This window comes from Geotrypetes seraphini, chromosome 10 (genome assembly GCF_902459505.1).
Source record: "Geotrypetes seraphini chromosome 10, aGeoSer1.1, whole genome shotgun sequence".
In the NCBI taxonomy this organism is placed as follows: Eukaryota; Metazoa; Chordata; class Amphibia; order Gymnophiona; family Dermophiidae; genus Geotrypetes; species Geotrypetes seraphini.
In genome coordinates, this window is record NC_047093.1 from 81,383,424 (window position 1) to 81,455,512 (window position 72,089).

At 41.8% G+C, this 72,089-nt stretch overlaps 1 protein-coding gene across 1 annotated transcript; it reads right to left on the reverse strand.

The window, feature by feature from the left end:
- Positions 1–1,616: 1,616 nt before the first annotated feature.
- Positions 1,617–53,999, reverse strand: LOC117367453. Its single transcript, XM_033959998.1, has 7 exons — positions 53,897–53,999; positions 41,244–41,544; positions 27,418–27,575; positions 17,455–17,524; positions 10,616–10,811; positions 4,587–5,067; positions 1,617–1,752 (listed from the first exon to the last, which is right to left on the reverse strand). Exons 2-7 carry the CDS (start codon positions 41,486–41,488, stop codon positions 1,733–1,735), a joined length of 1,170 nt encoding a protein of 389 aa, XP_033815889.1. The 5' UTR covers positions 41,489–41,544; positions 53,897–53,999; the 3' UTR covers positions 1,617–1,732.
- Positions 54,000–72,089: the final 18,090 nt, after the last annotated feature.

A 72,089-nucleotide genomic window follows, 5' to 3' on the forward strand; every position in this document is an offset into this window, starting at 1 on the left:
TTTGTCCTGTTCTGGAAAAAATGTTACCAGCAAAGTTTGCCTCAAAGATATTTTATATACCACCTATATCCTAAGTGGTTTAAATTGATCAGGCACTCAGTGAGTTTTCACTATCTGCCCCAATGGGCTCACAATCTAACTAATACTTGCTTAGTGCTAATTTTTTTTTTCTTCACATTTTAGCACCTTTTCTTGAATCTACCTCCATATATACATGTGATACACATCAAAATACCCATTTATGTGTGTCCAAATTGCAAACAGAGCTTCTAAGATAACCACTTTAATGTGCATGAAAACATTAAAAACCTGTTTTGTTGTTGTTGTCTTGGACTGAAGATGACATAAAATGAAACAACAAATGTTCATGTTCTCAGTGCCATTCCAAACAACTGAAGTAATGACTTCAAATGGAAGAAAGACTACAGAGGCCAAATGCACTAGGAGGTAAGAATAAATGAGACCGGCTACAAGACTCCTTCCAGAAGTGCAGAAATCAGAAAGCAAACTTTTAAGAAGGGATCCATCAAAGACCTTGTACAACAGAGGAGGAACTAGAGTGGTAGTATATGTATTTTAACTTGAGTCATGAACATTGGAATGGGGGTGGCCACAAGGGAAATGACCCTCCCAAAATTGGCGGTCAGTCAGAAAAGATGGCTCTTCCGCCTCCCCCACTCACCTCTTCCCTGACCACTCTCATTTTAAATCTTCGGACAACAGCAACGAGTGAGTCTGCTGCCATTGGCCTGCCCTGGAAATCTTCCTTCATTCTGCAGAATCTAGTTGTTGCAGAATGAAGACTTCTGGGGCAGGCCAATGACATTAGGTTCACTCATTGCCACTGCCCGAATATTTAAAATGAGAGTGGCTGGAGAGGAGGTAGATGGGGGAGGCAGGAATCAGAGAGAGATCGAGATCTAAGGCAGAGCTTTTGGCCCCTCCCCAAACAAAAAGTGTTACGTTGTCTATGATTTGAGTGGTTAATAAAAACTCTTTCAGTAACATTCTGATATTAAGAGTGTAATACCAATAAAGTCTATATGAGCAATGATATGCTAATTAGTGATTGTCTTCCTGCAAGGTGCCAACTGAAAAGAGGATGAAGTGCACTAAGTATTTCTCTGTCCTCAGAAGGCTCACATTCTGCTTGTACCTGAGGCAATGGAGGGTTAGATATTTTTGCCAAGATTGCGAATCATAACACACTGGAATTGTTGCCATTTAAAAAAAATCTTCTATCCTATTAAGTCACCATTTAGACTCCTGATGCAAGCCCTATAGCTGAAACATGGGCAGTGTCAAGCGAAGACTCATATTAAAGATTTTCAAGTGTCTAGTGTTTTGTTTTGTTTTTTTTACCATCTCTACTGCTTTGTGCTTTTGGAATTATTTTGGAGTTCCTTTCTTCTGTGCTTTCTTTGAAAAAGAGGTACAGACATAATATCAAAGAAAGGAAAGATATTTAAAGGATTGATTATACTTTAATTGATGAAATATCAGCTATCCGTTAATTACATTTCCAGAAGATAAGGGTTGCTGTTATTGTCTCAACTTAGCATTTGTGCCAAACTCAATGCTTCCGTCATCTGACCAATAACATTCCATTTTCAATATGCTGCTGGTGGAAAACATGTCACTGCCCATCCTGTTACACAGGAACCTTCTTAATTTTATTGGGCCTCTTCATGATTCACTGCTTATCTGCCTCGAAACACACATTTTCCAACATTCATAACAAGTTTCTTGGTTCTGCAGAAAAACAAGATGATATTGTTAACACATGGGCACTTGAAAGACCAATCATAGACCTCGCTAACCTCAATTTTTTCTAGGATACATTTTGGCCATTTGTTTACAGTTATAAATTTCAGTTACACAACACAACTAGATCCACTTCCACTGAGATGCATAAACCTCTCAGAACATAATTTATGAAGGTTGACTAGATACGATAGAACATTCCACTCTGCAGTGTTTCCATAGCCCAAATATTTTTAGCCCTAGGAAAAAGATGTGTTCTTCTAGGTATGTTTAAGCTGGTGAAGGAAAACATCATGCATGCATCTAATTTTCAGTTGTATGTTTGGTATTCCTTCACCCCTCTCCCTGCATAAAAAACACATGTTCACATACTTCGCACATGTTCATTTTATAGGATAAAAATGTGGATACTTTCTCATTGAAAATTTGTATACATGTGTGGATTAGAATTGCTCACATTGTTTGTTCCTTTGTAGTCTGTTGGAAAAATTGACCTCCTCAAAATAAGCATACAAGGTCTGCTGGGACTGATCACTATGGAGTCTCTTCATTAAAGAGTGATAAGTTTGATCATATCCCATATCAATTTGATCAGATTCACCATGCACTACATCTGCCATGTCTTCAAGGTAATACTGATAATAATATATTTATAAAAATTATGTATGCAAAAATAAGGTATAGAAATCAAGGCCCCTTGCTAAATCTAAATAAATTTGGGGATGATAATTTTCAAAAACTGTTTTAAAAAAGTCTTCCCTCCCAATACTGGTCAAAGGAGGTAGGATTAGGTTGGAGAGATAAAGTCTATATAGTCTTCATCTACTTCTCTACTTCCCCAGGCAATATAAAAATTACTCTCATTGTGCATATTTTTGTTTTATTTAACATTAAGGTAAAATTGTTGAATATTGAACACCAACTATAACATACATATGGCGTATATATGGCAGGGTAAGGAGGAAGACCTGCACCACCTTGTCCCCATTACCCCACTGGAACAGCAACCCTCCGTGCCAGCTAGCTGAGCCTTCCCACTGAGAAAGAAGCCCCGCCCCCTCAACACCCAACATCGATCAGAAGCTCTTAAAGGGCCAAAGAACACAGCCACCAGCCTCTTTTTTCCAGCAGGGTAAGGAGGAAGACCACCACCACCTTGTCCCTCCTTTACCTACCAGAGCAGCAATCCTCCTTGCAGGCCAGCTGAGCCTTCCTGATGAGGAAGAAGCCCCACCATCTCAACACTCAACATTTATTGGTAGCCCTTAAAGGGCCAACAAGCAGGTAGACCTACAACAACGGGGGGATGGGGTCTCACTGAATAGCCATGCCAAAGAGCACTTTGTGTGGCCCTTTGTGCAGTCCAAACAAGACAAGCCTACAAAAATTGTGAATATCCAGTTTATTCCAGAATAAATGCTGGTGGACAATAAGTCACAAACAGGATGCCCATCTAATATCAGACTCCAATAAAACCAATTGATTTACCTGCGATCTCCCAGCACCAATACCACAACTTTCCTTCTCCAACACACCGTCCCCTCTGATACTGTGCCTCTCCCTTCTGTTTCCGGCATGGCAGGTTGTATCCGATGGAGCGGCACAGTATCAGAGGGGATGGTGCATTAGAGAAGGAAAGTTGTGGGATTAGTGCTGGGCGATCTTAGGTGAATGCATTGATTTTATTGGAGTCTGATATTAGTTGGGCATCCTGTCTGTGACTTATTGTTCACCAGCATATGCTCCCCATTAATTCTGGAATGAATTGGATACTGTCTGTATCATATGCTAGATGTTCTGGCAAGCTCTTTTTTCTGCATTTGAGTAAGTGGACCTGACATACTAATAGCAAGAAGCACTTTGTGCGAGAGCAGATGCTTGACAAATCTGTTTTTCCTCAAGTTTTTTATGTTTTTATTTTTAAAACAGCCAAGGACCCTATAAGACCCCTGAGGAAGACATTTTTATTTTGTTGAAACACAGCCCGTGTTGGTTCATTTGTATTTTAAAGTCAACAATGAGAAGAAAACCCATGTGCTCCAAATAATGGAAAAAGCAAAAGAAACTGTGGAGAAGATGTTCTTGATGCAGGCATTTATTTAGTCAATTCAACCGGAAGTTGCGTCAGAGGAGAAGCTTCCGCCCACACATGCATGCTACAGCTTGCAAGCTCCGACGGCTTTGTGAAGAAGTTACTCAAAACGCACCGCGAAGGTAAGGGGGAGGGAGGGAGATAGATAGATTTGGGTAGGTAGAAAGGAGGAGGGGGCCATGCGCGATTGGTGACCACACGTGTTCCTTCCCTTAACTGCGGGAACAAGGCCATTCACCGCTCCACAGGGCAGTGGATGGCCTTGTCCTCATACCTGCAGTGAGTACTTTTCCCCCCTCACCATTTCGGCGGGTTACCTGCGGCAACCCGTGACTAGCTGTGGGTAACAGCCACCGTGTCATTCTCTAGTATACAAGTCCCCATTCCCTTTCCCTTCCCTCTATTAAGGTAGCTCTGACAATTTTATTTATTTATTTAAAAAAATTTATATAATGTATATTAACTATAAGGTTTACAAAAATTACAGTCATAACATGTGAGGGAGTATCCAGCAGGGGAGTGGTAACACTTTGTAGACTCCCTCACAACACTATTAAACAAGTAGAAACCACATTTTAACCAGAGTTTATTCTCTCAAAATCTATCTACAGGAGAGTTTGGAAATAAGACAAATTGCATTGGTCCAGTTTCACGGAATTAATAGAACTTGCTTCCATTAAAAAGACATCATATCAACTTAAACAATTCTAACACTTTCATTATATCATACCACACTGCACTGAAGGATCTTGCTGGTTGTGCTCTGGTGTTCTAATTTGCAAATTGGATTCAACGTGGTGAAACGAGGCAACAGTGTTGATAGTTGGCATTGCGACAGTGGATGTTTCAGGAATACATGAATACAGATGTATATCGACAGCCACAGTTGTTATTCCTTGGTTATTCTTAATTCCATAAGATAAATTTTCTGGCACCACCACAGGAGAAGAAATCGTCTGGCAGTGACTAAGGTCAATGCGCCTTTCTCGTGATGGAGTATTATGAATAGTCTTTTCGGGCCCATGAAAACAAGAAGTGCTACATACTGGATCTTGAGCCAAAGTATTCTGGGATTTTTTAATGGCCCCATCCTGGTATTGGATGGACTGAGCATTATGCTCAGTTGAGCTAGTTGAGGCTGAAGCTCCAGGTACAATAGGAAGGTTGTTATTCTGCATAATTCTATCATTTCCTTCGAGCTTTGATTCCTCCTAGCAGACCAAAAATAAATACAGGAAGAACATTAAGAAATGATGTGATCTTTCTAGCTGATTCATGGAAGCCATTACCTGAATGGGAGATAGGGGTGTCCTTAAAGTGAACGCTATTCTTTTATGTTCAGTGAAAGAATTTGTATAATATCACTAGAGGAAAAGAGGGACGGAAGGGCTATAATACAAATATTCAAACACTTAAGAGGTATTAATATAGTAACAAATCTTTTTCAGAGACAGTGAAGCAGAAGAACTGGAGTAATGGTTCTCAAATCTATCCTGGGTGACCACCAACCTGCTGGGTTTTCAGGAGATTTCTAGTGAATATGCATGAGAGAGATTTGCATATACTATAATGGAGGTGATAGGCATGCACATCTGTTTCATGTATATTCATTAGGGATATCTTGAAATCCTGGCTGGCTGATGGCCCCTTAGGACAGGTTTGGGAACCAATGAATTAGAGGACGTGAATTGAGGTTGCAGATGATTTCTTAGCACAGACACTCCATGCTAGTCTTCATTCGAGTCTTTATTGCATATGATGTAACCCAGCAAGGATCCAAGCACAAGTTGCCTTCATTAGGGGTAAACAATTATAAAATCTAACTCTGCTGGCGACCTGAAGAACTGTAGCAAGGAGGAAGCAGATGGGAGGGGGGGGGAGGAGACTAGAGAGACATACCCTGACTCTGGGAGAGAAGGGAAAGCGGGCAAGAAAGAGAGAAAAGCCAAGTTTAACTTATGTGCCAGTGATGTTGGCAGCCTTTAGTGCTGGTGCCCTGGGACAGATCTTCACCTGGTTCATAGGTTAAGCCGGCCATGGTGTGAGTAAACCTGTGGATAAAAGTGAGTCAGTTGATGTTGTATTTCTAAATTTTCAGAATGCTTTTGACAAAGTTCCTCATGAGAGAACCCTGAGAAAATTAAGAAGTCATTGGATAGGAGGCAATGTTCTGTTGTGGATTAGGAATTGGTTATTGGGAGACTTCAATTTCCCAGGGATAGACTGGAAACTAGCAACCTCCGACTGCGGCAAGGAAGCCAAGTTCCTGGAGGTGCTAGGGGATTGCTTCCTGGAACAAATGGTAAAAGAGCCGACAAGAGGCAACGCCACCTTGGACTTGGTCCTAAATGGCCTCACGGGACCGATAACAGAAGTGGAAGTCATGGTTCCACTGGGAACGAGTGATCACAATGTAATCAACTTTAAACTTGACATCGGGAAAGGGAAACATGCCAAAACCTTAACCACCACCTTGAACTTTAAAAAGGGTAAATACGATAGCATGAGAGCCATGGTAGAAAAACGACTCGAGAAGATGGTGGACAAACTTGAAACGGTTGATCAGGCATGGACCCTACTGAAAAATACTATCACAGAAGCACAAGATCTCTACATTCCGAGGATTTCCAAAGATCAGAGAACAAAGAACAAAAGAGAACCGGCATGGCTTACCATACAGGTGAAGGAAGCCATAAAAGAAAAGAAGGACTCTTTCAAAAAATGGAAATGCATAAAGACAACCGAAGCCTGGAACAAACATAAAGATGATCAGAAGAAATGTCACAAGGCGGTGAGGGATGCAAAACAGGAATATGAGGAAAAAATAGCCCAGGAGGCCAAAAACTTCAAGCCCTTCTTTAGATACGTGAAAGGGAAAAAACCTGCAAAAGAGGCAGTGGGACCCCTGGACGACCAGGGAAGAAAAGGGTACATCAAGGAAGATAAACAAATCGCAGACAAACTAAATTCCTTCTTTGCGTCCGTCTTTACGAAGGAGGACACCTCAACAATACCTGAAGCGGAGAAAGTGTTTGCAGGAGAAATAGAAGACAGCCTCACCACAGTTGAAGTGGACTTAGACCAGATATACTATCAGATCGACAAACTTAAAAGTGACAAATCCCCTGGACCGGATGGGATTCATCCGAGAGTCTTAAAGGAATTGAAGGTTGAAATCGGAGAGTTATTGCAAAAACTTGCAAACCTGACAATCAGAACTGGACAGATACCGGACGACTGGAGGATAGCGAACGTCACCCCAATTTTCAAAAAAGGATCGAGAGGGGAACCGGGCAACTATAGACCTGTGAGTCTTACGTCTGTCCCTGGCAAGATGGTTGAAGCACTGATCAAGGATAGCATAGTCCGGCACTTGGACGCACATGACTTGATGAAACCCAGTCAACATGGATTCAGGAAAGGGAAATCATGTTTGACGAATTTACTCCAATTTTTTGAGACCGTGAACGAGCAAATTGATAGTGGGAAGCCGGTGGACATAATATACTTGGACTTCCAGAAAGCGTTCGACAAAGTTCCACACGAAAGACTTCTCAGGAAACTACAAAGCCATGGCATAGAGGGGGATATACAAAGGTGGATAGGCAAATGGCTGGAAAACCGAAAGCAGAGAGTGGGCATAAATGGGAAGTTCTCCGACTGGGAGAAAGTGACTAGTGGTGTACCCCAGGGCTCGGTACTTGGGCCGATCCTTTTTAATATTTATATCAATGACCTGGAGGAAGGAACATCAAGTGAGATCATCAAGTTTGCAGACGATACAAAACTATGCCGGGCGATCAGATCGCAGGATGATAGAGAGAAACTCCAGAGCGACTTGTGTCGGTTAGAAACATGGGTGGAGAAATGGCAGATGAAGTTCAATGTGGAGAAATGCAAGGTAATGCATTTAGGCAATAAAAATAAGGAATACGAGTATACAATGTCAGGTGCAACTCTGGGGAAGAGTGAACAAGAAAAGGACCTGGGTGTACTGATAGATAGGACCCTGAAGCCGTCGGCACAATGCGCAGCAGCGGCAAAGAAGGCAAATAGAATGTTGGGCATGATAAAGAAAGGAATCTCGAGTAGATCGGAGAAAGTTATAATGCCGCTTTATAGGGCAATGGTCAGACCACACTTGGAATACTGCGTCCAACATTGGTCTCCCTACCTAAAGAAGGATATAAAACTGCTGGAGAGGGTGCAGAGACGAGCAACAAAACTGGTGAAGGGTATGGAGAAACTGGAATACGAGGACAGACTTATAACACTAGGATTGTTCTCCCTTGAGAAAAGGAGACTGCGTGGGGATATGATCGAGACCTTCAAAATACTGAAAGGAATCGACAAAATAGAGCAGAGAAGATTATTTACATTGTCCAATTTGACACGGACTAGAGGACATGTAATGAAGCTAAGGAGGGACAGGTTCAGGACTAATGTCAGGAAATTCTGCTTCACTCAGAGAGTGGTTGACACCTGGAATGCCCTCCCAGAGGAGATTATGACGGAATCGACCGTCCTAGGCTTCAAGAGCAAACTAGATGCATATCTCCTTAAGAGAGGCATATAAGGATATGGTGGACTATAAATTAAGCCAGGTGTACACCTGGCAGGGCCTCCGCGTGTGCGGATCGCCGGACTTGATGGACCGAAGGTCTGATCCGGAGAAGGCAGTTCTTATGTTCTTATGTTCTTATGTTCTTATGTAGAAAAGAGAGGTTAGGGTTAAATGGCCATTTTTCTCAGTGGAGGAGGGTGAATAGCAGAATGCTTCAGGGATCTGTACAGGGATTGGTGCTATTTTACATATTTATAAATGATCTTGAAATCAGACTGACAAGCAAGGTAATTAAATTTGCAGATGACTCTAAACTATTCACAGTTGTTAAAGAACATGCAGATTGTGAAAAATTGCAGGAAAACCTTAGGAAGTTTGAAAATTGGGCATCCAAATGGCAGATTAAATTTAATGTGGACAAATGTAAAGTAATGCACATTGAGAAGAATAATCTAAATTATAGTTTTCAGATGCTAGGGTCCACCTTAAAGGGTCAGCATGCAAGAAAAATATCTAGGTGTCATCATAGACAATACGCTGAAATCTGAAGCTCAAAGTACAGCGGCAGCCAAAAAAGCAAACAGGATGCTAGGATTTATTAGGAAAAGGATGATAAATAAAATCAAAAATATTATAATGTCTCTGTATCGCTCCACGGTGCAACCTTACTTTAAGTATTGCATTCAGTTCTGGTCACCATATCTCAAAAAAGATATAGCATAATTAGATAAGGTTCAAAGAACAACCAAAATAATAACGGAGATGGAATTCCTCTCATAGAATAAAGGCTAAAGAGGTTAGGGCTCTTCAGCTTGGAAAAGAGATGGCTGAGGGGAGATATTATTGAGGTCTACAAAGTCCTAAGTGGTGTAGAATAGGTAAAAGTGAATCGATTTTATACTCTTTCAAAAATTACAAAGGCTAGGGTACACTTAATGAAGTTACATGGAAATACCTTTAAATCAAAAAGGAGGAAATATTTTTTACCTCAGCAAATAGTTAAGCTCTGGAATCATTGCCAAAGGATGCAGTAATAGTGGTTAGTATAGCTGGGTTTAAAAAAAGGTTTGAACAATTTTCTGGAGAAAAGTCCATAGTTTGCTTGCCCTGGGTAGTATGGAATATTGCTACTATTTGGGATTTTACCAGGTACTTATAAGCTGGATTTGCCACTGTGGAAAGAGGATACTGGGTTAGATGGGCCATTGGTCTGACCCAGTATGTCTATTCTTATGTTCTTATGTATTGCAAAAACATTATTTTTGTATAAGGAAGACACCAGAGTTAACTTGTGGAAGATAACATTAGCTGAGCTGGTCACTGGCAAAAAATTGGATGGTGGGAGGGGTAGGGGTGAGTTGGGGAATGCTAGTAAAATTTTGTAGGGAGACTGATTTGAAAGGAAAGGATAAAGAATGAAAGCAAGATGTTAGAAGGATTGGGTTTGGTTGATGGAAGAGATAGAGGTAGAGATAAGGGGAGGTGCTGTGTTAGGATTGGTTAGGGTATTTTGGCGGGGGTGAAGGGAGTTGTGTGTGGAAACAGGAAAGGGTAGAGTAGGGTTTGTTTGAGAAAATTATCCCTCCCTTGTATTCTGTATTTAATTCTTGTGTTTTTGTGTTAGGATTTGTATGATCTGTGTGGGTGTTTTGGGTTTGCTGGGAGTGGTGTTGTTGGCAGTAGGTTAGGGGAAGGTGATCGCAGCTCAAAGGGGGTGACAAAGGTGGTTTTGGCCCATTTGCAGCTGGGAAATCTGCCGTTAATAAATAATTAAACGTAAGCCTTGTAAGCGACACCGCTGCAAGGGGAGGTATGGCCTGGCCTTACTATGAGTCATGTGTGAAGGCGGTTATTGAGGTTAAGAATTTAATGGGAAGCTAGTTTCATTACCGAATAGCTCCTCGGGGGTGGGAAATGTCATTGGGGGTTTGATGTTGATTTGATATGGAATTATACTGAGAGTTTTGAGGATGTTAAGATATTAATAAAACTGCAACCAAAAATGATTGTTCCACAAATATTGTTTGGAGTACTTATTTAGTATGGGTGAATCATGCTGTTTAAGGAGGTGACGGAGCATGAATGCTAATGTTAGGAAATAAAATAATAAATAGACCATATGCAAAATCATTGCTGTGGTTAAAATGGATTAGGGTCTAACATACTTGTTAATCAGAAAACATTGTGCATATTACCCCGCTTTCACTTGATTTACACTTGGCTGGTGATGTCTGTGTGGTGCTGTCCTCAACAGAGATGAGATGTCCCTCATGACCACCAGTCATAACTCCTGCATGAGTTATCAGATTGGAGAGCCGGGAACTACTTAAGGAGTGTGTTTCATATGGGTTCTGCTGAACAGCATCAACAGAACTTTCATCTTCAAATGCTCTAGAAAATACAACAAATTGATATGTAAAACATAATTAGAGGGTTCCCTTTATGGGTCAGGCAATGCATGTACTGTATAGAAGTTTATTTTAAGTTTAAGTTTATTTATTATTTGATTAATCGCCTATTCCAAATTCTAAGCGATGTACAAATTGGTAAAATAAATTGTCTAAAATATACATAAAATAGACCATATAATTAACAAGGGGATAAATCACAAAACAAACTAATTAAGATAAGACAAGAATACAATAGGACAGGTGGGATAGAAATACAATCTTAGATAGGAAAGAATCAACAATTAAAGGTAAAACACAACAGGAATAGAAGGACAAATAAATAGGTAAAAATAAAAGTAGACAAAAGAGCAATTGACGAAAGAGCAATTAACATTTCAATTAAGTATTGAACGCATCTTTAAAAAGAAAGCTCTTAAGTTGGCTCTTAAATTTTTCCAAATTCTTCTCCTCTCTTAAGTATAGTGGGAGTGAATTCCAGGTCTGAGGCGCCGTAACAGTAAAAATAAATTGCCTTCGAGTATTGATAATTTTGAGAGTGGGGATGACCAACAAAAATTGGTCGTTTGATCTTAAAAATTTGGGAGAATTATAAGGTACCAATTAGGGTTGTACTGAATATTTGTTTTCGATTTGATTTGGCCCTGAATATTGCCCGAATATATTATTCACATTCAGCCAAATAGTAATTTGAATACGAATAATTCAGGGCTCTATTGTGCTAAATCCTACTTAAATAAACACTTGTGGAAAGATTCTATGGGCTAGATTCACTAAGCAAACCGATCATGTACCGATCGGTTTACAACCCTGACCCAATTCACTAACCTTCTGGCCGCACCCGATCTGATCCATGCATGCAAATTAGGGAAATGGCATGCAAATCTAGCAAGGCAGTGATTCACCAACATTTTTCAGGCACACCGACTGGGCTGGCCGATCACAAAAGAAACGACTGCTGGGGATCAGTCGTTCAAACCCTTTCCGGCTGCCCTGCCTTTTGCCGCCTTGCTCTCTGCCCTGTCAGCCCCGATCTCTTGCTACCCCGAACACCTCCTGTTATCCAGAACTGCCTCCCATTTCCCTGATCTGCCTTCCGTTGTCCCAATCTGCCTCCCGCTGTCCGGATCTGCCTCCCGTTGCCCCGATCTGTCTCCCATTGTTCCGATCTGCCTCCTGCTGTCCAGATCTGCCTCCCGTTGTCCCGATCTACCTCCCGCTGTCCGGATCTGCCTCCCGTTGTCACGATCTGTCTCCCATTGTTCCGATCTGCCTCCCGCTGTCCAGATCTGCCTCCCATTGTCCCAATCTGCCTCCCGCTGCCTCGATCTGCCTGCCTCTCAGTGCTAGCCCGTGGTTTTAACCCACGGGCTTCTAGCGAGTTAAAACCACAGGCAAAAGGAAAATTAAAAAGCCAGCTCAGAGGTCCAGTAAAAAGTAAAAAAAAAAAAAAGATTGTAGCTCTGACGGGCATGCGCAGACCATCTACAGATGGTCTGCGCATGCGTGCGGATCACAAAACAGCGATCCGTGCAGGCAGATGGGGGTGTTCCTCCGATCGCCCCCATCTGCATATGTTTCTTTCCTGAATTCATCGGACCTGCCCAGATTGGGCCCAGATCGGGCCTGATCGAGCAGGTTAGTGAATCTGGGCCTATATATGGCAACTAAAAAAATTGGTGCTGACCCCCCCCTTCTAAACACTATTATATAAATGATACTTAAAATTAGGCACAATTTATAGAATAGCTGTTATTCCCGGGAATTGTGCCTAATTAAAGTCCATTTACACCAACTAAAACCAGGTGCAAAACCTCACACCTAAACATAGGTGTGGATCCACCTTATTCTATAATTATGTGTGTGACTTACAGGTACGCTTCAAATCCACCCTTGGCTCTCTCATTTCTGTTCCCCCATTTTGGACTCACATAAAATTTAGGTATGTGATTTATGTGCATAACTTTAATTAAATCTAATTAGCAATAATAATTGCCTGTTAGGATGACAATTAGCACTAATTGGTTCCTTATTCAATTAAGCTGTGAATGCAAATTGGGCATGCATCCACATTTATGCATGCAACTCAAAGCACCATGTATAGAATATGGAGCTTGATTTCATATTGCTTCTTTTATATTTGTTGTGTTAAAGCTCCATGCCCATTATTCATATTTGGTATTCGTATTCTGCCTAATAATATTTTTCATTATTTGCATTTAGTCAAATAGTAAAATATTCAATACAGCTCTATAATGCAGGAAATTTTCCAATGACTCACATTCATTGAATAAATATTCCTCAGTCAATATTCAGCCACTGTAGAAAACAGTTTTTTAAAAATCATTATCTCCAGTGTTTAAAAAATATCCAAATATCCAGATATGTTGGCCAGCATCAGAACTTATCTGGATAGTGGCAAAATTCAGACTGCTATCTGAACAACTTATCAGTATACCATATATACTCAAATCTAAGATGAGATGTTTGGACCAAAAAAATGGCCCAAAAATGGGGGTCTCGTCCTATATTCGGGTCATCCCCCAGTGACCATCCGAAACCCTCCCGGACTTCCTGCAGGCCTGCCTTAGGCTGGGACAGGAGGGATCCCTCCCGTCTCCTGCCCCGGCCGACACTAACAATTACCACCCTCCCTCCTTCTCTCCCTCGCGTACCTTTTCCCTGGTGATCCAGCGTGTATCCCGCACTGAAATCCTCCTGCAGATTGTGAAGCTAATAGCCAGCGGCGCACATGGGCTGGCACGCAGGAGTGAGCTTTTCATGCTCCTGGTCAGCCCTGCACCGCTCCTTGATAGACTACCACCAGTTCTTGCAGGATTCACGGTTCTCATGGCTCTCACAGCAGCCTATCAAGGAGCAGTGAAGGCTGGCCAGGAGCACGAAAGCTTGCTCCGACGTGCCGGCCCGGGTGCACCGCTGGCTACTACCTTCACAATCTGCAGGAATATTTCAGCTGAGGATACACGCTGGTTCACCAGGGAAAAGGTACGTGAGGTAGGGAAGGAAGGAGGGTGGTAATTGTTAGTGTCGGCTGGAGCAGGAGACAGAAGGGATCCCTCCTGTCCCGGCCTACCACTAGGTGGTTTCAGTTAAGGGGCAGAGTTAATCTGATGGCTGGGTTGGAGGGCAGAGGGGAGTACAGGACAATCAAGCCATTGTGACATCACTGATAAGGTTGGCTCTTTTTTGTGGGAAGCGGGTACAGGGAAGGAAGGTGGGACAGGGTATAGAGCCTGGTAGGGAGGAGGGACAGTGTTCAGAGCCTGGCAGGGAAGGAGGCTTGATTCACAGCCTGGTAGGGAATGGGACTGAGTGCAGGGCAGGGAGGGAAGGGGCTGGGTGCAGAACTTGGCAGCAGAACTTGGCAGGGAGGGGAGCTGAGTGCAGAACCTGGCAGGGGAGGGCATGAGGGAGGGGACACTGGGTGCAGATCCCGGCAGGGCATGGCACTTGAATATTAAGCCTCCGACTTATATTCGAGTCAACCTTTTTTTTTTTTTTTTTCTTCTTCCTTTTTGGGGGTAAAATGGGTGTCTCAACATATTCAGATCGACTTATATTCGAGTATATACAGTAACTTAGGGGATCTTTCTGTCCTAAGTTACCGGATAAGAAACTGAATATTGTCATGCTCATTCCCTTCATTGTCCAGATTGTGCCTATGAATCTCCCATCCAGCAGTACTTATCGGAATAGCAGGTGCTGTTAACTGGATAAGTTGTTTTGATTATTGACCAATCCCTTTTTATACTCGTACACTGTTATTCACAATTTTTGTTACTCTGAGTAACTGCAGAAAACAGTAATAATACAAATGTAGTTTATTAGCTATTGAAAAATTCCTAGGAGCAGGGGCTCTTTTTTTCTTTGTGTACAGTACGTATTGCTTGCTTGTGGTAGCACTATAGAAATGATAAGCAGTTGTAATACAAGTTTCAACTATGGAAAAAGGTCGAAGTCTGGTGGACTCATGTCTGGACTGTAGGGAGCATGAGGTAACACCTCCTAGCCGTATTCACGTAGTTTTTCAATGATGACTTCCCTATGTGCGGGCGAGCATTGTCGTAAAGAATGAGTGGCCCAGCCAAGAGCAACTGAGGTTGGGTTTTGTGTATTTTTCTGTGCATTTTTTGCAAAAAAATCACAATAATGCACTGTTGTGACACTTCTTCCACGTGGAACTTTGTTTGGGAAGATGATGCCTTCATGATCATAAGCAAAAATCATTTGTTTGACTTTTGATTGAGTTCGTCAAAATTTTTTTTGGTCGTGAGGAAAATGGAGCTCTCCACTCGTTGGACTGTGAATTCAGCTCCGGCTCAAAGTCTCTGAACCACATTTCATCAATAGCAAGAATGCGATTCAAGAATGCCTGACCTTTTTCCAAAGTTGAAACAACCTATGCCTGGACATCGTTTTGCATCTCTGGAAGAGCTTTCATCCACCATTACCCAAGCCATTCAACTGAACAAAAACGGTGTCTTGGATAGAATAATGAAGCTTCATGGACGTTGGGACTCGGTCATTGCAAAGCAGGGAGACTATATTGAAGGATTGTAAAGAAATATTTGAAAAAAAAATAAAACATGTAAATTAAAAAATAGTGTACATTATTTATGAAATGACCCTCATATTACTTTGACTGGGAACTTTTTTTTCCAAGTTATTCATTTCATTTTTGTCTTTTTCAGTCTTGAACACTGAAGTTCAACTTATCTCTTGAGTGCCAGACTTCCTTTATCTTCTCAAAAATAACTGCTGTCATTCATGGTCAATTCCATAATATATGCCACTATTTTAGAACATGATGCGAGAGTATTGGTTGTGAAGGATTAAAACCCCAAAACTGATTCTCAGTTTCCTAATGCTAGTAAAATCTTCTGATCTAATGTGTTTCCTGATTTTCTTCAGAAACATTAAAATCCTTCAAGTATTTGCAACATCTCAAGGATAAAATTTACTGTTTTGCAAATATAATTAAAATAAATATTTAAAACAAGTTGTCAGTGTTTACTGAGTCTAGTGGATTCTATAAGTGGCACCTAGATTGATGGGGCCTAGCTGATTTCTGCGTGGAACTCAATATTTTTTCAATTGGTTTGAATACAGAAAATGGCATTAAAAGCCAATTAAAAATTATTAATTTAAAATCCATGCGGAAATCAGTGAGGCATCTACTAGTGCTTACATGAAAAAAAAAATAGCCATGATTAGGAGTGGAGTATGGATTTAGAAAGCATTAGGCACTAGTGTTTTAGAACTGGAAAATCCCTGGCCTAATATACTAGTGCCAAAGTTGTAGTCACAAAACAGCACAAAAGAAATGGGAGACTACCTATGTTCTTTGTTTACCGTTTTGGTTTAATGGAGGAAGGAGTGGCCAAGTGGGGAGAAAGGAGTGGTCTTTTGGTTAGAGCTTTGGCCTTAGCACCCCGCAGTTGTGGGTTCAAATCCCATGTTGCTCCTTGTGACCCTGGGTAAGTCACTCAGTCCTCCATTGCCCCAGGTAATTACATAGATTGTGAGCCTGCTGGGACAGATAGGGAAAATGCTTGAGTACCTGATTGTAAAACCGCTTAGATAACCTTGATAGGTGGTATATAAAATCCTAATAATAAAATTAAAAAAAAAATTAAAAAAAATAAAAAATTAAAATAAAAAATAAAATAAAAATTCAAGGTGGTCTACAGTATAAAGTTTTTAAATAAATAAAACATTAAAAGTACAAAAAAAGGAAAAGGCAAGGCAGATGTATTAACATAGCCAATAAGAATTTTTAATCAATAAAATCCATATTGGCTATGTTAAGACATCTGCCTTGCCTTTTCTTTTATTTGTACTTAAGTTGTAGTCACCTAATGATACCTAACTTAATTTAGGCAATGGTAGGTGCGATTCCTTAAACAGCACCTAAATTAGATTGATTTGTGGAAGGTACCGTTTCCCTAGGCACTTACTGACTTTGACGCTGTTTATATAATCAGGTTCTAGATGTATAAACCTTGGGAACCTTTTACTAAGGCACGCTAGCCGATTTAGTGTGTGTTAAATGCTAACGCAACAAAACAAAATGGAATTGTCCAAATCAGAATGATGTGCACTACAAAAGTGTCCTCCAACTCATCTGATAATGTGAAGATCTTTATTCCTCCAATGTCACAATGGTACATTCAAATGACTCTATGACTCATGTTTCGGCCAACAGGCCTGCCTCAGGAGTCTTGAGAATCACGAAATGATGATATACAAAGAATGCTACCACTCATAAATTCCACCAAAATTCCAAAAAGGGAATGTTTTGGTTTGTAAATACAACTGTTCCCAACTAGTGTCAAGCACCTCACTGCTATGGACGCGTAAACATTTAGCGAGTGATAATATATAGTGCACGCTAAATTGGCTAGCGTGCCTTAGTAAAATAGGGGGCTTGTTTCCCATTGAAACAGCATATGAGAAACATAAATTCATTTGGGACATCTGTCCATAATAAAGATGTATCAGCTCCAACAAATATGTTGATCTTCATCTCTACATACTTAATTGGTCTTACAGGAGGACCACACTACATCATGATTGACATTGAACAAAATTACGATCCAGCATACTTGTTTTCATAATTTCCTTGTAAAGCCAAGCTTCTTGTCTTCCTTCTTGACTGAGGAGATTTTCCAAATGCTAGGAGACAAGTAAATCAATACCGCTTAAAAATCTGTCATATTACATCCACTGAGTTCTGAATACAAAACATAAAACTTAACCAACCTGCTCTTCTTTTTTTATGGTAAACAATTTTTTTATTGATGATAAAGAAAAACATACAGCATGATAAACAATAAAACATACAACTGCCATTAACTGAAATAGCAACCAGCAAAGTAGAAATATCATCATTAATTCCAAAAACCCTCCCCACCCCAACTATTTGCTCCCTCGCCCCCCCTCTCTCCCCCATGTAGTGACTCTGCATTGCCCTCAAAGAGGATGCAATCCATCATCTAGGGCCTTTGGCTCTTATAGGCCCCAGAAGAAAGAAATGAAATACCCTACCCACAAGTATCCTAGTACCCACCACAAAAAAAAAAAAAAAAATGAGGGGTGGAGAAAAGAAGAAGAAAGAGAAAAGGGAAGAAAAAGAGATAGAGAGTGAAGGGGGGGCCTACTCTTCTTTTTTTAATCTGACTTGGCAAATTTGGTCTTCTTCCTCATGCTTGGTATTATTGAGATATATAGCTCAGTCATCTCCAGGTACCATAACTTGATCCATAACTATCCTGGGATTTCCCCCCTATTTTACATAAGTTCCCAACTTAGTTTAGTCTAGTTATTGTAGCGGCAGTCCATCTATTTAATGTCACATGTACCTTTTGGAGCAAAAAGAAATTTAATGTCACATGTGCCTTACGTGGCTACATTTCACCCGAGGGCACATGTGACATTAAATTTCTTTTTGTTCCATATACTTGTTTGGTCTGCTCTTTGTTGTCTGTCTAAAATCATCGCAGATCATCTGCCTCTTTTACATCCCTCTAGTTCTAAAACTAGCCAGGGGACAATATTCAGTTGTTGGGCGGTGAGCGCTTTACTCACCACCAATGGCATTATTCCAGGATATTCAAAGCCAGAACCTGTGCGGGTTCAGGTTTGAATATCCGGTTCTTTTTAAGCTGGTTAACACTTAAGGCTCCTTTTATGAAGGTGCGCTAGGACCTTAACGCACGGAATAGCGCACGCTAAAATGCCAAGTGCGCTAGCCGCTACCGCCTCCTCTTGAGCAGGCGGTAGTTTTTCGGCTAGCGCATGCTGATCCGGTGCGTATGCTAAAAACGCTAGCGCACCTTCGTTAAAGGAGCTCTTAGTTGTTTAAGTCAATATTCATCACTTAAGCAGCCATGGGATACTGCATAAAAATAGAACATACTTTTCTATTTATGTGGTAAACCTGGCTGCTTAACAGCTGAATATCAGCACTTAAGCAGCCAAATGCTATCTCTGCCCCCAGAATATCCCCAACATAGCCAGCTTTGATTTAGGCACTAACTGCAATATTCAGCGGTACTTAGCTGGTAAAGTACTATTGAATATTAGTGGCTAGCCCAGAAGCTGGCTAAATCATTTTGAATATCATTCCCTATGGGGATAATTCTTTAAGAAGCTCCTTGGTTTTAGGATAAAAGAACATATTGGAATACATGTGCGCATAAGAACATAAGAAATGCCTTCACCGAATCAAACCCCTGGTCCATCCAGTCCGGTGACCCGCACACGCGGAGGCTTAACTAGGTGCTTCCTGATGAAAACCTAGGTGTTCCCAGATGAGACCTTGTTTACCTGTATCCCTCAATGTGATTTGCAAGGAGGTGTGCATCCAACTTGCCCTTGAATCCTATAATGGATGTCTCAGTCACAACCTCCTCCAAGTGTCCACCACTCGCTGTGTGAAACAGAACTTCCTGACATTTGTCTTGGGCCTGTCGCCTCTCAATTTCAGTCCATGACCTCTTGGCCGAGTCACATTTGACAACGTGAATATCGATGCATCTTGCTGGATTTTATCAAATCCTTTTAGTATTTTAAAAGTCTCTATCATAGCCCCACGCATTCTTCTCTTTTCAAGGGTGAACAAGCTCAGTTTTCTGAGGCGTTCTTTGTAGCTCAAATTTCCCATACCTATTACTAGCTTTGTGGCTCACCTCTGCACCCTCTCCAGCAGGGTTATATGCTTCTTTAGGTAGGGAGACCATTGTTGGATACAATATTCCAGGTGTAGCCTGACCATTGCTCTATAAAGCGGCATTATGACGTTAGCTGATCTACTTGTGATTCCCTTCTTAATCATGCCCAACATCCTGTTCGCTTTCTTTGCAGCCGCTGCACATTGTGCCGACGGTTTCAGGATGCGGTCTATCAGTACCCCCAGGTCTCTTTCCTGTTCGCTCTTGCTCAATGTCATACCTAACATTTTATATTCATGTTCCTTGTTTTTCGTGCTTAGGTGCATCACTTTGCATTTTTCTATATTGAACTTCATCTGCCACTTTTCCGCCCATTTCTCTAGCTGGTTCAAATCTCTCTGGAGTTCTTCACTATCCATTTGTGATCCAACTGACCGACATAGTTTCGTGTCATCTGTGAACTTGATTATATTACTCGTTGTTTCCTCTTCCAGGTCATTTATGAATATATTGAATAAGATTGGCCCAAGGACCGAGCTCTGGGGCACACCGCTTGTCACCTTTTCCCAGTCCAAGAACTTCCCATTTATGCTTACCCTCTGCAATCTGCTCTCCAGCCAATTGGCTATCCATCTTAGTATATCCCTTTTAATTCCATGACTTTGTAGTTTCTTCAGAAGCCTAGCGTGTGGAACCTTGTCGAACAACTTCTGGAAGTCCAAGTATATTATATCCACCGGGTCTCCTGTTTACTACAGCCATTTGCTCATGCTTGCTGCAGCTACCACACTGGGGCCCCTCTGAAAAGGGAGATAGATTTTTAAAAAAGATGGGGAACTCTACGTTCTTCACAACAATTATTAGTTGTTCCCTCTTTTTGAAAATTCTTCCTTGACTTTCATAGAAATTCTTCTTTCTTTGTCATGGCTCCCACTCTGAAACTCTCTGCCTCTTTATTTTCACTTAGAAAAATCATTCGTGACTTGTAAAATGCAATTAAAGGCATACTATTTTTCCTTGGCTTTCTGTTCTTAATCTCCTTAATTTGTAAATGTAACAGGCAACATTTATATACATTGGCATTCCTGAAGATTTTTCATTTCACTTACGGGTCCTTTTACTAAGGTGCGGTAGACGATTTAGCACGCGCTAATCGATTTAGCGTGCGCTAAACGCTAACGTGTCCATAGACTATAATGGGTGCGTTAGCATTTGGCGCATGGTGAATCGTTAGCGCACCTTTGTAAAAGAGGGGATTAGTGTGGGAAGAAAGAACTGAAATGTTTGTTTTTTTCCATCTCTTACCACATCGTTCATTCTTTCCCTCTGCCCAACCTTTTCTTTTTTTTTTTTTTAATTGTTACCTACCAATTCCTTTCTTTCCTGAAGTTTCTATGGTTGTCTTACAGTTTCTCCAAATTTCATATTTTGTCTATTTTTTTTTTCTACTGCATTTTATTTTTTTATTCTTATTTTTTAAAATTATTTTTACATTTTTTTGTAAACCGCTTAGATTTACCTTGTTTTTATATTTGTGGTATATTACACTTGAACTTGTTGAGAAGGGAGAGAAATGGACCATGGTGGGGAGAAGGGAAAGGGATGCCTGAACTGTGGGGCTCCCTGGAACTGTTTTAAGTTAGACCAGGGGTGGAGAGTGATGAAGGAGAAAGGGAAATGCTGAACTAGAGGTGGGGGGAGAGGACTAGAAAAATAAATTATGGGAACAGAAACAAAAGGGAGGGGAAGGGGGAGAGAGAGAGAGATTGGTAGGTATATAGATGGATAATGGGATGGAGGGATGGAAGAGAATGCCATAGATGTTGGACCCAGGGAAGCAGACCCGGGGAGTGAAAGATACTGGATGGAAGTGCAGCCTGAAAAAAAAAGAAATATATTGAAGTAGAGGATGAGAGGGAAGGAGAGAAGGAGAAATGTTGGACTTGCATGTGGGTGGGAGGGAGAGATGCTAGATCATGGGGCAAGAGGAGGCAAGAACATGAGGAAAGAGAGTAGAAATAATTGTGGACCATGAGGAGGATGAGAAAGAGGAGGAGGTGAGATGATGGACTATGGGGGAAGGGACAGGAGGGAAGAGAGGTGGGATAGGAAGATGACATTGGATTGATCCCTGACTTTAGATAAACATACGGATGCATTGGTTAGAAAATGCTTCTCGGTATTGTGGAAACTAAGATCTATCAGAAAATATTTTGATGCTGTATCATTCTGTTTATTGGTTCAATCTTCCATTCTATTTTGGAACTTTTAAGAAAACCTTCAATGACTTCGAGTTATTCAAAACTTGTCTTTGTTTTAAATCAATATTTGGGTTGGCCCCTACGTATCTGGTCTCTCATTTTAGACTGAACTGTTCTAACAGGCCTACTCGTGGAATTCACATAGTCACTTATCCTATAATAAAGGCCTGTTGATATAAAAAATTATTGGATAGAACTCTTGCTTTCCAGGCAGGTAAATTGAATGAATGGTTGGGTAATATCATTATACATTCCTCATCCTACTTCAGTTTTAGAAAATTAGTAAAAACAAAATTATTTAATCGATTTGTAAGTTAAGGTTTTACTGTTTTCTACTTTCACATTGTATGTACATACTGATGATTTTATACAGTGTTTTATTCACTGATTGTCTTGTTGTAAACTGCCTTGAACTATTATGGCTTTGGCGGTATATAAGAATAAAATTATTATTATTATTATACAGGAAATTGTGGAATCATGTGGAAGTGCATTTCTGTTTTTATTTCTCCAGTGTTGAAGTACTTGTTGAGTTTAATTTCTTGGGGTTTCAAGTTCAGTTTCTGTTTCTATTTGTGATCCTTGTTTTGTATTTAGTAAAAGTTGGTGATTGGCCCAGGTTGCTTAAGGCCCCTCCTATGGGAGCGGCCTTAGGTGTTTTGGCCAATCAGAGCCTAAGGTGCTTCTGTGGTATATCTGAGTAGCCCATAGGAAGAGTGTTAAGCAACTTGGAACAGTCAGAGCCTTAGGCTCCTCCCCAGTACATCCCAGGATGCACTGGATAGTGAAAAGCCTGCAATTTTCAAGAGGGGGCCTGCTGGCCGGAGGGAGTAGGCATCCCTTTGGCTGGTCTTTGTGAACAAGGTAGCGGGGTGGGTATCATCAGGGGCATGACAGTGCCAGCGGGAGGGAGTGGACATCCCTCCAGCTGCTTGGAGAGTGCATATGTGTGTCAGGATGTGTGTGTTTTTATGGCGGTGGTGGGAGGGAGTATATGTCGGGTGGGTTAGATCTCTATCATAACCCCCACGTCAACCATCTCTTTTCCAATTTAAAGAGCCCTAACCCCTTAACTCTGTCGTCATACGAACCTTCATAGCCGTATCAGTAGTGGGCTAAAAGATTTTGCTTACCCAGCGGTCTCATAAGCTAAAAACAGTTCTCTGAGCACTGAGAAGTGTGTGTTATAATTACCTGTGTGCACATTAGTTCATATCTCCTTTTTTGGGAGCCATATAGTAACCCTAAACTCTACTCCTCAAAAGGGAAGAGTACTGGAAAATCGTAGAAGTATTAGAGAGATTTTTGACAACTTTTCTTCCCATCAATTCAAGTAGAAAACCGAGGAGTTTGTTTATGAGTGCTGAAGAAAAGACACCACTGATAGCAATAGGTATGCCTATCCTTACTGTCCCTCCTTTGTACATTCTTGGAAGACTTGCTGGGACAGAGGATAGCTATGTCATCAATTTATGCAAGTTTCAAGTCCAAGGTTTATGAAATATGTTATCAATATAAAAGTAGCAACATGTATGAGTTAAGATTGATACTTGTACACTGCTATTTTAAAACATCCTGGTTCAGCTAGTCTGTCCATTAATTAAAATACAAAAGTACAGATGATGACTTCCAGGATTACTTATCATATTTCCATCCTAAAGGTAATAATTGTACAGCTTTAGGACCAGTATATATTGCCAGACAATTTCATAAGCTGAAGACAGGTCCATAAAAAGAGCATAAAACTTTTGGATGGATTCAAAGTCTGCTTCATTGTTGATCTGTTAATCATTTAAGCTCATCTGTGTTTTTGAAACCAACCTGCTGTTTAAAGTTCTTCCTTTAGTTTTTAATTAATATTAATTGCTTCTTGAGGTAAAAAGGAACCAAGAGGAAAGAGATGGAACAGTGCCTTTTTGGGTTATGATAGTAATCATTAGTCCTGCTCAATTTTGAAAGGGGCCAGATCCTTTGATAACTGATCCCCAACTTGTCTGCCAATGCCTTTGAAAAACTTTCTTTTTCTATCACTTCATAGATCATATTTCAATTTCTCCTGCTAAGTATCTAGATCTTAGCTGCTCGACATATGAGAAATAACATTGCCTTTTGAAGTAGAGTAGTTAGGGGAAAGGAAAAACACATTTGTTATTTATTATTATTATTATTTATGAAACTATCTTTACCGAACGACTGGAGGTACAAACAAAATGTTTAATCGAAACAATACAAATAGGAAACCAAAGGAACTATTTCCTCCCATTCTCCAGAGATGAGATGAAAAGCCTGGTTCTAATAATCTGGAATCCTATCACTACTTCAGCAAAATAGGAAAGTTCAGTGACCCTCCAATATAAGGAAAATGGAAAAAGGACAGAGGAAGAATCTGACTACATTTTTACAAATGCTTCATAGCAATACTACTGGAAATTATGGTGTGCATTCACTGTTAATGTGGGAGGGAGGGACAAAAACAGAAGAGAAAAAAAAATAATCTGCACAAATTGAACACACAAAACAACAGCAAAGAAAACAAGAACCAATGGAATTGGATGGGAACACTTTATTCAATATTGTTGTATGACTCGATACGAGTCATGTTTCAGCCGAAGGCCTCCATCAGGAGTCTGCAAATAAACAATATAAAACACTAAAAGGACCTAACAAATATAAAATGTGTGATAATAAAATTTATAAAACAATAAAAGCAATAAAAACATTGAGCCGGAAAAGATAATACAAATATCAAAAAAAGGTATGTATATATATATATATATATAGTATATATATATATAGGAGGCAACAACAAACAGAAAATCCAACTCCGACTGCAGTCAAATATCGGGACGAAGAACAAAAAAACAGAAAACCGCAGTGAAGATGTACAGGATGCCAGGACTATATTAGACAATCATAAAAACCATAAAACAGATTCAGAATGCCGTGGCCAAGCTCATCTTCACTAAATGTAAATTTGACCATGTCTCCCCGCTCCTGGCCAAGCTCCACTGGCTTCCAATAATCGCCAGGGTCCACTATAAATGCGCCTGTTTAACTTTCAAAATCCTATATGGTATCCTCCCTCCCTTTATCCCTCTTTCTTGGAATTCCTCAAACCCTAATACCACCAGATCCTCCCACAAATTAAAACTATCCTTCCCCTCGCTAAAAGGCATTTTTCACACAGGAAAGCTAGGGACCTCCTTTCACTTCAAAATCACTGAGCTCTGGAACAACCTTACCTCCCCTCTTCGGAACTTGAGTTCTCTCCAAGTTTTCCGCAAACATCTGAAAACCTGGCTTTTCTCAAAACATGTAAGTCTCCCTCCAACTTAGGAATCAAGGAAACTCTTATATCTTGGCATCCCAAGTCCTCTAAATTTTCTTCACACTTCTACCTCTAACCCTCTGTTGTAGTTCCTTCCTATTTCTCCTACTGTAAACTGCGTTGAGCTCTACGAACGTGGAGATGATGCGTATACAAACCTAAGGATTAGATTAGATTAGATTAGATAAATGGTGCTAGAAATTAGGAACCAATAAAATTCAGCATTCAGTGCTATACTATGAAGAGCAGTCCAGGAAGAGCACTCTTTATAGAACAGCATTGATCGCAAATTCTATGCTTAACTTTGGGTATCAGGACTTAACACCAGCTGAAACCTGTTGTAAATCCTAGCAATGCAAATTGGGTACCTATCTCCGCTATTCTGTAACACTGCATGCATCTATTATAAGCGCCTCTGACCTGCTCATGACCCTCCCGTGGCTATGCCCCCTTTTGAGTTGCATTCAAGTCAATTAAATCATAATTATTTTGGGCACCGATCTGGGATCCATGGCCAATTTTGGGCACCCAAATTTGGGCGCACTTTATAAAATCTGAGTGTTAATGTATAGTGGCAAACTTCTTTCTGTATTACCCTGAAATTTCTGTATATGGTGCTTTACATTGTACTCGCAGTTAGGTGTGCACAGCCTATTCACGTGTACAACTTAATTGTATAACAAGCCCAATCTGAATGAATTGGCAATTAACACCTTATATTTGATGCTAATTGACACTAATTAAAAGTTATGTATACATCTTGGTAGGTGTATTTTATAAAGTGCTGTGTGTCAGTTCTAGTGCTCAAATCAGAAAAGGGGTGTGGCCAGGGAAGGATCATGGACTTTTTTAGAATTTTTACATAGTGGTGTAATGGTGGTGCCCCTCTCCCATCCTCTTCCCCATCCCCCCTACCATGTGCACGCAACCCTTCCCCGTCCCTTATCTTCGGCGTGAGCAGCCATAAAGTCGCTACTCGCCAGCGTTGGTGCTCTCTCTGATGTCACTTTCTAGGCGTGGGTCCCAGAAGTGACAGAGAGAGCGCTGAAACCGATGCTAGCAGCAACATCATGGCTGCTCATGCAAAAGTTAAAAAAGGTATAGGGGGAAGGGAAGGGGTGCACGCGTGGCAGGGGAAGGAAGGGGAGCAGAGAGTAGGAAGGGTGCCAGCACCCTAAGAAAGACCGCGCCTGGGGCAGACTGCCACTCTTTCCCCCTGCACACTTACTACACCGTTGCTTATAGAAGCCAGCCTGCCTACCTGTCTATCCTTCCCCTCATTAAAAGGCATATCCCATGCAGGAAAACTAGGGACATCCCTCTCCTTCAGAATCACAGAGCTCTAGAATAACCTTTCTACCCCACTTCGGAATCTGGGCGTCCTCCAACTTTTCCGAAAACATCTGAAAACTTGGCTATTCTCAAAAATATAATACTTCCTCCTCTTTGTTATACTAATTCCCTCTAAACTTTCTCTACACTGTCCTGTATACCTCATTGGAGTTCCTTCTCTATACCATTTTCTGTAAACCGTGCCTAGCTCTACGATTGTGGGGATGATGCGGTATACAAATTTAAGGTTTAGTTTAGTTTAGTTTAGCTAGAATATGGCCAATGTGTGCATAACTTAGACACAGAAATTTCAGCCTGGTTTTCTCTGGCCTAAATGAGTGTGCTTTTTATAGAATCACGCTAAGCACCATTCTAATAGGTGCCAATTGGGGGGGGAGCACCGTATATAGAATATGGCCCTAATTGCAGAACAGCTCCCCGAAGATAATCTGAGCACTACCAGATTATTTATGCAGAGGTTCTATTGTTATCACCTGCTCATGTTGACTATTAACTGCAAACCTTAGCGCACCTTAGCCTAGGTAATTTAATCTATGGTATAAAGCAGTGGTCTCAAACTCGTGACCCGGGGGGCTACATGCGGCCCGCCAGGTACTATTTTGAGGCCCTTGGTATGGTTAGCATAATCACAAAAGTAAAATAAAACAGTTTCTTGATCATATGTCTCTTTAGCTATAAATTGCAATATTATTATTACTACTTAGCCAAAAGTAAAGATTTATAAACTCTAAAGAGTTTAACCTCATGCAAAATTGTCATTTCTTTAATAAGATATTACCTATTTTATTATTAAGGCCCTCCAAGTATCTACAAATCCAAAATGTGGCCCTGCAGAGGGTTTGAGTTTGAGACCACTGTTATAAAGGGACATAGAAAGGTTGAGAAAGAAGAGTATGGATGAACAGTGGGAGTATTTCCCATGGAGAACATAGAAATTGCCCATCTCTTACTCACAATCACACTTGCTGTCCGAGTTTTCTCTTTTCTTAATAAATGAATATACCCCCATAGAAATAAAAATCAGAAGAAGTGAAATGGAAACACCAGCAACCACTGGGATGTCATGTTTATCCAGGACTGGGAACAGAGGTGCTAGATTCTGAGACTTCTGCCTGTGAGGAGACATGAATAATGTGACCATTTATTTTTTCATCAATAGGGGACATCTATTAATTGTCAGTCCCGCCCTAATCCTGCCCTAGCCCCACCCCCATCCCACCCCCAATTTCTTCTATTCATTTTTCATGTACACATAATATCTTATTAATTCATAATGGTAACCATAAAATTGTTAAAAACTACAAAGCACACTATACGCAGAGAAACTGTTAATTATCATTTATATTTCGGGGGTTTCAAAGATATAAAGGCAAATGACTTTAAAATATGCATGTCACCTCAGTAACTATAGAAAAATAGACAAATATAGTGCAAAATATAGACAGCAGATATAAATTCTCAAAACTGACACATTTTGATGACTAAATTGAAAATAAAATCATTTTTCCTACCTTTGCTGTCTGGTGATTTCATGAGTCTCTGGTTGCGTTTCCTTCTGACTACATATCCTTTCTTTCATTTCTTTCTTTCTGCACTCAGGCCCAACAATTGTCCCTTTCTATTCCCTGCCACCAGTGCCTCCTTCCTATGTCCTTAGTGCCCCCTTCCCATGTCCTTAGTGCCTCCAGTGCCTCCTTCCCATGTCCTTAGTGCCCCCAGTGCATCCTTCCCATGTCCTTAGTGCACCCAGTGCCTCCTTCCTATGCCCTCAATGCTCCTTCCTATATCCTTAGTGTCTCCAGTGCCTCCTTCCCATGTCCTTAGTGCTCCCAGTGCCTCCTTCCCATATCCTTCCCATGTCCTTAGTGCCCCCAGTGCTTCCTTCCCATGTCCTTAGTGCCCCCAGTGCCTCCTTCCTATGTCCTTAGTATCCCCAGTGCCTCCTTCCTATGTCCCCCCTCACTGCTTTCCAGACTTTGTCCCACCCCCAAAGCCAGCCTGCCTGCCTGTCTACCTCCCTCCCCTCCCTGCCACGGAAAAAAAAAGCCTCTTTCCTTCCTTTCCCACGGTTCGCCACCACTGCTGTCTTACCTCCCTGCTGCTGTTGCTGCTGTTAATCGCTGACAAGAAGTCTTCTTTCCGATATCAATTCTGATGTCAGAGAGGACATTCTGGGCCAGCCAATCGCTGCCTGGCTGGCCCAGAACGCCCTCTCCGACGTCAGAATTGACATCAGAAAGAAGACTTCTTGTCAGCGATTAGCAGCAACAGCAGTAGCAGGGAGGTAAGACAGCAGCGGACTGGGGGAAAGGAAGGCTTTTATTTTCTTTTTTGTGGCAGGGAGGGACAGGAAGCGATCGCCTGTCCCGTTGTCCCCGCGCACAGCTTCAGGATGCTGTCCCTGAAAATGGGACATTTCGGTGTCCCGAAGTTCTGTATGGGGACAACGGGACAGGGGGGGTCTGAAAACGGGATGTCCCATTCAAAATGGGACGTATGGTCACCTTAGACATGAAGCATATCAAAATAGAGTATGAGCTTGCCTTTCAATTATCTAGTTTTGAAAAAATATATATATAGATTTTCATCAATTGATTTCTGTCTCTCTAACTTGTCTTAGCCAAGCATGGTCAGAAAACACAGGATATCTTAAATATTTCCATTTTCATTCATTTCTCCATTGGTTTCATGTTGCTTTTTTGATATTTGAAGCTCTCAAGGTGCATGCTTTATTGTAAATGAGCGGAAAGTATAAGCTAAATCAGGGGTGTCCAACCCGCGGGCCGCAGGCCGCGGGCCGCATGCGGCCCCATGAAGAATTTTGTGTGGCCTCACTCGCGCTCGAGGACAATGCAGTGTTTTCCTTGTGCCGCACCTAGCTGTTTAATGTCTTGCCGGCTCCCTCCTCCGTCTTGCAGCATTCACTCAAAGCCGCGGGCAGCGGCTCCTATGTGCCTCCTATGGCTGACCTGGAAGCATTCCCTTTGATGTCGTGACATCAGAAGGAACGCTTCCAGATCAGCCGTAGGAGGCATGTAGGAGCTGCTGCCCGTGGCTTTGAGTGAATGTTGCAAGACGGAGGAGGGAGCAGGAAAAAGGTAAAAATCTGTGGCCCAGAAGGGAGAAAGGGAGACAGGCGTGTTGAGAGAATGCTTCCAGATCAGGCGTGGGAGGTGCGTGGGAGCTGCTGCCCGTGGCTTTGAGTGAATGCTGCAAGACGAAGGAGGGAGCAGGAAAAAGGTAAACACCCGCGGCCCAGAAGGGAGAAAGGGAGAAGGGCGTGAGACTTGAGAGGGAGGGAGTATAAACTTAGGAAAAATGATGGAAGGAAGGAGGGAGGGGCATGAACTTAGAACACAGAATGAAGGGAAAGAAAGAGGGGAGCATGAGCCATAAGATGGAAGAATGGAGGGAGTGAAGGAAAGAGATGCAGAGGTGGGGGAGATAATAGAAAGAGAGAATTGGGTGTCAGAGAGGGAAAAAGATGGTGCAATTGGGGAGATAAAGAAAGAGGAGAACTGTTGGGCAGAGAGAGGAGGGATGGAGACAGAGAGAGAATTATTGGAGAGAACTGAGGTAGAGATGCATGGGCGCAAAGAGAAGGGGAGAACATGTTGGGCCGAGGAAGCCTCTTGGATGTAGGGTTTTTTTTATGGGGGGGAGGGTATTAAAAGAAGTGCCAGATTGGGCCTGGGGGGGAGAGCTTATGGGGCCAGAAACATAGGACAGAGAGAGAGATGGTGGGCAATGGTCTGAAGGGAGAGAAGTTGGACCTGGAGTGGTGTGGAGGAAGAGGGAAAGAGATACTTGAAGGGAGAACTGTTGGCAAGAGAAAGAAAGAAATGGTGGACCTGGGGAAGGGAGGCAGGCAGACAGGGGGAGATATGGGATAGGCGGCAGTTGGGAAGAGAAAGGGAGAGAAGTTGGATCTAGGGATGGGAGGGAGAAATGTTAGGCTTGTGGATGGAAGGCAGAGAGAAGCAGCATCTTTCTTTTTTTTTCTCCATTTTATTGTTCAGCATCAAGGGGGGAAAGAAGAAGAAAAATAGAAAAGATAGGGAGCAAAATGTTGGACCATGAAGATAGAGGAGGAGAGATGGAACCATGGAAGGGCAGGAGGGAAGAGATGATGCTAGGGATGGAAAGAAAGGGACAGGGAATTATAGCCTGACCAGTGGAGAGAGGGACAGGGAGTTATAGCCTGACCAGTGGAGAGAGGGAGGGGGATTCTGAAAGTGGTGAGCCATGTGGAAGAGGTTAAAAGAGAGATGACGAGTGAGAGAGCAGTGAATACAGTGGTAGAAATGTGGTAATGGGGAGTAGATAGAAGGGAATAGGAGGCTGGGAAAGGAGTGAGATGGGAAATGGGAGAGCTAGGGACTGAGAGAAGATAGAGAATTGCGAGGTTGCTGAATATTTGAAATTGGTGAGAAAGAAGGCAAGATTTGAGTGGACAGAGGCAGAAAAGAAAAAGTTAAGAAAGCTGAAAGGGAAAAATCAATATGTTGGAGATAGGCATAAGAAGGAAATGGAATGACAGAAGAGGAGAAAAAAATGGACAGCAGACACTGGAAAGAGAATTAGTTGAAGATAGAGAAAAAGCAGAAAGAGAAACTGGGAAAAAAAACATCCAGACAAGGTAGGAAAAAATTGTTTTATTTTGAATTTATTAACTGGAATATGTTAGCTTTGGGATATGTGCATCACAATTATTTTTGTATTCTGTGGGGTAGTCATATACAGCTGATTTGGGAGAGGAACTGGAGCCCAAAGTTTATACCCCGCCTGAGTGCAATTTATAAATACTTGAGTTAGTGGGGATTCCCAAGCCCTGCCAACTGAAGACATCTTCCTCCAATCCAACTCAAACTCTCCAAGCTTTGCAGCCAATGGAGATATTCTCAAGCTGCCACTGCTTTCATGCATGCATGAAAGCCAAGGGGGGGTGGGGGAGGAGGGAAGGCAGCAGCTCTGCAATATTGCTGCCAGCTGCAGAACTTGGGAAGTTGGAGAGGGAGGAAGTGACCGTCAGTTGGTGAGGCTTGGGGATCCCTACTAGCTACAGCAGGGGAGATATTCATTTTGAGGGAGCCTAAGCTCAAAGTGGGAGGCCCAAAAAAGAAGTAATATTTACCTTGATTAAACGATCCTCCACATGCGCTGCTGACAGCTGATTCAGCATCCCCGCTCTGATGAGGCTCACCTCTGAAGACGCTCACCGTAGCTGTAATAGAAGTGAATGGGAGAACCAGGAACGCATCCCTGCTCATCAGAGTGGGGATGTGGAAGCCTGTGGCTGCTCCCACTGTCAGCGGTGCACATGGAGGGATCACTCAGTCAGGGTAAGTATTACTGCTTTTTTGGGTTCCTCTCCACAGTGTCCCTTTAATGAAGGTTTATTATTAGATATATACATCTTCTATATTAGTGATTGTAGATATGGGACCTGCTCAACCTTTTTTTTTATTCATTGGCTAGTGCTAGTGTTTGTGCGGCACCAGAAAAAAAAATTTTCGCAGGGAAGCCAAAAGGTTGGACACCCCTGAGCTAAATTATCTTTGCATTTAGATAAAGACTAGAGGAAGGAAAAACAGATGCAAGAAGCAAGTAGGCTGATCTTTTGACTTCCATGTCTAGGAATGTTTTATTTTTTTCTACACCACTCTGTGTTCTTGAAAGATTGATCAGTCTATTAAATCAAATATAAAGTAAATAAAACATGAGAAAGAACACTTAAGGGGAAAGGTTTGGAGACAGTGCTGGTGGCATCACCAAATTACACACTATTATAAGTCAAAGGAAGCCAAAACAGATGTTAAGCATCAGTCATAACACTGCAAATTCTGAATACCTTACAGAGTTGCCAAAATCAAGGCATATAATTCAAGTTTGTACACAAAGAACTCAGTAATTTCTATTAAGGAAATGGTATAAATGTTTCATTGCACATTTCTAAAAGAGCACAAGATTTTTCCAAGGCATGAATTTGGCTCTAGGTATAAAAGTATGAATAAAAAAAGCAATCCAGGCTAAGATAATTACAAGGATTTTTACTGAAACTGTGAAGTATCAAAACATAGAGCAGAATCACAAATATGGACCCAACAAGGACTGTGTTTTGGCCTTCCTGTGTTGGGTCCATATTTGTCTCTGAACAATCCCCAAAAATGTTTTATCATCTCTGAACTTTTTTGATGTGGGTTGGAAATGCTGGCAGCTTTTCCTAGCAATCTTGTGAAGGAGAAATCCTTGTCATCTTGGTTTTATTACTCAGCATTTTGTTCTTTGGATGTCATTGGATTGGATGATCTTTCTGATGCAATGACCATGCCAAAATACAAACCATGTCAGGTTTAATTGTTCCATACCTGAAGTCCCTTGGCACTTTTTTTATTAGGGTCTATATTTGTGATTCTGCTCTACATTTTGATTCTTCACAGTTTCGATAAAGACCCTCATGATTATCCTGGACTGGATTGCTATGGTCATTCCCACCCCCATTTTTGGCTTTTGCTGAACTTCATTGTGGAAGTGATTTGGTTCTCTCTACCTATGTTGTTTTGAATAAAAAAAAGGAACCTTCTAAAAGACAGGTAAATGTATCTATGATACTTTCCTCCCTACCTTTCTTCTGACCTTAAATATCCCAGAAAGTGTGTATTAGCTTGTTATGTAAACCTGGGGTCCAGATGTAGAAATGGAGCAGTTGGTTAGGTTTCTAATCATAATTAATATAAATTGAACATCTCAAAATATAAGTATGGCCTTTCATTGATTGTACTGTACTGAGCTGATTTCCAATATATTAGACAGTAGGGATATGTATTCATTAGTATTCATTTCAGCTTGTTAGGGTACCTTTAAAAATTTAATGCATAGTAAATGGATGTAATGTGTGATAACCTACAAATTAATGCACATTAAGTCAATTAGGAAGTCATCTACTAACAGTTTGTGTATGTTATCTGCAGCTGGGCCCATAGGGATGAAATGGGTCCTGTAACAAATAACATGCTAATCGCTAGTTTGAATATATAGAAAATTAAATAAGAAAAGAACTAAGTCCAAGAACTGAGAATAAAACCCAAATAAATTGAAAATGAGCTCAAAAGTGTTGCTATGTGTACATTAGACAAAACAAGGTCTGATTTAATAAGCCACATTAAAATCAATCCACTGACATGTTAGTAGTATCTTTTATTAATCTCAGTGGGGTCTATTTGCTAAGAACAAGCACTAATGTATATTAATATGCTCACGCTCTTTAGTGCATGAATATCTGTTAATAAATAGGCCCTTAAGCTGGGGAGTTGATGGCTCAGCACTTAATCATGCCCTCAGATGCTCCACAGGATGTACAGTAGGTATCTAAGCTGACTTAATGATAGATCATTAGATTTACTTAATTTTAGGTACCAAGAAGATACTTATATGAAGCCTATTGTATAAAGGAAAGTAAGGCTCTGATTCTATAATTGTTAGGCGTCGTTGAGCAGAATTGTCAATCATCTACTAGGCACCATTTATAGAATTGCACCTAGTGGTATCTAAGCACTCTTAGGCACAAGCAGACATTGAATATTAACCCTCCGACACACTTTTACTATGAGCATGAGGAACAGTGCGGAGCATTCAGCGTACTGGCCTGTGCTAAAAACTGCTATCAGATTTTTATAAAGGGGGGGGAGGTGTTAAATAAACAGAAATATAATCTTATATTTTATATATTTATCAATCATAATAAAACCCTAAGCGCGTATGCGCACTTCTTATGCCGTGATCCCTGCCTCCGTGATCCGTAGCTCTGTGGTAGAGACATAGTAGTACAGCGTGCAGCACGTGCACGCATTTGGCGCGTGTGCGCGTGGCAGTTTGCAGCGCATGCGACACTTTCCTGAACTTCCTCCACCTGGACGTGTAGAGATTTGTGTGCCACGGTTTCCCTGCATTGGACCCTGCCAAGATGAAGAAAAATGCTGCACAGGAAAGTAGAAGGTGAAGGAATGTTGCTGATGCTGCACAGGGAAGGGTGGGAGGGAAATGCTGCTGCTACTGCTGCACAGGGAAGTAGGGGGGGGGGGATAGGGAAAGGGGGCCAGGGAGCAAACTTGCTATGCTTTGGGGGGATTGGTGTGCTGGGGGGGGGGGCAGGCAGCAACCTTGGTTTGCTCGGGGGGGGGAAACATAAGGGGGCCACGGAGAGAGACAGAAAGACAGGCAGGCAGTGCACGAGAACGAAAGAAAGGGAAAATGCATGAGTACCTGATTGTAAAACCGCTTAGATAACCTTGATAGACAGTATATAAAATCCTAATAAAACTTGAAACTTGAAAGACACACAGAAAGACAGCGGGCAGGGAGAGAGATAGAAAGCAAGAAAGACAGACAGATAGGAGGCCAGGGAGAGAGAGACAAAGAAAAAAAAATACAGACAGACAACCAGCGGCCAAGGAGAGAGAAAAAGAAAAAAAAGACAGACAGCGGCCAAGGAGAGAGAGAGAAAGAAAAAAAGACAGACAGACAGTGGGCAAGGAAGCGAGACAGAAAAAAAGGGGGCAGGGAAAGAGAAAGAAAGACAGACATACAGAAGGAAAGAAATTAAAGAAAGAAAGAAATGCAGGGAAGGGGTGCTGCTGGACAGGGGGAGGTAAAAGTAAGGGAGAAGGGCTACTGCTAAACAGGGGGAGCAGGGAAGGGGTGCTGCTGGATAGGGGGGAGGTAAAAGTAAGGGAGAAGAGCTGCTAGCACCCGTTAGTGTAATGGGCTTAAAAACAAGTAATATGATATTTATGTTTATTTAATATTCTACGTTCATTTTGAAATCTGATATAGATGGTTATATGATTTTGGTTTCAATATTATTGCGTTTTATGTTTTTAGTCAAATCATATTTATTAACGACACCAGTGTGTCTCCTGAGATTTCAGGTGTGCTGTGGCACATTGGGGAGGAGGAGAGGTGCTGGCGCCAGTGCCAGCTGACTGCCTAAAGGATGTGCCTCTTGCGAAGAGCCTGGACCAGCCACCTCTCCTTCTCTCTGGCTGGCCCTTTTCCTTGCAGGTACCCCCCACTGCCAGCGCAGGGCCCATTTGAAGGACCTTTGTGCATGTGTGGGCATCGATGTGATGACATCAAGCATGCACATGACATCATCACTGCGATGTTGCGTACTTCCAGGTGTCTCGAGCTGGGGACACTAGGTTTAATGTGCCCCGGCTTAAGAAAGATTGCGAGACACTGCACTAGACAATTTAAAAATGGGCTTTTACAAGTACTAGTTCAGTTACTTCAGTTACTCTGCAGAAGACAAATGCAAATAAGATTGGATGTGTGGTAGACCCTAACCCAATTTCAGAAGATTGTCTTTTTGAGGAGCTAGGTAAACTAAAGCTAGATAAAGTGATGGAGCCAGAGGGCATACATTTAAGGGTACTGAAGGTACTAGCTGACACAATTAGACTCATCACTAAACTTCTATGCATCTTGACAGACATTGAGGGCCATAATCAAAAGAAACGTCTAAGTCATATTTGGACGTAGGGCGCTGGTCACCCAAAGCTGGCACTGGTAAAATGTCCATTCTTGAAAAGTATGTCTAAACTATTCTGTTTTTCAAAAATTGTCTATCCGTACGTCCAGGCATTTGATTGTCCAGATCGCCACTATGTCTATCTTAATACCACATTCTCAACCAAAAATTCATCCAAGTCCCAAATGCCCAGAACAAGGACTTGGGAGGGGCCAGTATTGTGATGGACTGGCCACCCAGACATGGCAACAGAGCAGTGGGGCACCTTACAGGGCACTGCTGTTAACTTTACAAAAAGGGTGCCACATAAACATTTATTTATTTATTTAAAAAATTTCTATACCATTAAAAACTAAACAGTTTACATAATTTACATACATAATTTTAAAACAAAAACATGATAAAATAAACATCTCAAAATATTATTACTCACAATATTCCCATATATATATGAAAAAGTGTATATCACTTATATACTAGAAAATGTGTGTGTAGGAAGAGGCCTCAGTAACGGAGCCCACGCACAGTCGTATTCACAGACTGAGATATTCGGCGTGGTTGTGCTGCTCCCTGACTCCAATCATTGGCCTTCTTCCTATTTTTATCCGTGTATTCTATCTGTAATAAATATACTAAAAATAGATATTCTTATTGATATCATGTAAATAAATATCTTATTATCGTTTTTGCTAATGTCTTTTTTTCTTTTTTTCAATATGTCTACACTCTTTCATCTAATTTCATTCAATTGAGACTGATGAACAAAGAGGACTATCTGAAAGAAGCTCACAAACAGCTCTTTAGTGAAGACTATATAGTTTTACCTTCAGACCCTATGGAAGAAATACAACTTAAAATTAATAAACTTACAAAAAATGCCTTAGATAAAGGTTTCTTAACCAAAAAAGAATTTCGTTTTCTCAATGTTCAGCATCCAAAAATTCCTATTTTCTACTTGCTTCCAAAAATTCATAAATCTCTGAGTACTCCTCCGGGTAGGCCGATAGTTTCAAACAGAGGTGCTCTTCTAGAAGCCTCCTCGATTTATATTGATAAATTTCTTCAAGATGCAGTGAAAAAAACTGCTTCATACATACAGGATACAACTGAATTTTTGAGAATAATTAATCAGATTAAACCTGATGAGCATTCCATAATGGTAACCATTGATGTTTGTTCTTTGTACACCATCATACCCCAAGAGGAAGCATTGGAAATCATTGGGAACACATTAGATATGAGAGATAATCCTAAGGTTCCCACTAGAGAATGACACGGTGAAAAAATTGGTCCCCGTCACCGCCCCGTCCCCGTCTCACCATCCTCTGCACCGCCCCGTCACCGCCATTCCCTTCACCGCCCCGTCACCGCCACTGCCACCCCATTCACCGCCCCGTCACCGCCACTGCAACCCCATTCACCGCCCCGTCACCGTTGCATACATAAAAGCCTCAAACGGGTACGATTTTATATACTTTTCTTTATTTACGTATAAAGGAAACATTCTTTAAAACTTTAAAACTTAGTTAAATATTACCTTTGTTGTCTGGTTTCTGCTTTCCACATCTTCTCATTGAATTCCTTCCCTCCCTCCTTTACCATCTGTTCCTTTCTACTACCCTTCAGCTCCTCTCGCGTGGCCTATCTATCTACCTTCCTCCCTCTTATTTTCATGGCACGTTACAATGTAATTTGTGCAAGCCACTGGAGCCTGCGAGATCGATCCCTGTCCCATCCCCACAAACCATCTCGCTTCTGTGCTCCTATTTTCCCCATTTCTAATATCTCCCCTATGTATCTGCCATTGCCCCCCCCCCTGTGTCCATATACCATCCCCATGGCATGTCCCCTTTTTGTCTCTGTCCCTATGCCCCATGCACATAATTTCCCCTCTTTCTGTTACCTTCCTGTGTCCAGATTTCCCCTATCTTCCTCTTCCATACCAGTGTGTCTCTTCTTTTCAACCCCATCTAGCTTTTTTCCCTCTTTCTTCCCCCCCCCCCCTGCTTCTAGCATCTGGCTCACCTGCCTGTCCTTCCCTTTCTTTCCTGCTGTGGGTTTTTCTTTCCGTTTTCATCCCCTTGGCCCAGAATCCTTTTCCCTTTCACTCCCTCCTTACAGTCTGAGCCGGGAACACGGGTGATCGCACGGTCCTCGCAGCCCCCACCCGCCTGCCCAATCGATCCTAGTGTTTAGCCAGCTCTCTCCCTTCTCCTCACCTTAATTTGCAGGCTTTCTTTTTCAGCGACCTGCACGCTTTCCCAAAGAGCCGCACACGCGCGGCTGCTCAGTGTTCAATCTTCTGCTCTGCTGCAACTTCCTGTTTCCGGTTGCGTCAGAGCAGAAGATCGAAACTGAGCAGCAGCGGCTCTTTGATAGCGTGCGGGTCGCCGAAAAAGAAAATCTACAAACTAAGGTGAGGAGAAGGGAGAGAGCTGGCTAAACACTAGAATCGATTGGGCAGGCGGGTGTGAGCTGCGGGGACCGCGCGATCCTTCATGCCTCACTGCGGGGACAAGACCCATTCACCGCCCCGCGGGCGGTGAATGGCCTTGTCCCCGTCGCCGCAGCGACTGCTAGTTTTCTTCCCCGTTTTCGGCGGTGACCCGCAGCTAAAATGCGGTGGCCGCGGGTAAACCGCCACCGTGTCATTCTCTAGTTCCCACTAAATTTCTTTATCAGTTAGCTAAAATAGTTCTTCAAACAAGCTTTTTCATGTTCGAGGACCAGTTATTTCAACAGAGTTCTGGCATTGCGATGGGCATCACGATGGCTCCATCGGTAGCTAATCTTTTTATGGACACTTTTGAACAAAAATGGATATATCCCTCTTGCTTTCATGTTAAAATGAAGTTGTGGATTCGTTACATAGACGACATCTTCATGATTTGGAATGGGGGTCCAGGTGAATTGAGCACGTTCCTGGACTATATCAACACTTGTCACCCAAAAGTGAAATTCACACATGTCTGGAGTAATACTGAGATATCATTTTTGGATGTGCATATTAAAATCATAGATGGTGAATTCAGCACAAAAGTGTATACGAAACCTATGGACTGTAATGCAACTTTGCATTTTTCTAGTGCACATCCCAAGTCTCTTAAAAAGAGTTTACCTTTTTCTCAGTTCCTGAGAATTAGAAGAATTTGCACATCAGATGTTGAATTTAAGCACCAGGCAAATCAGTTGAAAGTAAAGTTTTTACAACGTGGTTATCCGATGAATGTTATTACTAAAGCTTATAAAAGGGCTTACTATAACCACCGTGAACTTTTATTAAGACCAAAACAAATGACAAACTCCACAATAAGTGAGAAGCAGATGACATGTGTGTTGACATATTCTAAGAATAGTTTTCAAATCGCACGCTCACTCAGGAAGCACTGGGAGATGTTAAAAATAGCTGGAACGTTTAAGAACTATTCTTTGAGGATTGCCTATCGTCGCACTAGAAATTTGAAAGAAATATTATGCCCCTCACAGTTTTCCCAGAATCAAAAAATGGAGGCTGTAGAATATCTGGGCCATGATAAGTGTGGGGAATGTTCGATGTGCGCAATAATGGAATGTACCAACATATTCCAGAATCCAAAAGACAAAAAAGAATATATCCTAAAACATACTTCTAATTGCAAAACCCAAGGTGTTATATATGCTTTGAAATGTCCGTGCAATTTAATCTATATAGGACAAACATCTCGTAGATTCAGTGTCCGTCTTACCGAACACAAAAGTACTATTAAGAACCACAATTTGGGTGCCCCATTAGCTAGACATTGTATAGCTAAAAATCATGATTTCTTAACATTACGGGCTACCATTATAGAAGTGCTCAGACCAAATACTAGAGGGGGAGATTTTCGTAGATCTTTAGCCCAGCATGAACAACGCTGGATCAATCGTTTGGATACTTTATATTCCAACGGGTTGAATAAACAAATAGAATGGCAACATTTTTATTAACTACTCTGTTTTGTTACTTTAGTTTGTTTGCACTATTGTTGCCAATACGGCAATTAGTTACGCTTCAATACAATCTGTCAGTCGGTTTGACGTCATCACGTTGCCTAGCTCTTGAAATAGAGGCTGTCGCCATTTTCAGCTTTATGGAGACTGCTGTTAGTTTGTTATACAAAAGTAAGTAAGAATCTGTCACAACATGGAACTTTAAGTAGATTAACTTGTACTAATTTTATATTTTCTTTGCAGTGGCTTGGTACGTGTAAAAATGGCCTTGAAGCAGTGGACATAAATTGAGCTCCACGAAACGCTGGCCATGTTGGTATCTTTTCGATACACAAGCACTGTTTAAGCTAAGTACTTTTTCTATTACTAAAGTGTTGAGTGATAGCTAAACTGAATCTGTTTGAAATTTCTGTCAGCTCAGTCTCAATTGAATGAAATTAGATGAAAGAGTGTAGACATATTGAAAAAAAGAAAAAAAGACATTAGCAAAAATGATAATAAGATATTTATTTACATGATATCAATAAGAATATCTATTTTTAGTATATTTATTACAGATAGAATACACGGATAAAAATAGGAAGAAGGCCAATGATTGGAGTCAGGGAGCAGCACAACCACGCCGAATATCTCAGTCTGTGAATACGACTGTGCGTGGGCTCCGTTACTGAGGCCTCTTCCTACACACACATTTTCTAGTATATAAGTGATATACACTTTTTCATATATATATGGGAATATTGTAAGTAATAATATTTTGTGATAACCTTTCCCATTAGGGGACTGTATTTGAGTGTAGTGAGTTTACTAAAATAAACATTTCACCAGAACTCCCTTATAGGTTATGGTGAGCCCCCCAAACCCATTCTACCCAGCTGTCTATAACCCCAATAGCTCTTATGTCTGCAGGTGGCACCTATATGGCAGTACAGTAGGTTTTTTGGGTTTTTTTGGTGGGCTCACATTTTCCACCATGAATGTAGTGGCTAGAGTGGCTTATGGGCCTGGGTTCTCATCTCTATGGTTCACTAGCCTGCCCCTAGACTACTTAATCTCTGTGCAACTCTACTAGGCTTTCCTATGCCAGGTGCTGATGTTACATATTTATTCTGAACTTTGGGCTAGATTCACTAAGCCCACCGATCAAGTCCCAACCACTTAGCGACCCCTTTGTGACCTGATTTTCTTCTGACCCAGTTCACTAACCTCTGTCTCGATCATATTCGGGCAGCTGCTAAACATAGAATTCGGTTTGCATATTGGGCCATATAATTATACTTACCTTTCTGTGATATATATTTGTTGTAATGAAGCCTGAGTAGCATTTTCTTGATGAATTTTGATGGACAATATGCTAGGTTCTGCAGGATTTGAAGAACTGAAATGATATGTTTCTGGGGTACTGCCAACAGAGTTGCCCTTGTACTGGTCAACAATTGGTACGTCTTCAATCACTGATGGCCTGGAACCTCTTGAGATGATGGTTCTTTCATAGTCCAGGGTGGTACTGGTTGTTGACATAGTCATGGTGGGCAAGTTTGATGCTCTGAGAAGTGTCTTAGTAACAGCACTAATATTATAGCCTTAAAGATAGAAATAAAATAATTCTGTCACTGTATTACAAGAAATACAGATGGTCAGCAGATTACTGATAATTGTATTGGCAATGTGATAATTCTGTCAACCATGGGTCTCCTTTAGTTAAAACCACTGGTTGAGAACTCTATCCTAGCCCCTCTTGTCATTGGGTCATAAGCATGTGCCTAATTTGTTTATGCATTTATCGTAGCCTGCATACTTTCTCTCTTCTAGCTTTACCCTATCCTGTTCTTCCTGCTAGTGAAAGTGCATACATTATGAAACATTATGTATTTGTACCTACACTAGGGGACAAGTATAGGTACAAAACAAGTGGTAACTGCCATCCCTATTCATATCTCTCCTATAAATTAAACTTCTCAGAAGGCCAGAAAAAAGCAATGCCTCAGAGGTACATTGGGAAGGGAGAGGGGAAAGGAGGTTCAGAGAGAGATGTGTTGCCAGGTTTTGGGGGGGAGGAGACCGCAGACATGTTGAGACTAGGGAAGAGGGGGTGAGAAGGAAGAGCAAGAGAGAGGGAGATATGTTGAATGTGGGGGAAGAGGGGAAGGTTAAAAAAACCCCTCTGTACTTGATATATCTATGGGGGGTGGAGGGGAGGGCAGGGAAAGGGAGATTCAGAGATATGAGAGGAGGGTCAGAAGGGCTCACCCAAGTTAACCCTGGGTCTACCCAAAATAGCAGGTCTGGCTACACCACTGAATTATACTTTCTGTTGTTAAGAAAACATTTTTCTGTTGCAGGTCAAACACTTAAAATCTTATAAATTCACAGAACTCAGCATATTACAAACTATTAACCATACCATGCATGTGCCATTCAATGCATCACATTTCATAGTAAGTTAGGTTTTTTCCCCCCCAATATGTATCTCTTATTTTTGGATTTTCTTAAAACTTTTAGACCAATTTCAGACCTTTTAATTTGCCACATGTTTTCTATACTGTGTGAACCCCCAGTGTTTTAGAGACTAGACACCTTTGTGTCAATTCTATAAAGGGGTATCTCAATGCAGCATAGGAAGCACTTATTTTATAACGGCATCTGGGTGCCTGGATTCAGTTATAGAATACTAGCATAAACCTACATTGGTGTACCTATAGGTAGGGATGCCCATTTACACCAGGTCAATGGCAGGCATAAATGGGTGCCTATGTGTGACAAGCAACTTTCACTACTGCCAGTATTCTATAAGTTAAGCACATATATGAAAGTTTGCTCATGTCCTGCCCATTCTCCACCCACCTATATGCCCATTGCACTTACATGCTATAGTACTTGTATGTGCTCTTATAGATTAGCACCTAGGGCACTTACAAGGGGTCGCTGAAAAGGTCTCAGCCCAAGCAACAAAGTTGGGCAGTCTCCATTGAGGGCTATACACATGGAGGGGCATTTTTGATAGGACGTCTAATTCTAATTTGGAAAAAAAAACGTCCAGAAATCCAGTAGAGAAAATGTACATTTCAAAACTGCCAGATGTCTATCTTTTATTTTTGAAAATTACCTGTGTAGATGTTTTGGTCCTTAGTATGTCTATCTTTTTTGGCCATTTTCAAAAATAAAAACATCCACATGAAAAATGCACAAACTCAAGTTTTGCAGACGTACCCAACTACCTTATCTGAGGCGGCAGGGGAATCCCTATCAGCTGAGTCGGTTTTGGGGATTCTTGCCAGCTCAGCTGATGGGGATTCCCCCTGCCAGGATCAGCTGCACTGGCAGGGAGATTCCTTTCTCTCTCCCTCCCAGGCACTAATCCCCTCCAGTACTCCTCCAAACTAACCAAATAAAAAAAGAGCTGCCAAATCCTACATCCCTCCTCCAACATCCTCTGACATCCATGGACCACTGAAATTCCACAACATCCCTGAACACCCCCTCCGACATCGCTCTCACATCCCCCAATATTCCTGGACCCCAGACATCCCTAGACCCCCAACATCCCTAGACCCCCAACATTCCTGGACACTCATCCACCGCCTGACATTCCCGTATCTTTGGATGACAAATCAGAAGGAAGGAACCCACTCTCTCTTGCTTATAGGGCCATGTGCTCAGAATGATGGGCCTACTCCTTCCCAATATATCTTGGGATGCAGTGAGAGGGGTGTAAGGCCTCACTGGCTCAAAATTTTCCCCCCATCTTTGGGTGGTAAGAGGGGGTCAGTGACCACTGGAGGAGTAAGGCGGGAATAATACCTTAATCCCTCCTGTGAATATCTGGTCAGTTTGGGCAGCTTTGAAGCACTTAGATGCACTTAAAACAGGTCTAACTGCCGGCGTCTAAGTTCCGTCTAGGATGTCCTGGAAAAGCTTCGATTATCGCTGCAGGACATCTAGGTCAAGTCTGCCCTATGTCCACCCATAACACACCTCTCAACACACCCCTTTGAGCTCTGGTTGCACTGCGGCCTAAAAGTACTGCTGGACGTCCAGAAAGTCAGTTTCAATTATTGGCACTTGGATGTCCCAGTTATTAGGATGTCTAAGTGCCAACTTGGGCTGGTTTTTGGACATTTCAAAGCTTTGATTATGAGCCTAATATTTATAGAACTGCTCTTCTTATAATAAATAGCTGGAAACCATCATTAAGCTGAATGAAGGTCCAAATGGAATAGGAACAATATTTTAACTTTAGGTTAACTCATTGTTCACTGTGTGCCAAATCCTGGCATGATTAACATACAACTTACCAAGTTCTGCATTACACAGGCTGTTCCATATGCAATAGCTTTGTATCATACTAGAGAGGAGTAAAGACCAGGCCATAGTGTATCCTGGAATGAAGGCCCTATTTGTCTTGCTCTTATTTGACTTGTCACCACTATATGTGGCTCTTTTCCACCCAAATAAGTTCCTGTGAGAAGATAGCATTTCCAATTGTAATAAAAAACATGGAAAAATGTTTTTAGTCTTAAAACATTAGACATTACAAGGGCTAGAAATTACATGGAGAATTTTAAAGGGTATACATTTTGCTAATTTTCAATGATGCCTATGCATTTAAAATCACATTAGGAGAGAGTTTGATACTATACCTATTTAAATAGGTATGATTTGCCTATCAAAAATCTCTTTGCTAGCATTTTACATATATAAGTTGAAATTTTCAGAAATTGAGGGCCCAGGCAGATTCAAGCAGATGCAGGCCCTTTTACCAATCGACAAGCAGCCAACATATATGCATTTGTTGTGATGGAATTTGACTACTATGGATATTGCATAAAATTACTCTGGAGAACAAGACTTTGCATGCTAGGGCACAGAGAGCCATATTCTATGAACAGTGTCCTGATTGTAGACAGTGGAAGGCAACCTACCATTGTCTATACAGCCAATCGGGATGCATATTTAAAAAAACAACAACAGCCTGAAGTGGATTTAGTATTTGGCCAATCGGAGCCTTAGGCCATGCCCAATGCATCCCAGAATGCATTGGAAAGGAGGCCTAAGACCCCATTTGGGCCAGGTGCCTAAAGCCCTTCCTATAGGAGGGGCCTTAGGCCCCTCCCCAGTGCATCCCAGGATGCACTGGGAAGTGGATGGCCCACCATTCTGAAGAGGCAGACCTGCCGTCCTGAGGGAGTAAACATCTCTCTGACTGGCCTTTTTGTTAAAGGCAAAGGGGTGTCCAGATGGATTTTTGGGGGTGGGGGCTCGGGGGGGTGCTAGCAGGAGAGAGTGGGTATCCTTCCTGCTGGGGATTGTTTAAGGGTTTGTGACAGGAGGGAGTAGGCATCCCTCCTGCCGTGGACGGTGTGGGGGGTTTGGGGGGTCCCTGCCGCTGCCGCTCAGCTGATCGCGGCAACGTAATTCTCTAATCAGCATCTGTGACATGGACACCGATTAGAGAATCGGGGTGATTAGAATCTGTCATTATAGAATTGTCTGTCTATTAGAATAGACATGATTCTATAATGGACAGATGTAATTCTATAGAGGACGCTCATGTGCATTCTCAAAAGCTGTTTAGGCAGCTGCTTAGACCGGGCATCCTATACAGAATCAGGCCCAGAGAGTTTAGCCAGGTGTTTTAGTTTGGCACATCAGGTGGTTTGAAATCAAACTAGTTTGGTTCCTTAAGCATCTTTGAAGTAGCTTTTTTTGGTACTGAATATCTCATGGTGTGTCTCCCCCACCCCACCCTATTTTCTAAATACTATGTAGAATGCATGAGAAGAAGACAAGAAAATAAATCAGAGAAAAAAAATAGGGAAATGACCATCCTGGAACTGAAGAAATTTAGAAATAGTATGAGAAAATCAGAAAGAGGTTATTTGAAGATTGAAGATGATAGACTTAGCAGGCCATCCTGAGCATCCCTGAAGAGGCCTAGTAGTTTAGTGGTTATCAAGGCAGGAGCAAACTCAACTAACTCTTGCCTCTTGTGGCTCCTGTTAAAAATGGCTGTCATGACCTCTAATGGCAGTTACGCAGTACTATCACTAGGAGTCAGCCTCTAGTGGTAGTACTTTGAGACTACCACTAGAGGTCATAGCAGGACTACGTGGGGTTTATTCCTGCCCCAAACACCACTAGACCACCAGGCATCTTTACAGATAGGCCCAGGAGGGCCTGCTATGACTGAGGGAGAGCTAGGAGAGGGGTTGTCCTTTACTAGAGGGGTCTGGGAGGGAAGGATTGGCCTTTGCTTGGGGATTGGGGTTGTAGGATGGGGAATGGGGAATGAGGGATTTCAGCTGTGCTGTGATCACAACCTGGTAGTTATCCAGTGCCAGCACCAATATAGCTGTGAGCAAATTTAGGATTGTTATTTATGCAATTCTACTTGGTCACTTAGCTATATGGGTGCTGGCACTGAATATTGCTGGCACCTCCATAATTACTGGCTCCTCTCTAACTTCACCTCTCGAATGTTTCTCATTCTTGAGTCATCTATTCCTTTAACCTAAGAAGCTGTAATTTGTGGTACGTTACTACATGTCAAGCCTATTTTAGATAAGTATAAAAGTCGCCTTTTCCTGATCATGACAGGAATAGCTGTTCAACTGATCATACATAATTGGAAGAACCATGACAGGATTAATTACACTTTTTGCTGGGTAAATGTGTGTACCACATATAAGTATGAAGGAATGATGGCGGAATGTTTGGGGAATAGTAAGTCCTTTAATGATGTATGGAGTCCATTGACTACTTTTGTTGCATTACAGTAAAGGTCATGTTTCTTTCTTTTTCATTAGATTTCTTTACACATCCAGGGAGGGTGGGTGGGTGGGTGGGTGGAGGGAAATGTACTTTGAGGAGTTAAAATATTGTAATCACTTAATATGTATTATTGTATTAATAATTAAGATGAGGATGGGAGTAAATGACTGTTTAATGTAATAATTGTATAGTTATTAGTGCGTTCTATGCAGTATTTATGATTTACCAATCGTATTGCACTATCAAAGTTTGAAAATCAATAAAGATTTAAACAAGAAATCATGTCAGGGAAATCATTCAATTACCAAGTAATGGAAAGAGGTAGCTAAGCAGTACCTTTAATCTAACTATGAAGTAGATGTCCTTGAAGACTCTGAGGTCAAAGGGTCACTCCCCATTGCTCTGAAATTCAGAAAGTGAGCTGGTTCACAGTAGATATTCTTCACAGGTTTATGTTTTATCACACATTTACAAGGATATTTCAGGCCTCCCATCTAAATTACTCAACGTCTCAAAACCAGGAAGTGCTTCAAAGAAATGGAAGGTGTTGAAAAACAATATATGGTTGGCCCTATTAATTGATAATCTTTGGACATGCATATACATTTTTCTTCTGCTTCTTTTTTATTTTGTTTATATACTATGGTGATATTTTTCAAAAAATCTTTAATAAAAATAATGGGCCAAAACCAGGAAATTCTGGTACCTTTTTTTCTGTGACATCAGGAAATACACAGACGTTACAATTTAAAAAAATTAGCTTAATGTTTGTGGAAAAAAATAACATTACTACTCAGTCTCTATTAGGTTCTAGAACAAAACTGGCATCCAAAATATTTTGGTGTGACTCCCTCATCTTCTTTTTCTAAAGCCTGGGTCAAGTTCAAAAGGTGGAATATAACAAGTTCTTGAAATAGATAGACATGACTTCAGGAATTTCAAATATCTCTAAAAAGTATCTCTTTAAGGTCAGCAAAGGAGGAATAGATGGTACCGTGGGAAGTTTAAAATGCCAACTCTGGCACCACACTCTATTTTCCAAACTTTCAGTCTTATGATATATTAGCAAATTATCTTTCATAACTGCAACCTGCTGCTCAGCAAGTTTTTAAGATAGTCTTCAACCTGAACCAGTTTATTATCCATGAAAGATATTTTCTTTTTTTCATAAGGTATGACAATCTGGCACTAAATGCTGAAACTGGAGGATAAAAATAAAAATTTCCAAAAAAGAGAGAGAGAGAGAAGAGTGAAGCTTGGCCAGAGTCCCAGAATTCATCTATGGTCACTAAAGCAGGTTTTACTGCTAAGGTTGATTTTGCCAAGTGCTCATTGTATCTCCTTCACTTCTGATTTCAGATATAGGGCACCCCAAAAACCTTTCCAATTAGGACTATTTAAGCACAAGACTGAAATGCAGCAATTCATCAGGTTAGGCTAGCTCTACTCTGAGGCTTTCACCCATATGATCAGTTTGCGATGGTATCTCCTACTTACTAGCCCAGAACACTGGGTCTGCCAGGATGCCCCACTCCTCTATGCTCAAGGTAACTTCTTTCAAGTTTCATTTCAATTTGATACACCTCTTAAATGTACAGCCTAAGCAGTTTACATAAAATTTAGCTATAATATAAAGGGATACTAACACAGACTATTTAAAATAATGAGGAAGACTACACCGGATAAGAAAAGGAAGACAGTAAGGGTTAAATTATATAAAAATAATTTTTTTAAAAAATGGTCAGAGAATGGCTCTGAAGCCCATAGAGATTTAAAGGGCTTCGGGGCTGTTGCTGCGCGGCTTTGTAAAACAGGCCCTAGGTCACGGGCTGAATTTTTTATTAAGATATTTAGGGGTCCTTTTATTAAGGTACGCTAACCGATTTAGCATGCGCTAAATGCGCACCTTAATAAAAGGACCCCTTAGTCTTAGTAGAAGTATGTGTTACAACCTCTCCAACCCCACGCCAGCTCTGTGATGTAAACAAAATAAATAAAAAAGACTTTTCCTCTCTCTTTTAGTTCCTAGTTCATGCCTGCTGTCTAACACCAGCTTTGGCAGGATACACATTTCAAATCTAATATATTGTAATCACAAAACAGAAAATAAAATGATTGTTTCTACCTTTCTACCTTTTGTTGTCTGGTTATTCAAATCATGTTGGTCCCTGGCTCTGATTGTCTCCTGATAATTCGCTTTCCCATTTGTCATTTTCTTCTTTCTCTGTGCTAACCATCCATCTTCCATCTCTGTCCTCTCCTTCCGTTTCCCTTCCCTATTTTTTTCATCTCCAACCCCGCAGCTGCAGCGATGGACCCCACCATCCCCAGATCCATCATCTCTCCTTTTCTCAACTATCCTTTCATCCAGCATTTCTCCCTCTTTCCACACCACCCCAGGGTCCACCATCTCTCCCTTTATCTTCCCAACTACCCTCCTATCCAGTATATCTGTTCCCCCTCCACACCATCCCTTGTGTCCAACTTCTCTCCCTTTCTGTTCTTTCCCTCCGTCTATCCCATTGTCCATAATCTCTCTCCCTCTCCTCTGTTTTTAGACCCATTATTTCTTCCCCTCCCCCCACCCTCAGTCTGGCATATGCATGCCTCATTGGACACCCTCCTTCCCTCCCTCCGTGTATATCTATACCAAAGCCTGCAACCACTCCTCCCCCCCCCCCCCCAGGCCTGCATGTTTTCTCCCTTCTTTTTAGTGTCCTCCGGCTTCCCTGTCTCACCTTCAAAGCAGCCTGCAGAGGATCGGTGGTTGGCTGTAGCAAACCTAGCAGGTTGCCGTAGGCCTCCCCAGCACGTTCCCTCTGCCATGGTCCCACCCCTCCTCTGACGTGCGGTTATTATTGATTATGGTTTAAACTTTAGACATTGAATACTTGTTCTATTTTTTTCTGCTACCGATGTTCTTTTTTGATAACATTTCTTGTTATATACCAATAAAAATATTGAACACTAAAAAAGGCTGCATAAACAAACTAGTTTTTAAAACCCTTTTAAAAAGGTAAGAGTGCTGAACAAAAATGAATGTCAGGAGCCTATGCCACAGCACTGGCCCACAACAAAGAAGGCCCATGGCACTGTTCCCTCTAAGCTGAGCTGGAGTCCACTACTTTTAGTCCTGCCAGTTGGGGGCGCTGTTTCATTATCACATTTTCAATAGTGAGGGACAAAATCTGTAGGATTTTGGGGAACATGCTTGTTGCTAGCAATTGAAAACACAATATTGGAAGCACCACCCCCTATTGGCAGCAAGGCAGTTAGAGGACTTCTACTCAGCTTAGAGGGAACAGTGCCCATGAGGATGTCTTTGTATAGCAGATTGTATTTGGTGCTGGTACTGAAACCCGCCTTTCGCTATCAGATCTCAAACAATGCACCAGAGTATACAGTTTTGTCGTTTGTTGTAAATGCATCCAGTCAGGTTTTCAGGATTTTCCCAATGAATATCCATGAGATATATTAGCATACAATAAAAGCAGTGAATGCAAATAGATCTCATGCATATTCATTGGGGAAATCCTGAAAACCTGACTGGATGGTGGCCTTTGAGGAGGGACTTTGACACCCCTGCAATAGAGTTGCCATAGTCAATGTTTAGTAGATAAGTACCAGAACCGTATGCTGAATACGGTGCATCACAGATAGCCAAGGAAGCTGTTTCAATAGTAGAGATACACGTTCAAATTTTCCTTTCCCCCAAATTAATTTAGTTGCTGAATTCTGAATCATCTACAATGCTTTACATGGCATCTTAGCAACACTTGGGTATAAAACATTGCATTAATCAAGCTTTGTTAATGTCAATGATTGCACTACTATTCAAAATTCATGGCAATATTGGCTTCAAGTTCATCAGCATATGTCAACTATAAAATGATGATTGTACCAGTTGACTAATCTGTTATAAGGGTATGACACTGAAAATTTGCTATACCGGCATAACTTCTGGGTGCCACTAAAGACCCAAATATTCAATGTTTATGTTCAGATAGGGCTTGGAACTTAATACCCAAGTCTAATTTAGCTGGCAATAGTTAGCATTCTAAAGAAACATTGATTTTGCTGGCTGAATAAAAGAGTAAAAGGTTTGAATACCATCTAACAAAGGAATACAAGTTTTGTACTAAAAGCCTATAAGCAGAGCCCCCCCCCCCCCCTCCTTTAATCAAGCAGCACTGCTGAGTACCATGAGCTAAATGTCAAGCCACCCATAGGAACAGACTGGGTGGCAAAGCATTTTGCTTGAGCTGCTTGGCAGCACAGCTTGATAAAAGAGAGGGAAAGTTATTTGTCCTGTCAAAGATATTGGTCTACCCTGTGCTTTCAAGTCACAAGATGAACAAGAAGTGTTCATTTGGACTTCTTGGCCTAGAGATACAGCAAAGAGTTATATAGCTCAAAGTGGTCTAATTTTGTTGGCCTTCTTCAAGATTTGTGACAGGCATCAGTTCATAAAGCATTAAAAACTTTGGAACAGAAGCTTGAATTGTTCAGTATTATCAAACATTGAAATATTAATTATTTTAAATAATATGAGTATGTTACCCTAGCATGCCGAACCCATGGGGTGGGGGGGGGGTTGGTGATCACTAGGGTAGTGTGTGGGGGTTTGTGTTATGTGTTTGCAGTGCTTATTTGGTGAGTTTAGGTGGTTTTTTGTGACTTAGACCATGTTTTACATGGTCTAAGTCATAATGTCCAAGTTCCGTCTAGGCTCTGTTGTTAAACTTTCGGTTATACGTGCTGTACGACTAAGTCTAAGCCGGCCCATGTCCCGCCCAACTCCCGCCCTCAACACACCCTTTTAGCTTTGGACGTTGAGTGGCACTATGAAGGCCTAGGTTGTTTAGAAATACGTCCAAAACCCATCTTTATTTTCGGCGCTTGGACGTTTTTGAGAAATGTTCGTCCAAGTGCCGACTTAGGCTGGTTTTTGGACGTTTTTCTCTTTCGATTATGAGCTCCTTAGGCTATTAATGGTATATAAATACTGAAATAAATAATAAAAATATTGGACTTTAGTTGCTTCATGAATACATTTTTCTCAGCTCTACAGCCTGTGTTGTCTTTTTTATATAGCTCAACACAAATTATTATTGGTTTATTGTTGATGAATAGAAATTTGCATAAGAAGTAACCTTTTTAATATCTCTGAATGACTTCTTAAGTGATGACTCACACAACAAATGACTGAGGGAGAATGATGATTTAGTATAAGATCAATTATCTTCAGTTTACTGTTGAGAGAGAGTAGGTGTTTACGAAAATTATATAAACCAATTGATACTGATTTCTGTGTAAATGATTAAATATTTCAATTACAAAAGGAGCAGTAAATTGGGGTTTATAAAAGGTCTGGAAATGTTTCTAGAAGATTAGTCCATTAACAACTATTAGCCTAGTAGACCCAGGGTTTATTGTTACGAACTGGAAATGAACATTAGGGAATACATTTACTCATTAGGATCTACCGGTTAATTCTTCAAAGATTCTTGGATTGGCCAGTGTCAAAGGTAGAATGTTGGTTTTAAGGGTCTGGCTAGGCCTGTTGAATGGATTATAGCATTTCATACTTTCTTATGTAGAGTGTAATACCAGGATAGGATACAGTAGATTCTAAACATTTTCTTATAATTTTCTTTTCGGCAACCCTTACTGGATTTGTTTTACAGAACTAAGGATATAAACAACTTCAGATAAGTATTATAACATTTATTTCCCTTATGTTAACAATTCTAGTTTTCTAAAATTTTCTCATTTAAACTCTATTAAAAGACTGATACTTTGTGGTCCCTTCTCTTGCTGCAGGTGTCTCTTCTTCCCTACTCCCAGTGGCATCCAACATTTCTCTTTCCTTTCCATCCCTCCCCCTTTTCCAGTCTCCAGCATTTCAAGGGAAATTCTATAAGAGGTGCCTAAAGTTAGGCATCTAACTTAATTGGTAAATTGGCTTCAATAATGAGCTTTAACAGGCTTATAATTGGAAAAAAGATTAATTGGAATAGGTGTCTATCTTTTTAGGTGCAATTCTACAAAAGAGAGGCACCTATCACATGACACCTAACGACGCCTATCAGCAAAGTAGATATGTTTAGAGGTGAAGAAAGACTTAGACATCTCTAGGTGCAGTTCTCTAAAGTAGGTGACTTTAAAACCCTGGGCTATATTTCAGACACCTACGTTTTAAGTTAGGTGCTGCTAAGCACAATTCTATAATGGGCACCTAAGAGTGATTAACATGCAATGAGTGCCTAACTTTAGGCACCTTTCTATTTAGGCACCAATTACAGAATCTGGTCTTCTTACCTTGCCTTGCCTTCTTCCAGTCACTAGCATTTCTTGCCCTCTCTTATCCTGATCTCCATGTCTCTTCTTCCTTCCTCCCCCAAGATACCCAGCATGTCTCTCCTTCCTTCCTTCCCTTACCCCCTCCAGTATCTTTCTCCTTTCCTTTCTACACCCTTCCTATAGTCTCTAGCATGTATTTCCTTCCTTCTTCTCACTGTGATGTCCCTCTCTCCTTCCTTCCCTCCTTCTCCCTCCCTTGGTCTCTAGCATTTCTACTCTTTCCTCTCCCCCCCCAAAGCTGTTCAACATGCATCTCCTTCCCTCCCTTCCCCTATGGCCCCAGCATTTGTACACACAGTTTCTAGCATTTTTTTATATAGAATTTGGAGAATAATTTATGTTAATACCATATATACATAGCACTAGCATGCATTTTACTCTGATGAATGAATAAATAGGCACAGTCAGTTTACTTATATTACTTGTCACAATTAAACAACAAAATACTTATCCTAGTTCTGAAGAGCATGCAAGATATGGCTCTGTCTACATTTTTGATCATTTTGATCAATACTGGGGTGTGTGTGTGTGCAATGCCAGTTGACTGATTTAGCTGAAAGTTTCTATCACAGTGGCTTTAGTTATTCAATATACCTAGGTGTAGCTTGGTGGGGTCTTTGGTTTTGGAATCTTTGCCAGGCAAACTGTTCCTGAGCAACACCCAGCAAAAGACACTGCAGGGCAAAGGTAATTGCCCAAGTAAACTATACTCACCCATATTAAATCTAGTAGTACATTTATCATCAACACAACATATTGTTTTAGAACACAGATGCCATAGAAAGATATTCTGAAAAATACCTTTGAGTTTCCTCCTTAAGTTTTCCCATCTGCTTTTCCCATGCTACAGTCCATTTCATAGAGACGACAGTGAGAGATGTAGCCCTAGCAAGGACTTAGCAGGAAACCAAGAGAGAAGGTCTGTGGGCTGCAGCCTCTGTGCTTACACCCAAAGGTTCAGAGATCTCCCATCCAATCATAGCATCTTTAAAGAGGGGAGGGGGGAATGGGTTGCATCACAGGGAATTAACCATTTCCTGACTCCCCCTTTTATAGATTCAAAGACAGTTCAGTTCTCTTGTTTTTTAAATTTCATGTTCATTTCATTTTCTCTACATCAATATTAAAACAACTTACTACTGATTACAAAATAGTGCTTTAAGTGATATGGGATTGCTTTTCCTGATTCAATACAGGATACAAAGGTTTTAGTGTATGTGCACTCTACATTGCTACAAATCATTGCTTCATCTTATAGAATCTATTGGTTCATGCTGAGTAAGTCATGGCAGATTATTTGTGAGGCTGTGAGAGTAAATCCTAATATGATTCTTGTTTTTGTGTTCTCTTTGCCTGCTCAGATTCAGAGTGTGTTTTCATGTTTTGTTTTGGATTTTTTAAAACATGGTGAGTCAGACTTTTATTTAACAACTACCTTTTACAAAGGCGATTATCACGATGGGCTGCGGTAATTGCTCCGACGCCCATAGGGTTTCAATGTTTGCTTCACGGCAACCACTACTGCACCTTTTTAAAAAGGGGGGAGGGTAAGTGAAGTGAATAATTTGCTTCATAATTTGTATTTCTACTGTTAGACCAGCTGGTGACTTACACTTCTTAGATTGTAAAATCTTGGCTGTAAACAGCAGTATGATTTTATAAACCATTTCTGCACTAAAAGTGTTTTATGTGTGGAAATAGACACATCCAATAGGAGCATACAAATACGTATACTGTACATATTGTCACAATCCTATCCCGGGTGCTCTGCCTTTACCGGGCCAGGTCTTAGTAAAACCCTGCCCTGTAATCCAGAGAGCTGATCACGGGGATAGGATTGTGACCAGAGTTAAGGAAAAAGCTGGTTTTCCCTGGGATGCAGGTTTGACTGATCTCGGGGGAGGAGAGGAATGTGAGCAGAACGGCCCACAACAGCCCCAGAAGAATCTCTCTCCCTATAGCAACTCACAGCTGAAGGGAATAAGTAAAGTCCCAAAGAAAGCCAGGCAGATTGTGCAGGTAACTCCTCCCCTTCCAAGGGCAGGGCGTATTCACCTGAGTACATTAGAAGCTGCTTTGGGAAAAAGAAAGGCAGTTTACCCGGGGCCAGCCCCAGAGAAGGTCTCTCCCGGCTGGGCTCCTGAGTCCCAGGACTATGAAATGCAGGAGCCAGACTGTGACCTTTCGGACAACCAGCCAGCAGCAGTAGAACCTATGGAGTTCTTGGAAACTCCCAGTCTGCCTGAAGACACCTTAATGGAGTGCAGCTAAGTGGCCAGGCTGGGAAGTTTGGGGTTTGTTAGCCCACTGTGTATATTTGGAACTGCGTAGAAAGAGTGCTTTCTTTTATAAGTTGTTTAAGACTTGTGCTGAATGGGATTGCCCTGCTTAGGGTGAAGCAGGAAGAAAAGAAAAAAAAAAAAAAGAGAAACGTTTTTTTTTGTGTGGTTTAAGTTTTCCAGCCAGATCAAGCTGGTTAGAACTGTTACTGCTTGAGAGGGTGTGAGGGAAGTATTGTGGGGAGAATCCACAGTCCAACAGGTTGGGTTAGTGGGGCCATTAGTGGCATTCTGAAATTCAGAATCTTATATGTGGATTCGCTTACTCCCCTCCCCCCACCAACTACTGCTGAATTGGCTGGGGACAAGCCTGACTATCCGAAGGCTCGTGCACAGAGCATTTGTAAATGTGTTGAACATGGATTCTGTCTGAATGTAAAGACAAACGCAGTTTCACTTTTTGTGCTCTGTTTTGTTTCTGTATGGTACTTACCCAGTCTTCATGAAGAAAGGCTAAAGCTGGGACTTATTCTTTTGACTAGCACTAATTTAATTTTGCTGATACGGATTGATTTTCGGGGTTTTGAGCCTGGACTGATTGTAGGCCAACTCTTACCCTTTACCACTGAATAAAGTGGATGTTGCAGGAAAAAGGAAAACTTTGACTCTTTGTGTTTTTTTTTATTACCTGCCTATAAGGGAATGTCAGACAGCAGGACTTCCTTCCTTCAAGGGAAGCACGCCGGAGCAGCGCTAATGTGAGCGGGAGCCGGGTCTATTTGAACCACGAGGAACGGCCCCGCTACAATATGTACATCCTGGACATTTTACCATCATTGAACGTGCCTTGAATTGCATTGCAAAAAAGGAGATTGTAGCAAATTTTTTAAAAAAATGATAATAGTAATGGCATTCCTGTGCTTGAGACTGTGTGGAGATTTGCATTTAAGCACATACTTTACAAGATACAGACATATGTGTGAAATCAGTGAACTCTATGAGTGACTAAGTTCTGGTTCAAGTGTCAGCATATAACAGGGGGCAGACATTTCCTTTATTCTCAATGATAGATTAGCCCACACTTTTATAAGTCTCCAAACAGAGAATGAAACGGGGACAAATGTTTCTCCATCCCTGCAGAGTTCTTTTCCTGCCCCCGTCCCATTCCTGCAAGCTCTGTCCTCATCTGCACAAGCCTCAAACACTTTAAAATCGCAAGGATTCGAGGCTTGTGTGGTTAAGGCAGGGCTTACAGGAATGGGGCAGTGGCAGCAGCAAAACTCGCTGGGAGGGGACGGGGAAATTGAGTTCCTGCAGGGACGGGGGAAAATTTGTCCCCATGTCATTTTCTATCTCCAAACCAGTTGGTGGGGCTCTGGAAACCCATTGCTCTATAAAAGAAGCCAATCCTAGACAGACACATCAGTATGGAGGTTCTAAATCAGTGGCCGGATGCATCCCAAAAGTCCAACACTGTGGCCCTCAAACAGTTGGCTGAAATGTTTTTCAAATCCTGTAAATGTGTTAATTTCAATCTTGCCCACTTGATATAGTAGCTGCAAACAACCTAAGTGTGTCACTCAGGTGTCTTATTTATGGAATTTGCTACTGTTGACAATCCAAAAGTGAGTTTTTAAGATATATGAAGGCAAATCAAAAATTAAAGGCAATTATTAAATTATGCAATAACTGGAACCGAGGTAGCAAAATGCAACATATATACTCGTACATTGCCTGTTGGGTAGTTCATCCACGTACAGTGCAGCGCTCGGCTTTTAGTCGTGTGGCAGTCTTGAGGTCAGAAACATAGACGTTCCATGTAAAATGACACCATCGAACAACATTCAGTAGTGCGCTATCTTTGGGCAAAAGGAGTGAAATCTGTGGACATTCACAGTCGGATATTGACTCAGTATGGATATAGCACCATGCATCAACAAAAGGTTTAAAGTGGGAAGAACTGGTGTAACCGATGAAGGTTGTTCTGGTCGCCCATCAACATCACACACACAAGAGCACATGGACAGGGCAGATGCCTTGATTAGAGAAATCCAACGAATAACCATGTCTCAATTGACTGCAAATTTGGATATCAACTATGGATCTGCATTTACCATAATGCATGATGACTAGGGATACAGGAAAGTCTTTGCAAAAGAAGAGGAATGTTGTCCAAAACAGTCTTGCATAACAATGCACATCCTCATACAGCAGCAGAGACAGTTTGGCATTCTTCCACATCTTCCTTACAACCCGGATCTGATGCCTAGCAATTATCACATCTTCAGCCCACTGAAGGAGACGCTGTGAAGTTGCAGATTCACCTCTGATGATGAAGTAAAGGCAGCGGTGTTCATCTGGCTTCGGGAACAGCTGAAAAACTTCTCTGCAGGAATGGAGAAGCTAGTTGAACGATACAACAAATGTGTCATCTTGCATGTGGGCTATGTGGAAAAGGGATATGTTCAATTGCTCACAGTTACTTCTATTAAAGCCATTAAATGTATTTTGTCTTTACTTTTTGATTTACCCTCGTATTTTTGAAGTGTTGTATTAATTTTTAATGTTTAATATCCAGTTTGAACAAACTGGTCAAGGTGGTTTACAAAATTAGCAGTGTGTATAAGCTTTTGGAAAATTCTGAAGCTATGTACTGCATTCAGGTAATTCAGGTAACATCAGTGGCGTACCAAGGGGGGAAGGGGGGGGCGGTCCGCCCGGGTGCCAGCCATGAGGGGGGTGTTACCGGCCTGGGAGTCATGGTTCAGGAACTTCCCTTCTCACAGCCCGGTGCCAAGGTTCTGGATAGTCCCCAGCATGTTCCCAGCTGCCAATGACACAACTTCCTGTTTCTGCCCAGGTAGATTGCAGAGGCAGACACGGAAAGCAGGAAGAGGAGCCGCGGGCGACGTAGCTGAATCACTGCCGAGGCCGACAGTTTTTTCAGCTTCATGGAAGGTAAAGGGAGAGAAGGCTGGGAACATGCTGGGCCAAGGGGACTATCCGGAGCCTTGGCACCGGGCTGTGAGAAGGGAAGTTCCCGGACCATGACTCCTAGGCCGGGAACACCCCCTCATGGCTGGCACCTGGGGGGAACATTACTAAAAATATTTTTTAAATGGGGGGAATCAAAAATGATGGCGTGGGGTGTCAAAAACAATGGACCCCGGGTGTCACATACCCTCTGGGTAACATGCTCTTGTTCTGGCTTATAATGAATACATCATCAAGTGCCAGGCTTCAGTGAGCCAGAAGTCATATCATTGCCGGAATCGGGATAACATACCTGAACGCAGTCCATTCAAAATGAGATAAGGAGTCCACTGTGGTATTCTCCACGTGGGAATATGAGATGCAAGCACTGTTATACAATTTTTTAAACAAAGAACTAATTCTCTCAGTAAATTTAACACACTGATGTTTCTTGATGAGATTCTGTTAATGAACCTGACCATTGCTTAATTATCTGAATTAAACATACAAGCTTACCCCCCCCCCCCTCAGATATTCCTCTAATTGGAAAGGACTACAGGAATGTGATGTCTTTAGTAATGCTCTCTTTATGCCACCAAACTGGCCAGGCCAGAGTGCACCATATTCTCTTGAAATAGATGCCTCAGAGGAAATTTATTTTCACAAAAAGGCCAGTCCTATTCCATGCTCATGTCTTACTCCTCTGTGTTTCCACCTCTTGCTCCTCCCTAATTGTACCTTATCATAGGGTTACCAGATTTCCTATTTAAAAAAAGGACATCTGGATCTGCCCTGTTCAGTCCCCCCAATCCCACCCCATTCCACCCCAGCATTACCTTATTTTGCCCCCAGCCCCACCCCAACACAAACCTTACATCTCCTTCCCCAAGTTCGGGCCCGTGTTTGGAGGGCATCTGCGCATGCGTGGATATCGCCACAATGACATCATATGCATTTGTGCATGCATGTGATGTTATCACATCGATGTCCACACATGCACTAACCCCTTCCAGACATGACCCCAAGCTTGGAGACTTCCAAAACCCAGACAAACTGCCGGGTTTTGGAAATCTCTCTGGGCACCCGGACAGTCCTCTAAAAAGAGGACATGTACAGGTTTACTGGGACGTCCGGTAACCCTACCTTATCTAATCCTTTCTTGTGCTCTGCTCTCCTAGTTCCTTTCCCCCCCTTTCCTATATGTGCATCCTTCTTCGTCTTCCCAACACTTCTCTTTCTACGTTGGTCTCATCCTATTTGTGGCTTCCTTCCCCACAGTATGTGGATCCAGTCAAGGATGTTTTCGCAAAGGTATGCACTGTTTGCAAAAAGGCACACTCTATCATAAAGATGGTGCCCGCTTTCTCTTTAATAATGTATGCATGCCTATTTGCACATGCTCAATGGTTTATATACATGTGCGCTATTGGAACAAAGTATGTACTCTTTCTGAAAATATTCACCCTCTGCAAATAGTATGTATTCTTCATGAATAGTGTTCATTCTTTGTTTCAGGAAAAATGATATGGGAAATGTTGCTTATCCCTAGTTAATACCTATTTAGACTAGTATTCTACAAAGGAAGGAAAGGGCCTATTTTCCTTTATAGAACAGGTTCCTACAAGGCACTCAGTTATAGAATTGCTCCAAAATTCCCTTGGATAATTTTCAAAACATATATGTGTGAAAATTTCTGTTTTGAAAATTTGTTGACATTCAGGTATAAAATTACCCCCTGGGTAGGCACTACACTCTAGATCCTAAGAAGAATAGGACGAGAAGCGACCAAGATGGTAAAGGAAAAGGAACTCCTCGTGTATATGAGGAAAGACTAAAATGGTTAGGGCTCTTCAGCTTGAAAAAGAGATGGCTGAGGGGAGATATGATTGAAGTCTACAAAATCCTGAGTGGATCGATTTTTCACTCCGTCAAAAATTACAAAGACTAGGGGGATACTCGGTGAAGTTACAGGGAAATACTTTTAAAATCAATAGGAAGAATTTTTTTCACTCAGAGAATAGTTAAGCTCTGGAGCACATTGCCTGAGGATGTGGTAAGAGTGGATAGAATAGCTGGTTTTAAGAAAGGTTTGGACAAGTTCCTGGAGGAAAAGTCCATAGTCTTATTGAGAAAAACATGGGAGAAGCCACTGTTTGCATGGAATATTGCTACTCCTTGGGTTTTGGCCAGGTACTAGTGACCTGGATTGGCCACCGTGAAAATGGGCTACTGGGCTTGATGGACAATTGTTCTGACCCAGTAAGGCTATTCTTATGTTCTTATGTGATTTCTCTCAGAATCTTTCTGATTTTATTTAACCAATCATAAACCTATAGTTGTCTTTGGTTGACCAAGCCAGGTGTCAGAAGTAAGTAGCATGGCATCTTGCTACGTTTTAGGACCCAGTATGGCAATTATTATGCTCATAGATTCGGAAAGAAAATTCTCATTTTTTTTTAATGTACGAGAAGCAATGGGCCTGAGAGACAAAATGCTAAATTGCATTGGCTAACTCAATAGTTCTTATTTAGCAGCATTTAACCAGATACTGTTGGTGAATATTAGCACCGCTTACTGTAGCACTAACCTGTTAGTGCTTTTGGGACAGTCTGTGGGTGGAGTTAAGTGGACCTGGAAGTTATCTGGATACTGCAGATACTCAGGCCCTATAAAGAGTGCCTACCGTAGTGCCTAGATTAAGATGTCTAGCCAATCTAGGTGCCTGTCTTAATTTTTTAATTGGTTTAATCAGAGCTATTAATTGAATAGCACTATTAAAAAACAATTTAGACCAATTTAAAAAAATAATTATTGAGTAGGTGCCTAATTCTGTAGGCGCCATGTAGATGTCTACACCGAGGCACCTACTGGAGCCTACGGCACCTACCCCAAAAGTAAGCATTGTTTGAGGTAGAGTTTGGGCATGGATTGCCTTAGGTGCTGGTAAATTAGACCATGAAAACCCTGACCTAATACCGGTGCCTAACATTATGATGCCTACCGGCAGCTAAGTTGAGTTAGGTGCCAAAAGGCGTGAGTCTACAAATGTTGCCTAGTGGTTGATTTTAGAATCATGGCCTCAGTGCTTATGCTAGGATAGGTAACCAGGCAAGTTGGACCATATATAATACTGTCCTATGCCTGGTTAGTTTTCCAGGTATGGCACCGCATAACTTCCAGGGACCACCAAATACCCAAATATTCAGTGCTGGTGCTCAGATAGATGCTGGCATTGAATATTTCAACCTAATTCAGCCTGTAGCAGTCAGGGGGGAGAGTGTTGCAGTGGTTAAAGCTACACCCTCAGCACCCTAAGGTTGTGGGTCCAAACCCATACTGCTCCTTGTGACCCTGGGCAAGTTACCTAATCCCTCCATTGCCCCAGCTATATTAGATAAATTGTGAGCCCACCAGGGCAGACAGGGAAAAGATGCTTGAGTACCTGAATAAATTCATGTAAACCACTCTGAGCTCCCCTGGGAGAAAAATATAGAAAATTGAATAAATAAAGAAACAATGGCTGCTGTGAGCTGAATACTGGGGGAAATATTCTCAGGCAGAGAATGAGCTTTATTCTTTCATGAAGTTGAATGCTTTCCACCTCTTACAGAATTAAACAATGTGGATCTGACTAGAGGTTTAGGCAAACACAAAGCAGCAAAAGAACAAAAAGCCTGCAACTGAGTTCCTGTGTACAGTGCTGAAACAATCCAGATTTTGCTCAAGTTTCAATTTTCTAAACTCTCAGGAAGGGAAAAATTCTAGAGAAAAAAAAGTATGCAAACTATATGCTATGCACAAAACACTTGGGCAAAAGTCCAACAGTGCCTCTTGTTGAAAATGTTTTGTGAAATATCCACTCTTTTCCAAGTTGCATCTATTTCCTCCTATGCTTCCCTTGAATCTCAACCTACTTGATGCTCACTGCATATCATCCATGCTGAGAGCCCCCATGACATGCGCCCTCCCCAAAGATCCTTTCTATCTTCCTCCTGATGCTCCCCAATACATGCCCCCTCCCAATGCACCTTATCCTGAAGAGTTCCCCACATCCTCCTCCACTGAAACCCCTCCAATCAGCTCTCCAGCACTGCAAAACAAAACAAAAAAACAACCCCCCCCCACTCAATCCTAGACCCCTTCAACCAGCAAAGATACCTCCCTCTCTTCTTCTCCCATAGGCTTACCCTGGGCCTATATTTAGTAGGAAAAGGCTCGGGCCACTCGGAGAGAGAAAACTGGAAATTGCCAGCGAAGGTGGCAGAGGTTCCCAGCCCTGAAGTAGCCTTCGGTGAAATGGTGGCTAGCCTAAGTTGGTGGTGGAGCGGAAAATTTGAAACAGAGCATACAGCAGGGGCATTTTAAAAAATTTTGGGATGTTTGGGAGCCATTAACAAAATATTGTACAGAATAAATATTATATTATATTATTTTCTCCCTTTGTTCATACATGTCCAGGGGGGAAGGGGGAGGGAATATTTTATGATTTATTATGCTTAAGTACAATTGCTGGGTGTAAGGAGGAGGGGTATTTGATGTGAGTTAAACTTTGATGGTATATTAAGTGATGTTAAAGTATAAAATGATTGTATCTTATGTTACACTTGTTGAAAGTTTTAAAAATGAATAAAGATAATAAAAAAAAAAGAAACAGAGCACTCAGCAAATCAAACACTTTGAAAGTGGGACAATAAAAAAGATGTGTCAATTTATTTAGTTTTTCTCACATTGACATGGAATTACAAATTGCCGAGTTTTTGCTTTTTGTGCGCTTCCTGTTAAAAATCAAATTTGAAATGTGAGTTTGTCATTTGTATAGTTACAAGCATTTGTGCAATGGAACTGTGGAGAAGCTTCAACTTATGTTAGAACTTGAAAGAATGGGAGTCACATTTCACACAGTTAAATATCTATTTGTGTCAAGCAACTCAATCCAGTTTGTCTTGGATTTCATAGAGAAAAACTTTAATCACATAATAATAGGGGGTAGTGGAGGTTTTTAAAGCCTATGACGTGTTTTCCCTTTCAAGTATTGCCTGCAAGTTTATTAGCTAGTGGCATACAGGGATCTGAGGCTTTTTTTCCTTTTAGTAAAAGATATGATAGAATGAGAAGAAGCAACAGAGCAAAGATTACAAAGAGAAAAATGAAATTAAAATAAGAAATTAACCCCCTCTTTTACTAAGGCGCACTAGCTGTTTTAGCAAACGTTAAGGCGTCCATAAAATATAATGGACGCATTAGCGTTTAGCGCACGCTAAAATGGCTAGCACGCCTTAGTAAAAAGACCCCTAAAATAATAAATGTTAATGTGAAATCCATTTAAAGATGTTTTCCTTTCACTGGAGAAAAAAGTCCTTGTGAAGCAAGAGATATGAATCATATATTTTTTGAATTAGAAATTTGACTGGGAAGTAGGGTTTTGGTAATATATGAGGTTTTCTCAGTATTCTGCATACATTATTTTGTGATTGGGGAGCCTATATTTAGTAATCCCTGGTGTCTAGTGGGGTCAGGGCAGGAGTTTCATTTTGTTTCATTTTTAATACTTTTCTTTTTTTGTATGTGCAATTCAATAGTTCACACTGAAAACTGCTCATCAATTAAAGGAGTAAAAATGATTTAAAAAAAAACAACCTATGGAGCTGATGTCATCCTTCTAGGTTCTCCAGATTACTTACCCCTTTCCCCAGACCGTCAGATGGTCTTCAGGGGCAGCAACGATCTTCAGCCAGTGCCATAAAAAAAAGATTAATAACAGAAGTATTTGAATTAATAAAAAGTTCAAGTCTGGGCCTGCATAAGAAAAACAAAAAAAAAATGTGTTTCAAAGGCTTAGCAGCTTTCCAGTGGTTGAATTATATAGTAAGGGCCTTATGCCTGAGTCCAAGAAAATTTGATACTGGTGAAAAGCTGAGACAAATGTGGAAAATGAAAATCCTAGAATTCAATTACTGGCTCAGCATCCTTACTGGCTTCTCACTCAGCTATTTGAGTTTCTTGGTTTTGATTTAGCTTAAAATAATAACCCCTTTACCAACTGTAACAGTGGAATGGTCCAAGTCAAAAAGCCCCATTACTGGCTGAAGTGCACAGCCTATGGGATTATAAAACCTAATGTTTAGCTAATCCAGTCATTTAATTGGCCAAGCAACATTCCATGATTTGCAATAAAAAATGGTTACTAGGAAAAAGGGTTTTAACAACCTCTACACTCATTTTTTTCAATGCAGCTTTAAAGGTATTTGAGTAATTATTAACAAACAAGCTCTTAGTAGGTTTTTCTGAGCTTATTATATTGAAAATGGACTTTACAGAAAGAGCCTTTCACAAAGAAGAGAGGCTGCATTAATATGCTGACACTCCTGAGTTTGTTAAGTTCTCCCTCACAATTATCTGGTTAGTAAAGCACAGAAACAATTTCTTTATTAGGATTTAACAACCTTTATGAAGAGATTCACCGAAGGTCATGTATAACAGATATAATTCAACATACAACTTACAATTTTGTTAACAGAATAACAATAGTAAAAAGACCAAATAACGTATATACTCGAGTATAAGTCAATCCAAATATAAGTTGAGATCCCCATTTTCCGCCCCCAAAAGGAGGAAAATGGTTGACTCGAATATAAGTTGGGTGGCTTAATATTCAAGTGCCTTGCCCTGTCAGGCTCTGCACCCAGCCCCCTCCCTGCCAGGCACTGCACCCAGCCCCCTTCCCTCCCTCCCCTGTCAGGCACTGCATCCAGCCCCCTTCCTGCCAGGCACTGCAGCCAGCCCTCATCCCTCCCTGTCAGGCTCTGCACCCAGTCCCCTTCCATCCCAACCCCTGTCAGGCTCTGTACCCAGCCCCCTTCCTTCCTTCCCTCCCTCACCTGTCAGTCTCTGCACCCTGTCCCCCCTCCCTGCCCTGTCCTCGTACCTCCTCTGCTGATCTCTGGTGGTCCAGAGGTGCAGTGGACAGGAGCAAGCTTTCCGCACTCCTGCTCCACTGCTAACCTGGTCGGTGGTGGCTGCCATGAGATCGGGTTTCTTCAGCTGCTGAGCTGCACCAAGCAGGAGCACACTTTGGCGCTCCTGCTCGGTGCTAGCGGCTTCTTGACTGGCATCAGTAAGAAGGAAATAATTGTTAGGTCAGTAATCTTCCAATTGTCATGATCTGCAAAAAACTATATTATATCTAACATCATACTAATAATAAGGGCCCCTTTAGCATCAAGCACTAGTAAGCATTAAGCACTCACTCCCAGATTCTACATATGGTACCTAAATTTAGGCATGGATTTCCAAAAGTAACTTAATAGATTAATTGACTCTTAATAGGCGCTAAGGATCAATTAAGAGCAACCAAGATGATAAAGGGGATGGAACTTCTCTCATATGACATTCAGGTATAAAATTATCCCTGTTTAGGCTATAGGTTCTTTATTATAGGCACTACACTCTCTAGATCAGGGGTAAGGAACTCCGGTCCTCGAGAGCCGTATTCCAGTCGGGTTTTCAGGATTTCTCCAATGAATATGCATTGAAAGCAGTGCATGCACATAGATCTCATGCACATTCATTGGGGAAATCCTGAAAACCCGACTGGAATAAGGCTGTCGAGGACCAGAGTTCCCTACCCCTGCTCTAGATCCTAAGAAGAATAGAACGAGAAGCGACCAAGATGGTAAAGGGGATGGAACTCCTCTCGTATGAGGAAAGACTAAAAAGGTTAGGGATCTTCAGCTTGGAAAAGAGACAGCTGAGGGGAGATATGCTTGAAGTCTACAAAATCCTGAGTGGAGTAGAACAAGTACAAGTGGATCGATTTTTCACTCCGTCAAAAATTACAAAGACTAGGGGACACTCAATGAAGTTACAGGCAAATAGTTTTAAAACTAATAGGAGGAAATATTTTTTCACTAAGAGAACACATTGCCAGAGGTTGTGGTAAGAGCGGATAGTGTAGCTAATTTTAAAAAGGATTTGGACTTTTCCTGGAGGAAAAGTCCATAGTCTGTTATTGAGAAAGACATAGGGGAAGCCACTGCTTGCCCTGGATTGGTAGCATGGAATGTTGTTACTCCTTGGGTTTTGGCTAGATACTAGGGATCTGGATTGGCCACCGTGAGAATGGGCTACTGGGCTTTGATGGACCGTTGGTCTGATCCATTAAAGCTATTCTTATATTCTTATGAATTAATTTAACCTAATCAATTACCATATATGTGATGGGTTTTTTATGCTTTAATGCATTGTTAATACTGGGATCAAAAAAGTTGGTTTTTAGAACTTGTCACACACAAAAAAAATCTGCATGCACCTGGCCACTCCTTAGAGGGAGTATTGGACATGATCCCAACCTTACTCCCCCAGTGGTCACTGAACCCTCTCCCCCACCCCCAAAAGATGTGAATGAAACTGTACATATCTACCTGTTTGACAGCTTCAGATGTTATGACCAGTTTTATTAGAGTAGCAAGCAGGTTCCTGGAGTAGTCTGCCAAACATAAGAACATAAGAATTGCCGCTGCTGGGTCAGACCGATGGTCCATCGTGCTCAGCAGTCCGCTCCCGTGGCGGCCCGTAGGTCAAAGCCCAATGCTATGACTGAGTCTAGCCTTACCTGCGTACTTTCTCGTTCAGCAAGAACTTGTCTAACTTTGTCTTGAATCCCTGGAGGGTGTTTTCCCCTATAACAGCCTCTGGAAGAGCGTTCCAGTTTTTCACCACTCTCTGGGTGAAGAAGAACTTCCTTACATTTGTACAGAATCTATCCCTTTTCAACTTTAGAGAGTGCCCTCTCGTTCTCCCTACCTTGGAGAGGGTGAACAATCTGTCTTTATCTACTAAGTCTATTCACCTTCATTATCTTGAACGTTTCATTCATGTCCCCTCTCAGTCTCCTCTTTTCAAGGGAGAAGAGGCCCAGTTTCTCTAATCTCTCACTGTACGGCAACTCACTGTACAGCAACTCCTTAACCATTTTAGTCTCTCTTCTCTGGACCCTTTTGAGTAGTACCATGTCCTTCTTTAAATACAGCGACCAGTGCTGGACGCAGAATTCCAGGTGGGGGCGTACCATGGCCCGGTACAGTGGCATGATAACCTTTTCTGATCTGTTCGTGATCCCTTTCTTAATCATTCCTAGCATTCTGTTTGCCCTTTTTGCTGCTGACACACATTGTGTGGACGGCTTCATCAACTTGTCGACCAGTACTCCCAAGTCTCTTTCCTGGTGGTCTCTCCGAGTACTGCACCGGGCATCCTGTATTCATGTATAAGATTCTTGTTATCGACATGCATCATCTTACACTTATCCACGTTGAACCTCATTTGCCAAGTCGCAGCCCATTTCTCAAGCGCGTTTATGTCACGTTGCAGGTCTTCGCAATCCTTCGTATCGTCTGCAAATTTAATCACCTCGCTCGTCATTCCAATTTCCAGGTCATTTATAAATTTGTTGAAGAGCACGGGTCCAAGCACCGAACCCTGTGGCACTCCATTTGTGATTAATTAATGGCAGTTGGGTATGGAAATGTTGGTTTTATATAGCCTAGTGTCTAATTTCCTGTCACACCCCTGATCATCCCATGCCCCTCCCATGAACACACCTACTTTCAAGTTGAGCATAATGAAAATTAGATGTAGAGATTATAGAATAGGGTAACAACCTAATCTTCCCTGCTGAACACCTCCTTGGGTGAATCTTCATAAATGTGGTTAATAAATCTCAATAAATAAATACTCAAGGTTAGGTCACACCATGAAGCGATACAGAGGCATTATAACATTCTTGGACTTATCTACTATCCCACAACTAATCATTCTTATCATCAAAATGTCTGTTTAAACAAGTGGAGGGGCATAATCAAAAAAAAGTCTAAGTCCCCTTTTGGCCTAAGGCCTTAAACGTTGAAAGTAGAAGCAGGGAAAATGTCGATAATCAAAAAAAATCCAAAAGGAGATTTTTTTTTATAATGACCTGCCTCTACGTTCAGCTGTTTAAACGCCCAGACTACCACACTGCGTCTAAACTTATACCCCATAATGAACCTAAAAAAACGCCTAAGCCCCAAACGTCCAACACAAGGGCTTTTAGGCGAAGGAGGAGCCAGTCCTTCGCATATAAGCTGGATTCTGTAACCGGTGTCTGTCAAAAACAACACCGGTTACAGAATCCACCCCCCCAACATCAAGGCAAGAGGGAGTCCAAGCCCTCTTGCCCCGTGGCACCCCCAACCTCCCCAATGACATTGGGGAAAGAGGGAGCCCAAGCCCTCTTGCCCCGCGATCTCCAATATCTCCCCAAGTCCGATGGGGCCAGGAGGGAGCCAAAGCCCTCCTGGCCTCTCGCCCCCACCCCCTACAATATCGGGCAGGAGGGAGCCCAAACCCTCCTGCCCAGGCGGACCCCCTACCCCCCACCCCCACTACAATACGGGCAGGAGGGATCCCAGGCCCTCCTGCCCTCGACACAACACCTCCCCAATGACCGCCCCCCCAAACCCCGATTGCCCCCCCGCCGATCCACGACCCCCCTACCCCCAATCCCACCCTCCATACCTTGTCAACATTGGCCGGATGGATGGGTGCGAACCCTGCCCGTCCGGCAAGCCAGCCGGCTTCGGAATGGGTCCAGATTGGCCCAGTCGGCTTAAACCCTGCCTACAGGTGGGGCCTGAGGTGCCTGGGCCAACCATATTAGGCCCGGGAGTCTTAGGCTCCTCCCGTGGGCGGGGTCTTAGGCATATGGGCCCAACCCGGCAATCTAAATAAATCACTTTTAATGATCAAACACTTAAAAAGAGAACCAGGAGAGAATCATCAGATTTCTATCATTTAAAGTTATTTCAGGTCCCAATCTATAGATCCAATTCTTTAATCATCTGAAACTCTCCTGAAGCCCTTAATCCAAACAGTGCCACATAAAATTGCCAGAAAAATATTCATAAATATGAAAGAGTTTATAGTAAATATGAAAAAAACATGTGATATCAAATCCAACATCTACATTTACTTTAGCAGTGATCAAGAAAACATATCTTAGTCTATAATGGCTTGCAGTGCTGGTTGCAGTGGCGTACCAAGGGGGAGCAGTCCGCCCCAGGTGCAGCCTTAGGGGGGGTGCACAGCCGGACAGGTCTGGAAAATTCCTGGGCTGCGACAGCACTCAGCAGCATCGGCGGCCCTCCTGCCCCATGACAGGACTCAAGTGCGGCCTCCTTCTCCCGGCATCAGCAGAACTTCAGATCGGCAACAGGTGCTCAGTCAAAAGCTTCCCCTGACTCAGCTTCCTGTTTCCGCCCAGGCTGTTCAGTCAGGGGAAGCTTTTGACTGAGCACCTGTTGCCGATCTGAAGTTCTGCTGATGCCGGGAGAAGGAGGCCGAACTTGAGTGCTGTTGCGGGGCAGGGGAGGCGCCGATGCCGCTCAGTGCCGTTGCGGGGGGAGGGGGGGGGGCTTGCCGATCTTGTTGCCAAAATCGGAAAGGTGAGGGAGAAAGATGGGCCTGTGGTGGATGGAGAGATTGAGAGAAGGGGACAGATGATGGAAGTGGGGGAAAAAGAGAGAAGGGGTAGATGATGGATGTGGGGAGAGAGAAGAGGGCAGATGATGGAAGGAGGGGGGAAAGAGAGAGAAGGGGCGGAAGTGGGGAGAGAGAAGAGGGCAGATGATGGAAGGAGGGGGGAAGAGAGAGAAGAGGGCAGATGATGGAAGTGGAGAGAAGGGGGAGAGAGAAGAGGGCAGATGATGGAAGTGGAGAGAAGGGGGAGAGAGAAGAGGGCAGATGATGGAAGGAGGGGGAAAGAGAGAGAAGAGGCAGATGATGGAAGTGGAGAGAAGGGGGAGAGAGAAGAGGGCAGAGGATGGAAGGAGGGGATATATAAAAGGAGGGCACATGATGGGGGAAAGGATCTCTTTAGGGAAATACTGGAGGGGGTAAGGGAAAGAGGTGGCGAGCTGTAGGTTGACAGTAAAAAAGGAAATTGATGAGAGGGTAGAAGAACGTAATCTAGATGGATGCAGAAAATAAATTGAAAAGGAAAATGAGGGAAGAAAGGGATTGCAGAAGAGAGGTGTGGGAGAGGGAAGGAGAGGAGAGAGATGCCAGACCAATGGGGGTGAAAGGAGAGATGGAAGGGGGAGGCATACAGTTTCTGGAAGGGGCATAGAAGGAGAGAAGATGCCATATAGGGGCAGAGAGATGGCAGACAGTGGATGGAAGGAAGAGAGTAACAAGAAGATGAGGAAAGCAGAAACCAGAGAAGACAAAGGTATAATAAAAATTTTATATTTATTTGTTGCTTTAGGAGACATGTGTCACTGTTTCTGTGGTGTTGCATTGTATGCAGAGTCCTGCTTGTTGCTGGTTCAGTTTAACCTTTGTCTATGTATTTCTATTTTATCCCCCCTTTTACAAAATTGTGGAGCGTTTTTTAGCGCCAGCCGTGGTGGAAGCAGCTCTGATGCTCAGAATTCTATGAGCGTCAGAGCTGTTACCACCGTGGCTAAAATCCACACTACAGTTTTGTAAAAGAGGGAGGGGTTAGTTTGTGATGACATATTCCATACTAGGCAAAGGTATTTTCTGTATTCTGTGTGTTCGAAAGACATGGTTTTCTGTTAGGATTGACGGTGTAGGATTGACCTGTACTAGTCTGGCTTGTTTAGTTTTACAATGGGTGTATTCATGTTGTACTGCTCACTGCATATGTAAGATGCTGCCTTTTCCTAGGTACGAGGGCAGTGTAGAGGTGATGCCACCTGTGAGCGACCCCTTAGGAGGTTGTTAGGGGAGGGTTAATGGGGTGGGCAGACTTGATGGGCTATGGCCCTTTTCTGCCATCATCTTCTATGTTTCTATGTTTCATGTGTGACGTGTGGCTTGTTACTAAAAATCATGTTTTTCGTACAGATGGGGGGGGGGGGGTGCCAAGAAATGATGGGCCCCAGGTGTTACATATGCTAGGTACGCCACAGGCTGTTTGAATATACACTCCTGATGCTCCTCCATTTAGCTTTGCAATTTCAACAAAACGCTTAGTTGTGGTAAAGAAACAAATACTATGAACTTTTCCTCCAGGAACTTATCCAAACTTTTTTTTAAACTCAGCTAAGCTAACCGCTATTACCACATCTTCTGGCAATGAATTCCAGAGCTTAAGGCCCACTTAGTTTTTATAAGTTCACCCTAATTCTACAAAATTATAATGAACTAATATCTTATTAAGGTGCAAAGATATGCTGTCTTATAAAACTTAAAACATTGAAGCCTGTGTGGTATTTCTGACCTGATTATTTTTATTAGACTTACGGAAAAGAAATGATTTATTTTGATGACAAGACCTCTTTGGATAAGACTGCACAGTACCAGCCTGTCTGTCACTGACTAGCGCTCTGGGCCTTCCGCTTTCATGAGCACCAAAGGAAAGGTATAAAAAACAAAGCTCTTTAATGGGCAAATTCAATCTGTTATAAATAAATCAGCCCACTTAAGAATTTCAAAGCTGAGGGATCAAAGAAACAGTATTTGTTTCTTTACCACAACTAATATGCAGATGGTGCAAGTCTGGTACAAAGCTTTTATTACTGTTTCTACATGCAGCCCTTTTTAACTATTTATTGTCTAGTGTTTTCTCTACACAGTGCTGGCTGGAATTCTTCTGTAGGAGACTCAATTTGCTTCCATTTCCACAGTGGATTTTGTTCTGACAGCAGTGGAGTTCTCAATCACCTTCTAAATGTTGCAGGGTT

What these genes read in the sequence shown, in the direction of transcription:
- LOC117367453 (XM_033959998.1), bottom strand. Translation starts at nt 41,488, where the DNA reads ATGACTATGTCAACAACCAGTACCACCCTGGACTATGAAAGAACCATC. An exon ending in CAAGGAAATTATGAAAACAA is followed by an intron (nt 10,812 to 17,454) that starts GTATGCTGGATC and finishes TGTATTTTCTAG; the next exon opens with AGCATTTGAAGATGAAAGTT. An exon ending in AGATCCTTCAGTGCAGTGTG is followed by an intron (nt 1,753 to 4,586) that starts GTATGATATAAT and finishes GTTTTTCTGCAG; the next exon opens with AACCAAGAAACTTGTTATGA.